The 72089-nt window shown below is 38.8% G+C and overlaps 3 protein-coding genes across 5 annotated transcripts; 2 read left to right on the top strand and 1 right to left on the bottom strand.

Annotated features, from left to right (window-relative positions):
• Nucleotides 1–17354: 17354 nt before the first annotated feature.
• On the top strand, nucleotides 17355–19854 carry BAM1 (beta-amylase 1). Its single transcript, XM_079055036.1, has 4 exons — nucleotides 17355–18133; nucleotides 18305–18515; nucleotides 18643–18753; nucleotides 18841–19854. The coding sequence occupies exons 1-4, from the start codon at nucleotides 17529–17531 to the stop codon at nucleotides 19630–19632; spliced, it is 1719 nt and encodes a 572-aa protein (XP_078911162.1). The 5' UTR covers nucleotides 17355–17528; the 3' UTR covers nucleotides 19633–19854.
• Nucleotides 19855–29756: 9902 nt separating this feature from the next.
• On the top strand, nucleotides 29757–35287 carry LOC145119735 (putative triglyceride lipase). Of its 3 annotated transcripts, none has more exons than XM_079055451.1 (18): nucleotides 29775–30290; nucleotides 30505–30563; nucleotides 30703–30784; nucleotides 30913–30980; nucleotides 31124–31193; nucleotides 31459–31540; nucleotides 31808–31872; nucleotides 32032–32979; nucleotides 33064–33126; nucleotides 33208–33254; nucleotides 33852–33897; nucleotides 33969–34048; nucleotides 34125–34250; nucleotides 34355–34436; nucleotides 34508–34633; nucleotides 34708–34788; nucleotides 34862–34987; nucleotides 35079–35287. In XM_079055451.1, exons 1-18 carry the CDS (start codon nucleotides 29982–29984, stop codon nucleotides 35148–35150), a joined length of 2532 nt encoding a protein of 843 aa, XP_078911577.1. In that variant the 5' UTR covers nucleotides 29775–29981; the 3' UTR covers nucleotides 35151–35287. The 3 variants fall into 3 exon arrangements, 2 of the variants coding, with proteins under 2 accessions (XP_078911577.1, XP_078911578.1); XM_079055452.1 differs by having other exon boundaries at nucleotides 30213–30290; nucleotides 30900–30980; XR_013713952.1 differs by lacking the exon at nucleotides 35079–35287 and having other exon boundaries at nucleotides 29757–30290; nucleotides 34699–34788; nucleotides 34862–34895.
• LOC145119736 (uncharacterized) lies at nucleotides 35133–38101 on the bottom strand. The gene is made up of 3 exons (XM_079055453.1): nucleotides 38049–38101; nucleotides 36041–36530; nucleotides 35133–35463 (listed from the first exon to the last, which is right to left on the bottom strand). The coding sequence occupies exons 1-3, from the start codon at nucleotides 38064–38066 to the stop codon at nucleotides 35219–35221; spliced, it is 753 nt and encodes a 250-aa protein (XP_078911579.1). The 5' UTR covers nucleotides 38067–38101; the 3' UTR covers nucleotides 35133–35218.
• Nucleotides 38102–72089: the final 33988 nt, after the last annotated feature.

The raw sequence follows: 72089 nt of genomic DNA, 5'->3' as shown, positions 1-72089 counted from the left end.
ATCAAGTCTAAGTATGGTTATGACACTCGCAACCTAGATAACGAAATTTACTTTTATAATAATGAAACAAGTGAACTAACCTCAAAGTAATAACCGATTTGTTTACTAGAGGGTATTAGTAATACCCTTAGGATTTAGTTCACCACTTATTTATTAGTTTTATTTATGTAATAAGGCTAATACACCTCACAGGGAGCAAACAGGGTTTTCAAGAAAACTACGTCTAACGATACAAGTATGGTAGATACTTGTACACCTCAGACAAGAACAGATTACCAACTATCAACTTTTAAGGAAAATATAGAATTTTCTTGGGATAACTCAACCTTACATAAACAGGCTGTTAAACAAATAACGAATGGATAATCAAACATCTTTCATAAGAAAATATAGGATTTTCTTGGGAAACACTTTTCAAAGGATCAAGAAAACATTTCTTTCACCAGAACTAAACGCTTATGAACTCACCAGCTTTATGCTGATAATTTAAAACTGTTTGTATTCTCAGGGCAACAATAGACAGGTACACTTGCCAACTTTTGGAGAAGACGGAGCATTTTGGAGTCACGTCTTTTACTTTTGTTATATACTGATGCGAACAAACTATGTTTTTAAACAATGTAAATATTCATAGTATAATGTAATGGTTGTGTTTACTACGCTTACTATGATACAACTGTTGTGATACTACGCATGACGTCACCCGCCCCCGGACGTTTCCGCCATCCGTTCCGACGGTTCGGGGGTGTGACAGATTGGTATCAGAGCTATTGTTTATAGTGAACTAAGTATACCGAACCTTACATGGTATACAACTATAAACACTAAGGGGCCGAAGTGCTCTGAACTAAAAGTATACTTTTAAAATACAAGTATTTTTACGAAAAGTATACAAGTATGCCTACATACCAGAAACAATATCATGAGTAGAACAAAACAAAAGTATTTTTCGATGTTGAACACTGCGGTTAAACCTGGGCAGTTATGTAATCATGTCTAGGGTCAATATAGCCTGATCAACTATATTCATTCAAGACATGACCAACATGTGCTTGGGAGTAACTGTGATGTTGCAACAGGCCTAAAACTTACCTAGTGTCCATACAACAAAGTATCAAAAGAACAAAACATACAACTTAAAATATTGTAGGAGTATTTTAACCAGAGCCGAATACATTGTAGAAATTCATTCCTAGTGCTGCTACCTATTCGTTTCTTAGCGATAACTTACTTGCATTAGTAACCTTTCTTTGCTTATCGCTTGGTAGAAAACCTTAATATCAGGATGGGATATATTTTGTTTCATATATCTTGAGGACTTACCATCCTCTTCTTCCTGGTTATTTTTAGAACAAGATGCCTCCCCGAAGAAGTCCCATAAGAAGAAATGACAACACTCCACCACCACCCCCTCAGTTCGATCCTGTTATGTTCCAGGCAGCTGTTACTGTTGTTGTGGCTGCCGCGATGTCACAGATTAATCCTGGCGGATCTGGCGGGCAGGAAGGTGGTACTCATCCCCAAAATCATGAAGGTGGTCAGGGACACCAGAAGGAGTGTTCCTATAAGGACTTCACGAACGCAAAACCCACATCTTTCAACGGCAAAGGAGGGGTTATTGCCCTGACCCAATGGTTCGAGAAGATCGAGTCCGTTTTCGAAATCTGTTCCTGTTCTAAAGCCAACAAAGTAAAATTCGCCGCTTGCACTTTCGCCAACAGAGCACTGACCTGGTGGAATGGTCGAGTCAAATCCCTAACCCTGCCAGTGGCGAATGCTATGGGTTGGGAAAGTTTAAAGGAACTCATGCTAGCTGAGTACTGCCCACGGGGCGAGATGCAGAAACTGGAGCACGAGCTATGGAACTTGAAGATGAAAAGTTCCGACATTGCTGCCTACACTTCTAGGTTCGAAGACCTAGCACTTCTTTGCCCGGGAATGGTCACCCCGGAAAGCAAGAAGATAGAGAGATACATTTGGGGACTGACACAACCCACCAAAGGAAATGTCTTGGCTGCTAGGCCAAACACCTTTGATAGCGCTAAGTGTCTGGCACAAACTCTCATAGATCACGGAGTTGATCTTGATAATGTGACGGCCGCTCCTGAGCCAGCAAAAGGGAGTGGTGAGAAAAGAAAGTTCTGGAAGCAGCGGAAGGGCCAGTCTTCGCTGGAGTCCTCAAAGAAACAGCAAACGGAGGCAATCCACGCTGCTACTACTCCTGCCGCTGCTCCTGCCATTCAAGCACCTACCAGTAGATATGCTGGTACCCTTCCTCGGTGCGACAAGTGTAACTATCATCATAATCCCGTCCCATGCCGAGAAATGTCACGCACCAGCTGTGGCAAAAAGGGGCACACGGCTCGAGTTTGCAAAACACCAGTACAACCAACCAATCAGGCATCTGGAGCAGGCGTCGGTCAAGCCTGTTATGGTTGTGGAGAAGTCGGGCACTACAAGAGAAACTACCCCAAGGCAACAACAGCTGGTAGCACGGGGAGAGTGCTAGCGATGGGTCAAGAAGAGGCAGTTGCAGATCCTACCGTTGTTTCGGGTACGTTCCTCCTCAACAACTCTTATGCATGCATTCTTTTCGATTCTGGTGCAGAGAGAAGTTTTATTAGTCATGCATTCAAACATCTCCTCAAACATAAACCTCAACCACTAACCGAAACATTTACTGTCGAGATGGCTAACGGTGAGAAAGAGAGCACTAATGATATATACGTAGGCTGTACCCTTACCTTAAACGATCATTCTTTTCCCATCGACCTTATGCCAGTTTCCATAAAGAGCTTCGATGTCATTATCGGCATGGATTGGTTGAGCCCCAATCGTGCTGATATCCTTTGTTACGAAAAAGCTATCCATCTCAATCTTTCCTCTGATGAAACTCTCATGATTTACGGCGATAAACTTAGTTCAAACCTCCGTATCATTTCGTGCATCAAAGCCCAAAAATTTCTGCGAAAGGAGTGTCATGCATTCCTAGCCCATGTCATTAACGAGAAGCAGGAAGTTAAAGACCTCGAGAGCATCCCCGAAGTCTGCAACTTTCCCGATGTTTTTCCCGAAGATCTCCCGGGAATCCCTCCCGAGCGCCAAGTCGAGTTTCGCATCGACTTAGTCCCCGGAGCTACCCCCGTAGCTAAATCCCCATACCGATTAGCGCCAGCAGAAATGCAGGAGTTATCCAGTCAAATCAATGAGCTGCTCAGCAAAGGATTCATCAGACCGAGTTCCTCACCCTGGGGAGCCCCGATCTTATTTGTGAAAAAGAAGGATGGATCCTTTCGGATGTGCATTGACTATCGCGAACTGAACAAGCTCACTGTCAAAAACCGTTACCCTTTTCCTCGAATCGATGACCTCTTCGATCAACTTCAGGGAGCCAGTTACTTCTCCAAAATAGACCTAAGATTAGGGTACCATCAGTTGCGAGTTCACGAGAATGATGTGCCCAAGACAGCATTCTGAACTCGTTATGGACACTACGAATTTGTAGTAATGCCCTTTGGTCTAACCAACGCACCGGCGGTATTCATGGACCTGATGAATCAGGTGTGCCGTTCTTTCCTGGACAAGTTTGTAATCGTGTTCATCGACGATATACTTGTCTATTCCAGAAATGAGGAAGATCATCGACAGCACTTGAGATCGGTGCTGGAAACCCTAAGGACGGAGAAGCTGTACGCAAAATTCTCCAAGTGCGAATTCTGGATTCAAAAAGTAACCTTCCTAGGTCACGTGGTAAGCGAGGAAGGCATACACGTGGACCCCTCCAAAATCAAAGCGATAGAGAACTGGTCAGCACCGAAGACGCCCACAGAAATTCGTCAATTCTTGGGTCTCGCTGGCTATTATCACAGATTTATCCAGAATTTTTCCAGAATTGCCAAACCCCTAACCACTCTGACTCAGAAAGGTGTACCTTTCTGTTGGAGTGAAAAGCAAGACACTGCGTTCCAAACGTTGAAGCGGGCCCTTTGCAGCGCACCTATCTTGTCTCTGCCCGAAGGGACGGAGGACTTCGTTGTCTACTGTGATGCATCCAATCAAGGCCTAGGCTGTGTGCTCAAGCAACGGGGAAAAGTCATTGCTTATGCCTCAAGACAACTTAAAGCACACGAAGTCAACTACACAACGCACGACCTGGAATTGGGAGTAGTGGTCTTCGCATTGAAGATATGGAGACATTATCTCTACGGAACCAAGTGCACTATCTTCACTGACCATAAAAGCCTGCAGCATATTTTCGACCAGAAGGAGTTGAACATGAGACAACGGCGATGGGTTGAGCTACTCAACGATTACGAGTGTGAAATCCACTACCATCCCGGCAAGGCCAATGTGGTGGCAGATGCCCTCAGCCGAAAGGAGTACTCAGGTCGTAGAGTGAAGGCACTGACCATGACTATCCATTCCCATTTATCCGCGCAAATCAAGGAGGCTCAGCTGGAAGCCTTAAAACCAGAGAACATGTCGGGTGAAGCCTTGAGAGGAATGGAAAAGAACCTAGAAATCAAGGGAGACGGAGTCTGTTATTTCATAGACCGGATCTGGACCCCAAAGTTCGGTGGTTACAGAGAGGTTGTAATGAATGAAGCTCACAAGACTAGATACTCCGTTCATCTAGGTTCGGACAAGATGTACCTCGATCTCAGGAAACTGTATTGGTGGCCGAACATGAAAGCAGAGATCGCTACCTTCGTGGGCAAGTACCTGACTTGCGCCAAGGTGAAGGTCGAATATCAGAAACCCTCAGGTCTACTCCACCAGTCGGAGATACCTGAGTGGAAGTGGGAGAGAATTACTATGGATTTTATCACCAAATTACCCAAGTCTCCGAGTGGGCACGACCCCATCTGGGTAATTGTCGACCGACTGACTAAATCCACCCACTCCCTGCCGATCAAGGAAAACTTCAAAATGGAGAGACTCACGCGAATCTACATCCGAGAGATAGTTCGACTGCATGGTGTGCCTGTGTCCATTATCTCTGATCGAGATAGCAGGTTCACTTCAAGGTTCTGGCAGTCACTGCAGAAAGCTCTTGGAACTAAGCTGGATATGAGCACAGCTTACCATCCTCAGATAGATGGGCAGAGTGAGAGAACCATCCAGACCTTGGAAGACATGTTGAGAGCATGTGTCATTGACTTCGGTGAGTCGTGGGACACCCATTTGCCCTTGGTCGAGTTTTCCTACAACAACAGTTACCACACAAGCATCAAGGTTGTGCCTTCCGAAGCTCCCTATGGCCGCAAGTGCAGATCCCCTCTGTACTGGGCTGAGGTGGGCGACACGCAGCTAGCCAAGGGGCAAGTCCCTGACAGCACTCTCACTGGCCCAGAAATCATCCGCGAAACCACTGAAAAGATCGTACAAATCTGGGAACGACTTAAGGCCTCACGAGATAGACAAAAGAGCTACGCCGATAAACGACGAAAACCCTTGGAGTTCCAGGTTGGAGACCGTGTTCTGTTGAAGGTCTCGCCCTGGAAAGGCATGATACGCTTCGGAAAGCGTGGAAAGCTAAATCCAAGATACATAGGACCCTTCGAGATCCTCGCTAGGATTGGTCCCGTAGCCTACAAACTTCGTTTACCACAAGAGCTCAGCAACATTCATCCTGTATTCCACGTTTCGAATCAAAAGAAATGCGTATCTGACGAAACCCTTACGATTCCTCTCGACGAGATTGAGATCAACGAGAACCTGAACTTCCTGGAAGAACCAGTCGAAATCATGGATAGAGAGATCAAACGAACGAAACAAAGTCGCATCCCGATAGTGAAGGTTCGCTGGAATGCCAAGCGGGGACCCGAATTCACTTGGGAGCGCGAAGATCAGATGAAATAGAAGTATCCGCATCTCTTTCCTAATCCATGATTTGTATTCTATGTTCGAATTTCGGGACGAAATTCCCTCTAACGGGGGGATGATGTGACAACCCGAAACTTTTTCCGTTATCCTTACCCAGTTTCCGTTAATAAAATTTGGGTTTTTATTTAATTCCGTCAAATTTCTTAGTTTAGGATGGACCTTACGTTCTAAATAAATCCGAATAGATTTATTTCCGTTCACGTTAGTATTATTTTCGGTGTAACGGAATATTCTAAGCTCGGTTCAATCGAGATTTGGATTCAAAAACGAGGTTTTCTAAGTCAAAGCATAGCATCCGGGCCAAACAACCCTTCGAGAGGAGTTTACGGCCGCAAACTCAGTTTACGACCGTAAACCCTGTTCACGACCGTTAACCCTCCACCTCACCTCGTGGCCGTAAACTCACCCCTATATAAGGGATAAGTGGCCTTCATTTCTCACTTTACACACTCCAGAAGCTTTCTCTCTCTACTCTCTCTCTCCCTCACTCTACAAACTTCGAATTTGCTCAAGGATCCTCAAGAATATTTTCTCTCTCACCAAGAACACCAAGAACACACACTAGTTCTTGGTGGCTAAAAACCTCATTCCAAGCTTCTTAACAGATCCGTTTATGCCCGGGGCTTTATTTGATACTCAGCAATTCCTAGCAACTTACACTCGAATCCCACGTCAAACAGTGAGTTCATACCCCTACGCTTTTCTGAGTTTTTCATGTTTTCAGAGGGGGAATACAAGCAAAAGTACAAGGAAACTTGTGCTCAAAGTATATTATTTTGTTTAAAATAATTATATGTTCAGTATGCTTTTATCATAGAAAACAGTTTTACCAAACGATTAAGAAATCAACTCGTAGAAACAGTTTTCAAAACTAAAGCAAGGAACTTGTGAATCTTGTCATAAAATGTGATATTTTATAAAGAATTCATACAAAACATAAACAGGATTTTCGGTATTATTACATGCAAATTGTTAGTCTAAAGTTGGAGACACGTCCTTGGTAACACTCCCACCGGATTCGAGAGTGTAGGACTAGCACTTGTAACCAGAATCTCTTGTAGGGAGAGGGTGACTATTGTGTATAGATCTATACGGGACCGACTATCCCGCACCTTACTGCTAGCTACAGTTGGACCGATAGGTCCAGGGGTGACAAAGTCATAAAAAGATATTGGCCCAGTTACGTGTCATATCAAGTCTAAGTACGGTTATGACACTCGCAACCTAGATAACGAAATTTACTTTTGTAATAATGAAACAAGTGAACTAACCTCAAAGTAATAACCGATTTGATTACTAGAGGGTATTAGTAATACCCTTAGGATTTAGTTCACCACTTATTTATTAGTTTTATTTATGTAATAAGGCTAATACACCTCACAGGGAGCAAACAGGGTTTTCAAGAAAACTACGTCTAACGATACAAGTATGGTAGATACTTTTACACCTCAGACAAGAACAGATAGCCAACTATCAACTTTTAAGGAAAATATAGGATTTTCCTGGGATAACTCAACCTTACATAAACAGGCTGTTAAACAAATAACGAATGGATAATCAAACATATTTCATAAGAAAATATAGGATTTTCTTGGGAAACACTTTTCAAAGGATCAAGGAAACATTTCTTTCACCAGAACAAAACGCTTATGAACTCACCGGCTTTATGCTGATAATTTAAAACTGCTTGTATTCTCAGGGCAACAATAGACAGGTACACTTGCCAACTTTTGGAGAAGACGGAGCATTTTGGAGTCACGTCTTTTACTTTTGTTATATGCTGATGCGAACAAACTATGTTTTTAAACAATATAAATATTCATATTATAATGTAATGGTTGTGTTTACTACGCTTACTATGATACAACTATTGTGATACTACGCATGACGTCACCCGCCCCCGGACGTTTCCGCCGTCCGTTCCGACGGTTCGGGGGTGTGACAGTGTGATCCCTCAGTAGAAGGGTGTATTCTGATGATAGTTATGATTTGTTGCAGAATGGTGACACTACGGGGTAGACCAGTTGGCGGATCAGACGCCGGAGAGGGATCAGGCTCAGGTTCAGGGACCGAGCAGCTAGAGGAGCGGATGCGAGAGTTTGTATCAGCTGAGATTACGCACAGTATTCTCGATCAGACTCCTGTGATCTTTGGCACGGTCAAGGAGGGCATACTGGATATATTGGATGAGAGGCTGGGAGCCTTCCGCGCCGAGATGGTAGCCATGCTGGGAGCGCGTACTTTGACATTTCGAGAGTTTAAAGCTTGTGGCACACCAGATTACCATGGGGCTCGGGACCCTATCGCTAGCAGCAGGTGGTTGGCCGATGTTGCCAACGCTTTCCGTACGAGCCGATGTCCCGAGAGGGATAAGGTCCGACTTGCCTCCTGTCTTCTGAAGGACAGAGCACGATATTGGTGGGAGGAGGTTGGACATGCCATGGGAGATGATGCCGCGTTGGACGCGATGACATGGACTGACTTATCAACCAGGTTTAGGGCCGAGTTTGCACCAGTGATCGAGGTGCAGCAGCTAGCACGAGAGTTTCAGGATTTGAAGCAGACGACTGAGACTGTGGCAGAGATCACCGCCAAGTTCAGAGAGAGAGCCCTTCTCATTCCGCAGTATGTGGCGGACGAGGAGATGAAGAAGGCTCGGTATCACGAGATGCTGAGATGTGACATCAGGCAGTTTGTGAGCAGGTCCAGCTGCAAGACACTGGCGGATATGATTGCTCGTGCCAGGGAGAGAGAGATTGATTTGGATATAGAGAGGAAGAGGAAACCGGATGAGATGCAGGTAGCCACAGGTTCAGGCAAGAGACCCAAGGGGTCAGATTCGAGATCGAGGGATTTCCAGAGCCGCAGCCGCTATGGCAAGTGTGGCAGGACGCATGAGGGTGCATGCAGGAGCGGTAGTGGTGGTGATTCTGGCTGCTTCAAGTGCGGTCGGACTGGTCATTTTAGTAGAGATTGTACAGCCACCACCACTCAAGGATCAGACCTGATATGTTTTCATTATAGTCAGAGGGGCCACAAGAAGGCCCAGTGTCCGAGTTTACTTTCAGCAGGACAGGTGATAACACCTGCCCCTGCGACTTTGAGGGTCACCGACGGTCGGCAGGACCGGGCAGAGGCGCCTACGGCACGGATCAGGGCATACCAGTTGGTTTCAGATGACGTGTGAGCAGCCCCGGATGTACCAGGTGCGTAATCTTTACCTGCTTGACAGTTTTATTTATGATGTATTTGCTATGGTACTGCATCGATATTAGTGATTGTACTTTGACTTATGTTTCCTGCTTATGATTGAGTTATATGCCATCTGCATACCATGGGTTTTAGAGTGGTAGTCCGTAGTTGTACCCTTTTTAGAGCAGGTTACTCAGGATGCGGTCGCTGTAGCAAGCGTGAAGTTGGGACTCTATAAGTATTTCACCAGCTTTCAAGGACAGTGGCATCATGGTATTGGTTAGCTTTGGAGCACTGGCAGCGGTAAACATCAATTTTTAACAGAACGATTATGGAATGGTAAGAAGGACTGGGAATCCTTCCCAGACAGAAAACTGCAAGGAGCTAGTTGAGTCAAAGTGGGGGAGAGCCCTTCAAGTATTCAGGATCAGAAGTAATTAAGGAGTTGGAATGAGTTCGCAACTCTATTGAGCAGGGCAATAGTCTGAGTGGCTGTTCGGATGAGAAACGCGTGAGTTGGGAGTTTGGGAAACTTCCCAGTGTTGAGTGTGTGTAATAGCGATCGGTAGATGATTGGTTTGGGAAACCAGGTTGAAAATTCTCTCGGCAGGACGTGATTTTAGCCACGATATAAGACTACGGGACAGCCATAGCATTCACCAGCAGGTAGACAATACGAGAAGTATAGTGAGGCTACGGGATGACCATAGTAATCACGTTAGACGATAGTTGGTTCAGAAAACCAGGTTGGAGGATCGCCGGCAGGACTCGAGTGAGTCAAGATGCATATTGAGTGAATGTTCCGACATGGGATGCTTTCGGATTAGTGGTCAGTGTAGAGTCAGGGGAGTGTGGTAAGACTGCGGGATAGCCGCAATATTTGTTAGTAGTCGGTTAGAGGAGTGAGGGCGAGGGCTCGTATCTCCTAGTTAGCAGAATGTGGGCGAGGCCCGTATCTCCTAGTTAGTATGGTCAGGATCAGGTAGACATAGTTCGTTGAGATTTAGTACGGATTCAGGCCTGTATAGCCCTTGATAGGTGAGACCTGAGGGAGAGGCCAATCCAAGATACAGTTAGGTGAGACCCGTGGGCGAGGCCCGTATATTAGTAGCAGTACAGGTGAAACTGGAGGGAGAGACCGCTCTAGATCTAGTTTGGGTGAGACCCGTGGGCGAGACCCGTGAGATTTTAGCAGCACAGGTGGAACCTGGTAGAGACTTTAGAGTCAAGATAGGGGATCGAGGGTCCCAGGAATTAGAGAGCCAGGGTGGCAAGGTAGACTGAGCAGTTGTAGTTAGCCGAAGTTTTCTTCGGGAGTCGCTGAGAGCGACTGAGAAATGGAGTTTGAGTTCAGTAACCGGTAGGAGTCTGGTGGTCAAGATGAGGGCAGATTAGTTGGGACCGGGGTGGTCTCGGTTCGTCCGGAGAGCAGATCAGAGATAGCAGAATCTTAGGACAGGGACAGCAATAAGGGGATCCGTGAATGGAAGTAGTTAGTTGACTGAGAGGTGCTAGGCCACTAACAGCAGGATTAAATAATCTCAGAGTGGGTGATTTGACTCTGTTGCGCAGCTCTCGTTTGAGTCTAACCATTGCAGGGATGAGTCTACTACTCGAAGGATTATCTGGTCCATTCGCTGGGAGGGGTATCCAGCGTCAGGATATAGTAAGAGGAAGCATTCAGTAAGTATCAGTGAAGCGACCAGCATTGGGAGTGGCTGGAGATGTAGATACAGCAAAGGGTATGTCCTTCACGGTGATAGAGGAGGTGATTAGTTATGGAACGTTGCCTTGGGAAGGCCAGAAAACGCGCAAGGAAAAAGGGGGTGAACCTCTAGGATGTCCAACATAAGTACTCGAGGAGTACCGGAAGGATTGTCAGTTGAGTAAGTTGCGTTCTCAGTACTGACGGGATGAGATCGCACTCGAGGGTATTATCTGCAGGGACTAGTTTAGTCGTAATGACTAGGAGGAAGGTCAATGGAAGTGGTCAGCAGGAGTTAGATTCATCAGGCAGGAAGGTTGAAAGCAGATTGCAGGACAGTTGGACGTAACGGACTTCGAAGACGAAGTCTAGTTTAAGTGGGGGAGAATTGTAACAACCAGTATCAGAAAGGCCAAGAAATGAAGGAAAACCATAAGTCAGAAGGGGGTCAACTCGTCGAGTCCAAGGAAGAACTTGACGAGTCGGAGCGGGATCCGGGTGCAAGATTAAGTGACCGACTCGACGAGTCGGAGAGTGGACTCGGCGAGTCAGGTCTGGGTTAGGAAGCCCTAATTCCGGGACTTGGTACCCTATTTAAGCATCTTATTCTCTTCCCTAGGGTTCATTTACAACCTCTCTCGTCCAGAACCCAAAACCCTAGCCACCCAACTCCATTGTTTGAGCTTTGAGAAGATTAAGGGCCCTTAGAGTGCATCTTGGAGGCTTGGAGAGAAAGGAACAAGGAAGGAAGAGTAGATCCAGCCTCCAAATCGACTTGGCAACTGTTAGGAGGTAAAAAGTCTGAACCTTGAGCTTTCAATTGATAGATCTCCTTTCTAGCTTGCCTTTGTCACAATTGGATCATTTCCAAGTAGAATCCGAGTATTAAGCCTTTGAGGATGGATTGGACAACAGATCTGGACACTCTTGAGCTTTAGAAGCTCAAAGTTGTTGGCTTTATCCAGCTAAGGTCCCATTTCATACCTAGGCCTTCATTGTAGCTTGGATTAAGTGTTCTAGCCTCATAGCACCTTGCATGCACGTAAAGTTAGCAACTTTACGTGCAATGCTAGCATAAGGAGTCCAGATCTATGACTTGGAAGCGTTGGAATGGTCTGTAATCGACAGAATAGTGATGTCACAAGGTGGACTCGACGAGTCTGTTCATGGACTCGGCGATTCGGTTCGTAAACCCAAACCCTTCTGTTATGATTCGGATCAGTGAGTGGAGTTAGTGAAGGATTCAGCCAGACTGGGTCCGTAATGGACATGAAGATCATAGTACTCGACGAGTTCAGGAGGAACTCGGCGAGTCCACGACAATCTTCTTAGTTATGAAGATGAACTCGACGAGTTGTTCATACAACTCGGCGAGTCATGGTCTGGACATTCATACGATGATGACGAACTCGACGAGTTCAAGGATGAACTCGACAAGTTGGTTGAAGATAGTCCCGAAGTGTTAGATGACGGAGAACTCGTCGAGTTCTCGCTAGACTCGACGAGTGGAGTCGGGATTGTTTTGGGAATTGAGGAGCATGGACTCGGCGAGTTGGCAGAACAACTCGACGAGTCGAGTCAACTGGAAGGTTGACTTTCACCAGGACTTTGACCAGAGTTGGCTTAGTTGACTTCTTGAGGACAGTTAGGCTAAGTGTTACTATCATTTGATATTGGTAGCTCGGGGAGCTAGAGGAGCAGCAGTTCGGAGAATTGTTGGTTAGCAGCCAGAGGGTTATCAGCAGTTTCAGCAGTACGAGGTGAGTCTCGTCACTGTGTGCATGGGTCTACGGCCACAATGTCGGCCCATTATGTTTATGTTTATGCTTACGGTTATGTGTAGTAGGAAGATCTGGGGGTTAGCCCTAGGCAATCATTGTGATTTGTTCGGATTTAGATCCGTTACCGGGGTTAGCCCGATGCAGTTTATATGTTCCGGACTTCGGTCCGATGCCGGGTGGTACCCGAGGCAGTAGTGGATGTGTAGTTATACTTGTTGTCTTTGTGATACTTGTATGTGCCTGGTAGGGGGGTGAGTCGGGCGAGGTCCCGTATCTCATCACTAGCCGAGTATGGACGGGGTTCCGTATCTCATTAGTAGCTGAGCAAGGGCGAGGCCCGAGTTAGGAGGAAGGTGAGTGTGGGCGGGGGCCCGTATCTCACTGTCAGCAGGAGCGTGGATGGGGTTCCATGGCTCACCAGTAGCAGGACGGGGGCGGGGCCCAAGATAGGCGAGGCCTTACATCAGTAGTACAGTAGAGTATGTTTAGCGTTATGATATATGTTATGTTATCTGCTTTTATTTGTTAGTAGCGGGCGAGGCCCAAAGACAGGCGGGGCCTAAGAGAACAAATCAGTATACCGAGCGAGGCATGATGCCAGGCGAGGCCTAATGTCAGGCGGGGCCCGATGCAGTGGGCGGGGCCCAAGTTAGTTCAGACTACGGTCTGATGTCGGGCAGGGCCTGATGCAGTGGGCGAGGCCCAGTGTGTGGTATGTGGTAGGTTGGGGAACTCACTAAGCTTCGTGCTTACGGTTTTCAGTTTTGGTTTCAGGTACTTCCGGTAGCGGAGGGAAGAGCTCGGGGTGATCGCATGGCACACACACAGCAAAGAAGTTCAGCCTGGGATGTTTACTCTAATAAAATAAACAAGTGTTTTAAAAAGATACTCTGATTCATTATATAACCCTTTTTGCATGTTGAAATGATTTGATACTATGATTTAGTAATGTTTTAAAAAGAAATTTTTGGTCAAGATTTTTGGGATGTTACATATATATATATATATATATATATATATATATATATATATATATATATATATATATATATATATATAGGCTTATGTTATTCTATTCAAAGTAATTATTGTGTTATTGTATACATAAATGTGGGCCAATCAAATTTACTTATTTTAAGAAAGTGATTAATATACATTATTGAATTAAATATAATTGAAAATATCATCTTAATTAATTACAAGGGTAATTTAGTCAATTAATATAGATTTAATAAAGGAAAATTGCATTTTTAAGGGATAATAGCTTCTATTAATTTTAAAAATCCGATTTTACGAATTATAATTCTTTTAATTCGGACATTCTGACAGAATATGTTTATGAGTATATTCAAAAATAAAAATATTCTTGAACCATAAATAATAAAAATATTCTTGAACCTATTTCTTGATCATGAATTTAAAAACTTCTTGTAGATTAACAAATTCTTGAAGAATAAAAACAAAAAATACATTATTTCTTATAAAATACGGGTAACAATTGTTAAGAATTACATTGATTGTTAAAGAATAAAACTAAAAAAACTTTCAAAACGGGAAAGAAAACATCAAAATCTAACAACGACTAATACATTCTAAAAGAATGATGTGGTCCGTTTCAATTTTGTGGTCCGTTCTTCAAACATCAACTTCTGTGATTCCAACAGAATTGGAATTCGTGATTCCATTCCAACAAAATTGGGATTCGTGATTCCATTCCAATAGAATTGGAATCTCACCAATACCATTCTGTGATTCCATTTCATTATGGTTTTCAGGACATTACTACACTCAAACCCAAAGAAAAAAGTGTTTCCTCTTCACAATAGATGTTGTCACACGGATTACAGTCAAGAAATATAAGAACAATCTTGTTCTTGCCCTTATGTACCCAGCAAACTAACAAAAAAAAGATGACAGTTTCCCATTCGTGTTCTTCCTTCTCCCATTCCTGTGAAAACAACAAACCCAATCACCTCTACAAACACCCATCGATTTTCTGTCAAAAGCAACCCCAAAATATCTAATTTTGTACAGCTGAAATGGTGTTCCCTTTACCCTTTCTGAATTGAACTAAAGTGCACTCCTATCTTCACTGCTAGCCTCGGACCACCCAAACACCAGATGTTCCCTCTTGTTCTTCCTTCTTCCTTCTTTCCTGTCAAACAATCAAACCCATAACCTGATAAAAATTAATAACTTATCACAAATTCCGATTTCAATCTTTGATCGATCTTGGTGTTTCTTGTACAAGTCTGTGGTTAAATAACCTACTTGTTTCAATCAGTTTTGTTTGGGAACCAATTTTTGTGAATCCTTAATCGTATGTGCTTTGACAAATTCTTTAAAGCGATTGGGTGTTTGGAAATTTTGACTACCAGTGATGAATAGATAAAGATCGGATGAACATAACTGGGTTGTGGTTTTATTGGACAAAACTGTAATGTTTGATCTCACTGGGTTTGGAAGAGTGATGTTGGGAACGATTGAAATGGGAATTTGATCTTAATCGACATGATTTGAGCAGATGTTCTTGGCAGTCAAGGGAAAAAGTCAAAACTGAATTTGTAAATCCTTTGATACGAACTGTGTCACATGCGAATGGTTGGGGCTTGACCACCTGCGAATGGAATCGATCTCATTTGGGATGAACGACGGTCAAAATCGAAAAGTCAAATTTGTGAATGGATTCACTACCTACGAACAACTTGGATTCGGTATTGGATCTTGGGCTTACACTTGTTCTTCACCCACGAACGTTCGCTGATTGTGGTTCGTAGTGAATCTGAGCTTGGCTACCTGTTCTTCGGACCATTCGAACACCGGAGGTGCTCACCTCCTTACGACTCCTCCCTCCTCGCAAATCGAAATACGAAGCGCACCTGCAAGCTTTTGGCTACCTTCATTCTCTCCTTTTGTTCCCCTCGTCCTTGCCCGATGAATCAGCCAGCCATAGAGCCGTTTTTATTCAACTTTCTGCGTTGTTCTTATTTTCCCAGCCGATGGCTTTCTTTCCCAGCCGATTGGTGATGAAGATTGATCAGATCAGTAGGCCGTTTATAAAAGGGGGGAATTAGGTTAAAATCAACGTAACTAGCAAAATTATAGGGAGTATTTGTGGAAGTTATTTCTCAAATTACCTAGTTACCCTTATTGATTTATTTAATTATTGTTTTTTCTATTATTTTTTGATTGGTCCACAATCATGCATACAATAACACAATACTTATTTAAAACACCTGAACATATCTCTCTCTCTCTCTCTCTCTCTCTCTCTTTCTCTCTCTCTCTCTCTCTCTCTCTCTCTCTCTCTCTCTCTCTCTCTCTCTATATATATATATATATATATATATATATATATATATATATATATATATATATATATATATATATATAACGTTAATTAAAAAAAATATTATTATAATTAAATATAAAATACATATATAATATTGATTTGTTTAATATAATATAATATAATATATATATATATATATATATATATATATATATATATTATATTTTTTTCTAATGAAAAATATTCATTTTATATTTAATTATAATAATATTATAATGCCCCGTAATATGTTATATTTCTTCCAAAGAAAATCGTCTCTAAGGCCGAACGAAGTCGTCGACGGGTTATAGATCCGCTTGGGGCGGTACCGACAGTACCGTCGGTTTGTGGTTCCTTCTCCGGCGGGTTGAGCGGGATGCAAGAATGATGAAGCTGGAACGGGTTCACTAACCCGTGAATCTTTCCTTCTCTGGTCTCAACACTTTCTCTAACGATTTACAATATTTCACTGAAGAAGGAGAAGAAATAGAAACCCTAAATATGAAGAGAAAAAGTGTGTTGTTCTTTTGAACTAATATATATTGTGATTTTAGGTTTAGTATAATCAGGAACACATATGCATTCGGCCCATGCAATCCATTCGGCCCATATTTTATTTAGACAAAAATATACAAATTAATATATATATATATATATATATATATATATATATATATATATATATATATATATATATATATATAAATTTTATTTGTTTGTATTTATTTTAAAATTAAAAATTAGAGTAAATTACACGAATGGTCCCTATGGTTTAAGGTAATTTGCGCGTTTGGTCCCTAATTTATCTTTTTAACTCGGAAGGTCCCTAATGTTTGTTTTTGTTACACACTTGGTCTCTATCTTACCTAAAAAGACTATTTTGCCATTGATTTTTTAATCTATTTAAATAAACACACCCCCAACCTCACCCCAATCACTTTACCTTACATACCCCACAGTTTTTCCCTATTTAAATAATAGTCTTTTTAGGTAAGACAGGGACCAAGCGCGCGGGGACAGCTATTTCCGCTCCGGTTTGGTCCGTTGACATCCTCCGAGGGAAGGACTCCCTAAGGTGGAATGATAGTTTGTGAAAAAATACTTTAAATCTGCACATATACATTTGCCGACTACAGTTTGATGGTTCAATCGCCACCATTCGTTTACTCCCACGTGTCGACCATCCCGATCCGTGACATTGTTGTGAATTCAAGGCGCGTACACATGGAACTTTCAAGTGAAACACATCTCACCGTCCATTCCACGTGACTCCAAAAGTCGATCAGGCCATCACAGCCGTCGCCCCCGCCGTGGCCCATACATTTCCACGTGTTTTTCCTTTACACGTGTCACATACTTAAAGGTTTATCAAAGATTATCTGTTTTATCTTTTTTTAATCGTAAAACTTTGTTCACGTAATCCTTGTTGAATCTCGAAGTCGCCCTATATATAACGCTTAACTCCGGCACTTCCCCTTTTCATCGAATCTCTTTACTAGTAACAATTTGGAGAAATTATTGCCATTATAAGGTTTACTTGTATAATTATAAGCATCTTTTAACATAATCGAAGGTTTATTTTGATTTTCGACTCTGATTTCGCAACTATTGTGGAAACTCAACGATATATTTAATGGCGATGAGTTTAAACCAGATCGGAGCTTTGTCTGGGACTCCAATCGCAACCGATTCAGGTCACACGGCGGGAGGAGAGTCAACAACAGCTGCAGTCAGTGCGTCCGCTGTATGGAGATCCCCACCGGCGAATATCCGTGTATCGGTACAGAAACAAGGGGCGGAGATGGACAGGTTATCGCCGTCTCCACCGATGAGTCCGGTGAAAGGCGGAATGAGAGCGGATCTGTCGGTGGCGTGCCAAGCGTTAATGGAAGCTCCGACGGAGGAGGTGGTGGTGAGAGAGCATCGAAGTGGTGGCCTTGGAGGTAAGCAAGGGAAGGGGGTTCCGGTTTATGTAATGATGCCGTTAGATAGTGTAACGATGGGGAACGGAGTGAATAGGAGGAAGGCGATGAATGCGAGTTTACAGGCGTTGAAGAGCGCCGGAGTAGAAGGGATAATGATGGATGTGTGGTGGGGATTGGTGGAGAGGGAGGCGCCCGGAGAGTATAATTGGGGCGGTTATGCGGAGCTGTTAGAGATGGCCAAAAAGCATGGGCTAAAGGTACAGGCGGTCATGTCCTTCCATCAATGCGGCGGAAACGTCGGTGATTCCTGCACGTAAGTCCATTTTCTCTCCTTCCTTTCGTTGCTTTCTTTCATTTCTCATACGCTACACGTAGTAGTAACGTTCACGTCAGTAACCATTACTTATCTAAACAAAAAGCCAATTGGAAACTGTGTTTGCTTGTTTTGAAATTGTAAACTGATTATTGATGAATTTTTTTTCAGGATTCCTCTTCCAAAGTGGGTGTTAGAAGAGATCAACAATGACCCCGATCTTGCGTACACAGATCAATGGGGAAGAAGAAACAATGAATATCTTTCCCTTGGTTGCGACACCATCCCCTGCCTCAAAGGCAGGACTCCAATTCAGTGCTACTCGGATTACATGCGTGCTTTCAAAGACAAATTCAGTCATCTTCTTGGTGACACCATCGTGGTAATTGTTCTTATCTATTCATATCCCAATTCACAAGTGGGTGTTTCGATTTTTGTGATCTCAACACTTTATTGCAGTAATTTTATTAAATAAATTTTGAAGTACCCAAATGTTGGAATCCATGTAGGAAATTCAAGTTGGAATGGGTCCAGCCGGAGAGCTTCGATACCCATCTTACCCGGAGAAAGACGGAGTATGGAGGTTCCCGGGAATCGGAGCCTTTCAGTGTTACGACAAGGTACATATAGTGATGCATATACATGCTGCCATTTTCGTTATCAATAACATCGAGTTAACATAATTACACAATACGTTTGTGTTGCAGTATATGTTGAGTAGCTTAAAAGCTGCAGCTGAGAGCTATGGTAAGCCAGAATGGGGCAGCACCGGCCCAACAGACGCCGGAGAGTACAACAACTGGCCGGAGGACACCAACTTCTTCAAAAAAGAATCCGGTGGCTGGAACTCCGAGTACGGCGACTTCTTCCTCTCCTGGTACTCCCAAATGCTACTAGACCACGGAGAAAGAATACTCTCCTCCGCGACCTCCATTTTCAAAAACCTAGGTGTCAAGATCTCTGTCAAAGTCGCCGGAATCCACTGGCACTACGGGACACGCTCACACGCGCCGGAGCTCACCGCCGGCTACTACAACACCCGTTTCCGAGACGGCTACCTCCCGATCGCCAAAATGCTTGGCCGCCATGGCGCGGTTTTCAATTTCACATGCATCGAGATGCGTGACCATGAACAGCCACAGGACGCACAGTGTTCGCCGGAAAAGTTGGTGCAACAGGTGGCTATGGCTACCAGGGAAGCGGGGGTGGAACTCGCCGGAGAAAATGCTTTGCCTAGATATGATGAGTTTGCACATGAACAGATCTTGAATGCTGCGTCGTTGTCCGAGAATGATGAGATGTGTGCTTTTACGTATTTGAGGATGAATCCTGATTTATTTCATCCTGAGAATTGGAGGAAGTTTGTGGGATTTGTGAAGAAGATGAAGGAAGGGAGAGATGTTGACAAGTGTAGGGAGGAGGTTGAGAGGGAGGCGGAGCATTTTGTGCACATGACGGAGCCATTGGTGCAGGAAGCTGCTGTTGCTCTTATGCATTAAAAAGGATTTTTAAAGATTTGATATCTTCAAAATTACGTTAGTGTTTTAGGGTGTTATGGTTGTAGAGGATGTGTAATTAGTAAGTAAAAATAAATGGTGGGTTTTTTATACAAGCCATATACGTTTTCTTTTGTCTTTCGTGTCTGTCACATGGCAAATATCCAAAACATTCAAATATAATTTAGCCAAAATTGCAAAAATAGTATTATGCATTTTTTGAAATTTTAGTCCAAATCACGATTTTTTTTTTTATATTGGTGGTTCTTTTGAGTTAGTTTTATTGCGGATTTGGTCCCCTCGGTAAACTGAAATGACTTTAATGCCCTTGGATATTTATTTTTTATTTTTAAATTTATTTTTTTTAAGTTTAATAGTTATTTATTCATTTTAATAATTAAAAAAAATGAGAGGGCCTCTCTCTCAACAAACATGGTAATACATTCATGCACACCTATTCTGAGTCTCTCCATTTTTTTTTTGGTTTTTAATTCTAAACACACATAATGCTCAAGAACACATAGTGCTCAAGAACAAACACATACTCATAAATCTAAATCTTTTTCTGAAACTCAAAAGAAAACCCATAAATCCAATCTATAATCGATTTATGTATGTATGCATGTGTAAGTTTCGTTCTCCCATAAATCCAATCTATAATCGATTTATGTATGTATGCATGTGTAAGTTTCGTTCTGGAATCTATTTATGTATGTTCATCCCCAAAAATCGATTTGTATGTGTATGTTTTCATTTTTGAAATCGATATGTGTGTGTATGAATCTGAAATCCACCATCGCCTCTTTCCTCCTCTCTATCTACTCCGATTACTTAACTTCCACCCACCGCCTCAGGTGGATTACGTTCTCGGAGATAACCCTAGAAGGGCGGCTGCATTAGGTTTTTGCAAACGATGTCGTCGGAGAAGGAGGGAGAGGAACCTCCGTAAAGAGAAAAGGTTTCTCTGGCTTCACCTTCGCCGCCTTCGACGAGTCACATATGGAGTGTATGTGTCTGCTCAGAGATCTGAAGAAGAAGCGAGACGCTGCAAACCTTAGCAACTCGAAAACACTGCCACTCCGATTTTCAACTCGTCGTTTGGGAGGGATGCAAATCTAAGAAAGGGGGCGAACGGTGAAGGACGAACTGAGAAAGTGGGACGAACTGAGTCGGGTTTGTTGTCGTGTTCGTCGATATAGGGTTTGCAGAGGCGAAGTCGTCGGAGAAGAAGAGGAGATAGAGGACGACGGTGGCAGTGATGGATTGTGGAGGGGCGATTTCCGGTAGGCACAGTTGGCACAATCGATGCAGATATCTAGAAGGTGGGTTTCACAGACGAAGTTGGATTTGGGGCATGAGCATTGTGTTGGATTTCCGATTGAGGAGATGTATCCTTTTCTTGAGCTTCTTTGCTTGAATTTCTTCCCATTAATTTCCTTTCAATCGGAGAGAGAGAGAGAGAGAGAGAGAGAGAGAGAGAAATGGGTCCTCTGTTATTTTTTTAATTATTAAATGAATAAATAAATATTAAATTTAAAAAAAAATAAAAGAAAATGAAAAATAAATACCCCAAGGGTATTATAGTCATTTCAATTTTCGGAGGGACTATTTTCACATACAAACCACTCCAAAGGACCATGAATCCAAAAAAATCGAGGTTTGGACTAAAACCCCAAAAATTTGCATACCACAGGGACCATTTTTACAATTTTGTCTATAATTTAAATCAAGAGAAGGAATCAGTTCGTTCCCAAAACCATGAAATTCTTAAATTTTTTTAGCGGCCGAACAATTAAAGAAAAAATTACTCTCTGAACAAAGAGCAAGAGAAAATTCAAAAGCTGAGGAGAACATAAAGTCCTTGGTGTATCTCTGGTTGAAATGTATAGGGAATTGTAATATGTAACAGTGAAGAGAAGAGTGGATAGTTTCACCATTCTCCTCTTAAATCATTACACTTATTTGTTTTTGTTCCTTTTTTTGCCTCCTCATAGCTACTTGCTATATTGGCTTCTTTTATAATATATTCATCGTTTTCAAAAAAAAATAAACAGATATTTATAATCGGAGTTTTCATGTTTCAATCTAACTTATTTCTAAGCCATTCACGCTTATTAGTTACTAAACCATTGATATGAGGAAAAAATATATCAACAATCATACTTATTCGAAATAAATTATGATCAAAGATTGTGTCGTTTCGATACCACCAAAGCACCCATATCGAGGATAAGACTGACCTCCACCAATTTTCTTTTCCATTTAAACATCGCCAAACCATTCACCAAAGCAATCAAATCTGAAAAATTAGAAACCACAATTTGTAAATTTAACCATCTCAAAATCACAATCAATGTATTAGCCGTCACTTCACACTTGACAAATAGATGAATCATATTCTCCTCAGCTCATTGACAGGACGGGTGCAAATAAATCTCAACATCAATGTCACTAGCAAGCAAAGTTAGTAAGAAGTCTATTCAAAGTTAATCTCCAAACTATACTATTAACTTTGATAGGTATCCACTTGATCCATCTCCTCTCAACAACTCCAACTTCTAAGAAAACCTCATCTATATGATGTCGAGTGCTACTAACAGAAAACCAACCATAATTATCCAATATACACAACCACTTATCCGCATCATTCGGATTGGCAGCCGAACTACAGAAGGTTACAATTCGGTTAGTTGGTTAAGTTCAACATCCCCTCTGATCGACCTTCTCCAACTCCTATGCATCAATCTATCTCGCACGAAAAATATTTGTCCAATTCCAACACATAAAGTCTGTCAAACCCACTCCTCACTTTCACACTTCCTAGCTAAACCTCTTCCTAAAAATAGGTGTTACCACAATCCTCCACCCCCTTTTGCAAAAAATGCAAACTAATACCTTTTTATTTAACCAGATATAATCTTGAATAATACTAGCCCAAGTCCACATAACTGTCAACTCGAAGCAGCTACTTCACCCCTGGAACAAAGCAGTGGTCCTTCTTCGACCTTCCGTAAGACCACCCCTTCTCCGCACTCAAGTTGCTGTGAGTGAAGACTATCATGCCTGTTTCATGAGCAAACTAACTACCTTGTGAAGCAAATACACCCTCATAATCACATAACACTGCCTGCCTGTGTGAACAACCACCAGCTTCAACAGCTACGCCTAATCAATTACTGTTAGGATAAGCGAAATCGAAGAGGTTAGTTAGAAGGTAAGGCACGGAGTGATTAACTAGTTGTGGGTCTTTTGTATCATGGGCCACAGCTACTTAGGTAGAGACCGCTGAACATCATTTGGGCAGGCCTAAGCCCATATAGATTCTGGGTAGCCCCATAGAAAACTAGTATACAAGTAGGCCACATCGCTGTAAGCATCAGTCCCAGGCAATCTTTCTGGTGTGGGTAGTGGTTCATTGGAAACTATTTCAGGTTCCGGCTCATCAACCTGAAGAATGGTTTAATGTTTCTTACGATTACGCCCAACAGCCCACTTGAGCAATTTTCCATTCTCCTATTGATTCCTATGAAGATAGGAAACTTGTATTTCTCATTCACAAATTCATCTTTGTTTATGCTGCTAACTTGTCGGCTTTGACACATCTAAACACCCATGTGAACCGTGAATAGCTTTGACATCCTTGACCCACAAAATTATATCATTTGAACAGAACATTCATCTTCATTTTTTCAAAAGAGCATAATTAAAAATTAGATAGACTACTCACTCCCAATCCACCATTCCCAAATGCAGACATCACCCTATCCCACTTTATCCAACTAATCTTCTTTAGATTATCTTCCCCCCGCCAAAACAAAAAATCTAGAACTAGTGGATTCCAAAAATCTACATAGAACTCCCCACATTTTGAATAATGACATATAATACGTAGGTAGACTAACCAAAAACAGATTTAATAAGAGTAAAACAACTACCAACCTATAACATCTTTACCTTCCAAGTAGACAATTTTTTCTTGAATTATCAACAACTTTTCACCAACTTGCTATCCGATCCATCGTCTGACCAATCGACATTCCCAAATAAGTAAAAGAAAACTTTATAGCTCTATACCCCATATGAAGAGCCAACATCTCGATATCCTCCATTAGAACCCCCGACACCAAGAAAATTATAAGGAATGTGGAATACCTATATAAACATCATTATAAGAAACATAATGAATGTTGAACACCTATATAAGCATAACAAGACATATAATTAAATCCACTTAATGATATGCTAATTAGGTTACTACACTTAATTAACTCTTCTAAATCCTTAAACATAAATTTCTTACCCCCAAGGCATCAATAGATTTGATTGAATGCCTTCCCAATGCCCAAAAATCAGGTTTTAGGGTTCTTAAGGTTTGGATACATAAAAGTACACACCCTGTTTGATTTACAAATGAAATTCCCACAACCCGTGTACATGGCGACTCATAACCAGAATTGCCAAAAACAACAACCTACATGGTTAAATGTGATTTTAATACCTCAAATTTAAATTCTCACATATTTCTCGTTTGCCGCTCTAACACTCCAGCGTACCGGCAACAGTGGGGTATGCCTAATCATAAATGATTATACATATATCTCTGTTCACAGATTGAGTAATCATATATGATTATGACAGTTGTTAGTAGAAAATGTGGTGATGGCAGAGGTGGCGGTGGTACAAGTGACGGAGATGACAGTAGTGGGGTCGAATGGTGTCAGAGGTAGTGGGGGTGACAGTGGCGGTTGTGGTGGTGGGGATGGTAGCAAAGGAGAAAGGAACGGGCGACGCTATATAATCATTTATGATTATAACATGCTTGTCGTGCCGATACGTCGGAGGGTTAGTGTGGCAGATGTGAAATTATGTGGCTGAGGTTGAATCTCAAGATCTCTATTTTATTTTTAATCTTAACGGAACCTATATATATATATATGCACACACACGCACAAAAAATATTTGTTTTCGCTTTAACCAAATCATGCTAAAGGAATAAAGGATGTAAGACTAGGATCCTTTTAGATAAGTTTTATGTTGGTTCAAACTTACTTAGGCTGAAAGGAGTAGCTCGCCAACTCCCTTCGCTAAGCCTTCATTAAAAACTCGTTACCACTACTTTTGGCTCGCTAAGGACATGTACTATAATTGTCTCGTTATTTTTCCTTGACGAGAGAAAAGAGAAAACAAATGGTCCCATTAGATTAATTCTGCTTTAAATGTTTGTAACTTTACCTTTAACAACTTGTATATTTTTTATAATTTATTTCATTTAAATAGTCAAATAAAAGTTTATTTGATTTTTAAAAAAATGCTTATCTTTTAACCACATCACCACTCCAGATCATCATATTATGCTTACATGCTATAAAAACATGATGTAACAATATTTGAACACATGCTACCACTTTCTTCTATGGGGTTTTTGTTTCAGGGAAATTTTGGTTGTCTTGAGTTTGTATCATGATTGTGAATATCGTCGACCTCGACCAATCCACATACATTAGAGACAAACGTGATAAGGAGAAATATCCTCCTCAATCTTCCCCTGTATAAAAGTGATTCTGCATATATTCTATTCTGATATAATTGCTTATGTATATTTGTTTGTTATTTAGTTTCCTAAGTTTAGTGGAATCTCCTTAATTGCAAATATCCTCTGTAATATATGTGTAATATACGTTGGGCTGTTCTTGGCTATTTTAAAAGCCATCTCCCCTGTTAATGAAGGAATCATCTTACTCTCAACCCTTTCATGGTATCAGAGCTTTATTGATCCTCCTCTATACTCTCAAACACTTTTCATCAACCATGACCAACAACAATGATGCTACCATTCCCAACAACAACGAACCTACAAAACCCTTCACCATAATCAACTTCAACAACACAATCAAGCTCACACCAAGCAATTACATTCCATGGAAATCTCAAACTCAAGCAACCCTAATTGGCTACGATCTATATAAATTTGTGGATGGTACTCATCCACCACCCTCTCCTAAAATCACAACCAATTCTACTACAACCGAAAATCCAGCCTATTCAACATGGGTGCGCCAAGATAAACTCATTTTTGGTGCTCTTCTTGGAACTCTCTCAGCCACTGTTGTACCTCTTGTATCCCACTCCTCAACTTCTGCTGAAATTTGGCGCATCCTTGCATCAACATATGCCAACCCATCTCGTGGTCATCTCTTACAAATCAAAAACAATCTCAATCGACTCACAAAACTCTCCACCCAAAGTATCACTGACTACATGCAATCCATCAAAACCCTCACCGACCAACTATCTGTCATGGGGAAACCCATGGACCATGAAGACATTATCGCCAAAGTTTGAGAGGTCTGGACTATGAAGCATACAAACCGGTCATTGATGCTACTAATGGGCGAGATACAACCATCTCCTTTGAAGAACTCCATGAAAAACTCATCACACGTGAACTTACCATTAACCAAAACAACATCACTCCTTACCCCGCTTCTGTCCATGCTACCTACAAAACCCACAATCAACGCAATCATAACCAATCTCGCACACCATATACACCTGGACTTCTTCCAACTCCTACAAATATGTCAAACCGGGCTTCAAAACCCTTCCTTGGAAAGTGTCAGTTTTGTCGCATCCCAGGTCATGTTGTCTCACAATGTCACACTTTCAAACGTACTTATCCTCAAGTTGTTTTCCCTACTACACCTATACCATCATCAGGTCGACCTCATGCTCCTCAAGCACATGTTGCCACAGTTACTACACCACCCTCGTCCTCGTGGCTTCTCGACAGTGGTGTCACTCATCATGTTACCAATGATCTTGCAAACCTATCTCTTCATGCACCATATGATGGATCTGATGAACTAATCATTGGGGATGGATCTGCTCTTCCCATTTCTCACACCGGTTCCTTCTCTATCTCTACTTCAACTCAGACCTTTATATTCAAAAATGTTTTATATGTTCCATCTATCTCTCGAAACATTCTCTCTATCTCACAATTCTGTCATGATAACTCTACATCTGTTGAATTCTTACCCTCTACTTTCCTTATTAAGGCACTTTCATCGGGGCAAACTCTTCTCACGGGACAGCCTAAAGGTGGAGTTTATGACTGGAAACGCCTTTTCCAACACTTTTCTCAAGCTTTGCTAAATCATGTCGTGACTGGCATCATCGCCTTGGTCACCCATCTATCGCTATTATCAAGCATCTCAATTCACAATTTCCATTACAAAATTTCTGCTTACCTCAATCAAGTTGTAATTCTTGCAATATTAATAAAAGCCATAAGCTACCATTTTCTCAATCAACTCTAGTCACACATTCACCTTTAGAATTAATATTTTCTGATGTGTGGACAGCTCCAGTCCAGTCTTATGACAACTTTAAATACTATGTCATCTTTGTTGATCACTACACTAAATACATATGGTTTTACCCTTTACAACGAAAATCCGATACACAATCAATATCTCTTCGCTTCAAAGCATTAGTAGAAAAATTCTTTAATAAACCCATACTTCAATTGTTTTCGGATAATGGTGGAGAATACCTTAAACTTGACCCCACTCTTCACTCTACTGGAATATCTCACCTCACCTCCCCACCACACACACCAGAACATAATGGTTATGCAGAACGACGACACCGTCACATTGTAGAAACAGGCCTTACACTTCTCTCTCATGCCTGTATTCCAACCACCCATTGGCCTCATGCTTTTGCCACAGCTACATACCTGATCAACCGCCTTCCTACACCTACACTACAATATCAATCTCCATATCTCAAACTCTTCCAACATCCTCCTAACTACTCTAAACTAAGGAATTTTGGATGTTTATGTTATCCATGGTTACATCCTTACCGTCACCACAAAATGGAGCCAAGATCTACTCCTTGCATTTTTGTTGGTTATTCATCATCCCAAAGTGCATATTATTGTTTAGATCCAACCATAAACAAAGTGTATGTATCATGCCATGTAAAATTCATTGAAAATGAATTTCCCTTTTCTTCCTTATCAAAGTCCAATGCAATAACAACCTCCTCCACAGACTCTTGGTGCACCATGCCTCTTCCTTTTATTCCTCCTCTTCCAAATCAACCTTTACCCACCATTAATTCCCCTCTTCCTTCCTCCTCTACACAAACATCTCCTACCCCCTCAACACCTACCCCTCCCATATCAGCCCCTGTGTCACCTTCCACAACATCATCTAACCAATCACCATTTCCTCCTCCTCCTCCTCTTCCACCTTCTCGCACCATCATCACACGACTCCAAAACAATATTACCAAACCTAACCCAAAGTATGCTCTCACTGCCAAACAAACGTCCTCTATCACCCCCACGGAACCCATCAGTGCCACACAAGCACTCAAAATTCCGATTTGGCATGCAGTCATGCAAGCTGCATTTGATGCTCTAACTTCCAATAAAACATGGCATCTTGTTTCCCCTCACCCATCTCAAAACGTTATCGGTTGCAAATGGATATTTCGGACCAAATACAAACCTGATGGTTCTGTTGAACGTCACAAAGCCCGCCTTGTTGCCAAGGGATTTCACCAACGCCCTGGCATTGACTACTCTGACACCTTTAGCCCTGTTGTAAAGCCGACTACAGTTCGAACCATACTCTCCCTTGCCACTAGCCAGTCGTGGTCATTACGACAACTCGACATTAATAATGCATTCCTTCAAGGTGCTCTCTCTGAAACCGTTTACATGGCTCAACCTACTGGATTCAAGGATGAAGATCATCCTGACTATGTTTGCAAGTTATCCAAGGCCATCTATGGCCTCAAACAGGTACCACGGGCATGGTACAATGAACTCAAAAACTACTTACTCACATATGGATTCCACAACTCATTAGCTGACCCTTCCCTCTTCATATATAGTCATGGCTCAACACTTATTTATCTTCTTGTCTATGTTGACGACATCATTGTCACGAGCCCTTCAGTTTCTCACCTCAATAGTTTCATCTCCACTCTTTCTAAACGATTCTCTCTAAAAGACTTGGGTTCCCTTTCCTACTTCCTTGGTGTTGAGGTCATTCCTAACAAACATGGTCTTTTTCTAAACCAAACCAAATACATTAATGGCATCCTCATCCGCTACAAAATGTTTGATTCAAAATATGTTCCCACTCCTATGGCTGTCTATCCTCAACTTTCCCAGGAAATGGGGTCCACTCTCCAAAACCCCACTGAATATCGTGCATTGGTTGGTAGCCTTCAATACCTCTCTCTTACACGTCCTGATGTAGCATATGCTGTAAACAAACTCTCTCGGTACCTTCATCAACCCACCGATGTCCACTGGACTGCACTAAAACGTTTACTTCGTTATCTCAGTGGTACCTCATCTCATGGTATCCAACTTCATCGGAATTCTCCCCTTACTTTACATGCTTTTACTGATGCTGATTGGGCACGTGACACAAATAATTACCTCTCCACTACTGGAAACATCGTGTATTTAGGCCGTAATCCCATCTCCTGGAGCTCCAAGAAACAACGAGCTATTGCTCGATCCTCTACTGAAGCCGAGTTCCGAGCTGTAGCCTCAACCACAGCTGAAATTATCTGGTTACGTTCTCTTCTCAATGAACTTGGTCTATCTGAGAACACTTGTCCAACCATCTACTGTGACAATCTCGGTGCAACACACTACTCAGCAAATCCCATCTTCCACTCTCGTATGAAGCACCTTGCCCTGGCATTCCACTTTGTACGTGAGCAAATTCAACTTGGCACACTTCGGGTACAACACATATCAGGTGATGATCAACTAGTTGATGCCTTGACAAAACCTCTTCCCAAACATCGATTCAGCTCTCTAGTTTCCAAGATTGGCCTTACCCACAGGCCGTCCATCTTGCGGTGGCATGATAAGGAGAAATATCCTCCTCAATCTTCTCCTGTATAAAAGTGATTCTGCATATATTCTATTCTGATATAATTGTTTATGTATATTTGTTTGTTATTTAGTTTCCTAAGTTTAGTGGAATCTCTTTAATTGCAAATATCCTCTGTAATATATGTGTAATATAAGTTGGGCTGTTCTTGGCTATTTTAAAAGCCATCTCCCCTGTTAATGAAGGAATCATCTTACTCTCAACCCTTTCAAAACGTGTGTTTTCGGATTTCCATAACGTTGAAGAATGAAGTGTCTCTAATTTAGTAATTGACCGTTAAGTCACTTGGCGCCAATGTTTTAACGTTACGATAACCGCCGTTGTGGATACATCTAGACTTCTCATTCTTCTTCTCAACACTTTATACAGTTGTTCCTGAGCACACACTCACACACTCACTTCGTTTCTTTGTTCTTATCCATGGCTACAAATGTTCAATCTTACAAAACACAATTTCACTTTCTCTATTGCTCCACTGCCAATTTCAATCTACCAAGATTTCCCTTCATTCGAAACCCTAATGTCATCTCCCCCTTTTCTCTGAAGCTCAGGCTTTCAATTCCGAATACTAGAAGTCGAGATGGATTATGCTCGCTTGTTTACGCCACCAAATCAAACACCGATATCGAAACCGTTTTGTTGCGTGAAGAGACTGAACGGCCTCCATTTGATATTAATCGTGCAGTTATTCTCGCTGGGTTTGCGTTTGAAGCTTATACAACCCCTACAGTAAGTTGTTCGACCTTTTGCTACAAATCAATCTTTATCCAATCATTTAGGGATTCGTGTATTTTCACTTGCAGTTTATACCAAGAGTTGCAAGATTGTTTACTTGTGAGGGAATCATAATCATGTTGCCCCCTTGTTTAAAAGATTAATATACGGAAAATAAAGAAAGCATTGAATATGGACCTTTTTTTTTTATCTCTTTCTTATTTATCAGGAAAATACTGGAAAGAGCGAGGTGGATGCAGCTGGTTGTCAGACTGTGATTCTTTCAGAGTATGCTATCATCTGCTTTTGCCCTCATATATAAAGAACCACAAAATGGATTTCATTTCTTTTTCATGTTGAATTGAGTGAAAAAACAAATTTTTGGGAGTTGCTTTATATTAACTGGAGCCTTCACTTCTTTTGTCAGGTCATTTCTTCGTGAGATTTATGATGGCCAGTTGTTTATAAAGCTTAAGAAGGGTTATGATTTTCCTGCCATGGATCCATGGGTAACCTCTCTTCTGCATATCTTTCCTTTAGATGAAATGTTTATACATTTACATCTTTGGTCGCTTTTTAGGGATAAGAAAATCCATGTTTTAAGTGTTCTCATGTGGTGCCCAGTTTCTGCTTTCAGGGAACAAGTGATCCTTATGTGGTTTTGCAATTGGATAGTCAGGTTGTGAAAAGCAATGTTAAATGGGGGTGAGTATATTCAATGTGGTCTCATTCTCCTTTTCTGTGATGAAAGACAAATCAATGTACTTTCTACTCTTGTAACAAATAAACTTAAACTTAAGTAGTGAATTAATCTTTGCTTTAAAAGCTTTTTTTGTGTGTTTTGTCAGGACAAGGGAACCAACTTGGAATGAAGACCTCACATTATTCATCAAGCATCCGCCAACCATCAACCTTCAGGTTATCAATGCATTTTAAGATTTAAGTGGATAATTTTAGTATCCACTTTATGTCTTATTCCTAGTTACCACTAAACAACCTTTAATATTCTTTCTTATTATAGCACTAAACATCAGATTGAATAGGCATTCTGTTTTTTCAAGTAGATGGTATCATCTTTGTTTGTTCTGTTAATACTTGCATTAGAGATTTTGTTGTGTCATCAAACCATATAGAATAAATTTTGGATCCTCAAAATTTATGTTATGTACCAATTTAACTTCAGGTTGCAGCTTGGGATGCTAATCTTGTGGCCCCTCATAAACGTATGGGCAATTCCATTGTCAGCTTGGAGTCCATATGTGATGGTGAGCTTTCTTCTTTTTTTATTTTCTTCATCTTTTGGATGCTTTAAGTCACTACACTAGCTTCTTTTCACCTCAAACAAATTTAAAAGAAAATCTCAGCATTATGAAGTTAGCACAGGATATTATTCCAATACCCTTGATGTTATACTGTAACGTTTGAATGATAGCTGCAGTTTCTAAATGTATTAATGTCCAGATGCTATGTTATGAACTATAGAAAACAATCTCCACCATAATGTCTCTAAAGCATAGAACCATGTTTACCAGGAAATTTACATGAGGTGGTAGTTGAATTGGAGGGAATGGGTGGTGGTGGAAAGGTACAACTAGAGGTAAGTTTCTGTGAATAAAAACATTAAATACAATTGGTCAGAAAACTTTATTAATATCTTTCTAATGAATACCCTTGAGTTACAAATGTGGACTAGGAATAATGCTATTCATAGTTTGAATATACATATATAAATCTTACAGATTTGAATGTTGTTCAGGTTAAATATAAGAGCTTTGAGACAATTGAGGAAGAAAAGAATTGGTGGAGGATACCCTTTGTAGCAGAATTTCTTCGAAACAACGGTTTTGAATCTACTTTGAGAAAAGTTATTGGCTCAGAACCTGTACAAGCAAGCCAATTCGTTGAATATGCTTTTGGTCAATTAAAGTCTATAAATGATGCATACATCCAAAGGGATAATAGCAATGTTTCTAATGCACAAGATTCCACAATATCTACAGATCTTATTAACACTACAGACATAGATTCTCTAGAATCTGAAACCAACCGAAAAGATTTGAATTCTCTAGAATCTGAAAGCAACGAAAAAGATGTAATGAATTCTGACAAAAACGCCTCACACTCTGACAAAGATTTTTGGAAGACTTTTGGGGATACAATCAATGAGAATGTTGTAAAGCAACTTGGTCTCCCAGCTCCTGAAAAGATTAAGTGGGAAGGGTTTGATTTATTAAGCAAAATTGGACTTCAGTCACAGAGTGTTGCAGAAGCAGGTTATATAGAAGCTGGGCTTGCAACTCCAAGCAGTAGTCAAGATTCTGTTAATGATGATGAAAAGAGTAATAATAATAATAATAATAATAGTTCAGCTATTACAGCTATTCAGTCAGCATTTCCTGATATAAAGAAGGCAACACAAGAGTTATTAAAACAAACTGATTCCATCTTGGGAGCTTTAATGGTTCTGAATGCTACAGTTACTGAGTTAACAAAAGATGATTCTGATTCCAATTCCAAAGAGGAGGATTCTGATAAACCGATTTTGGATGAAAAAAAAGCTGAGGAAATGAGAGCTTTGTTTTCAACAGCTGAGAGTGCAATGGAGGCTTGGGCAATGTTAGCCACTTCGTTGGGTCACTCAAGTTTTATAAAATCAGAGTTTGAGAAGATATGTTTCTTGGATAATCCTGTCACAGATACACAGGTCCATCTTATTATTATTATTTAATTTTTTTTTTCAACAGTGAATGTATTATTTTATTTGTCATCAAGTGAGTTGACTTTGTAGGTGGCAATTTGGCGTGATTCAGCACGCAAAAGATTAGTTGTTGCCTTCAGGGGAACAGAGCAAGTAAGTCAACTGAAGTCAATGATGCCAGTGAATTATATATATAAAAAAAAAGATATTTATTTTTTGATTCGTTAATTCCAGGTTAGATGGAAGGATTTGCGAACTGATTTAATGATGGTTCCTGCAGGGTAATTGTCTTTAGCTGCTGAGATGTTATTTTTTATTAAAAATTATTCTTCAGTTGAAATAATGGTAATTGGGAAAAATGGTTCTTTAAACTGTCAAAAAAGTAGAGTAAATTACAAAAATGGTCCCTGTGCTTTCTGATTTTTACTGTGTTTAGTCCAAAACTGAAAACCTTTTTCGAAGTCAGTTTCATATCGGTTTTAGTTGAAATAAGGACTATAATCGTTATGAAACCTTGAAATAACGGCCAATAATAGAAAATGTTTCAGTTTTGTACTATAGACACAAAAATCAAAAAGTATAGGGACCATTTGGTATTTGACTCAAAAAAGTATAATGATTTAGTCACTGCAGATATAGTTAGGTGGATAAATTGAGAAAATAGTTAGGTGAAGATTTTGACTTTTTCTTTTCATTACAAATTAGAAGGTCTAATTATCATGATAAATTAACACTTAAACATCTATCTGTAAATGACTTAAATACCTCCTATTTATACTACTGGACTTAGAACCGAAATGACTAGAATACCCCAAACACAAAATAGGTCAAACATATGGGAGTACTAAGAAAGTGTGACACTTGTCTAACTTTTGTAGGCTAAATCCAGAGAGAATAGGTGGTGACTTTAAGGAAGAAGTTCAGGTATATATTTATTATTATATTATTATTATTTTTCTTATGATTCCATATATCTCTTATAAGATAATTTTCAGGTTCACTCTGGATTTTTAAGTGCCTACGACTCGGTCAGAACAAGAATTCTCTCTCTGATCAAAACAGCTATTGGATATCAGTAAGTAGAATGCTATTTATTATTATTATTATTATATATATTTGCCCATGGTGCTTGATATTAATTAAAAAAACAGGGATGAAGATGAAGATGATGGTGGTGATGAGGTGTCCAAATGGCATGTTTATGTAACTGGTCATAGTTTAGGTGGTGCATTAGCAACTTTGCTTGCTCTCGAACTATCCTCCAGTCAATTAGCAAAGTCAGTTTTTTTTTTTTTTTTTTTTTTAAACATTTGGTGAATCATCATCGTCTTTTATTCATCCATGTGAGTGACATTTTGTTTCGTCTCTTTTGATTCACTAGGCGAGGGGCTGTTTATGTAACTATGTATAACTTTGGATCTCCAAGAGTTGGTAACAAAAAATTTGCTCAAATTTATAACGAGGTAATCTCCCTTTCAGTGCATCAAAAGATGTTTGGTGTTAAAGTTTTTGATTTTTGTTGTTTGCATTGTAGAAAGTTAAAGACAGCTGGAGAGTTGTGAATCACAGAGATATTATTCCTTCTGTTCCTCGTTTGATGGGTTATTGCCATGTAGCTCAACCTATATATCTAGCAGCCGGAGATGTAGAAAATGCCTTGGTGAGTACTTTCTTCATTTTTCCTTGTAATTTCAACAAGCTTATTATTATTATATATATATTAAGTATTTGTAGGAAAACATGGAGCTTTTGGGAGATGGCTATGAAGGTGATGTGATTGGGGAATCCACCCCTGATGTTCTTGTCACTGAATTTGTAAGTCTCTCTGTCTCTTTGCAATTAGTTATATGCCAAATTTTAAGATTAATTACTGTGAATATTTTCACAGATGAAAGGTGAAAAGGAACTGATTGAAAAAATATTGAACACGGAAATAAACATTTTTCGTTCAATAAGAGATGGGACTGCCCTTATGCAGCATATGGAAGATTTTTATTATGTTTCTCTGCTTGAGGTATTCTAATTCTAATCTACACTTATATATTACTCTGTATATTTATAAAAAACAAATAAACTAATTTCTTATTTTGTTTTTTCCTTTTCAGAATGTCAGATTGAATTACCGAACAAATACAAAATCTGTTGATGGGGGTAGTTCATCAGTCAAAGAAGTATAGTAAACGAAAGATTGTTACGATGGAAAACTAAAAATGCTTGTACATGATATATATAATACAAGATTTTATCAAACTTTGAGTTTGATTTTAGTGTTGTAAATTTCTTTGGAGATATGTTTTGGCTTCTTCCTGTGGTTCATGATACGCAAGCTTTGTCTCAATATGTCTAACTCGCGTTCCCTTCTTGATTCTTCTTGCTCTATGGAAGCTATGTGTGCTTGTAAAAGTTCAATAGTCTCTTCTTTAGCTCTCAGCTCTTTTTGTAGCTCGTGGATCAGATAATCGTCATCTTCTCTCCATGATGTTGTTTTTCCTGCAAGTTTTATTAATCGATCATTCTGCACAAAGTTGGCCAGGTGGCATATGCTTGTACAAATGGTCAACGGGTCAAGGGTGCACTATCGGCAGCATCAATGGAGTTTTTTCATTTTTTATTCTCTGACATCTCAAGAATGATACAAAAAATACATCTCCCAACTCCGTAGTAGAGCTTTTTCGTCAATATATATTAATGAAACCCACCAAAATTTTGAATTATATCACATTAGTTAAACTTAACTAAAAGACAAAAACAATGATTGGAAAAGCTTTTAAAATTTGTAATTTTAGAGATACTCTTGAAGAAGTTGTAGGTGACAAATTCTCGTAACAGATAACAAGATTTTTCATTATTTTTTTCGAAATGAAATAGCATTAAAAAAATTGTAGACTCTAAAAGTGGATTTTGCTCCTTATTATATACAGATGTGGGACAGTGTGAGGCATGTTTGTCTTTATTCTTGAAAGAACGACTCCTTTACGTGGTATATTTGCATAAATAATCAACAGTAGTGAACGGGAGTTTCAATTTCAATTTCAATTCCAAAGTGTATCTTTAATGTATTAATTACCTTGATGGGTTGTGTTGATGAGATTATCAAGCTCAATCTTGATTGCTAAATACAATCGTTTCCACTTCTCAACCGCCTCATCCCGTCGCTCTCTCTCCTCCTTCATCTGCTCCAACACCATATCCGTCTGCAATTCCTGCAACGCCATTTTCTCACTCTTTTTCTCCATCATCGCCGTCTCTCTTCTTCTGTGTTTTTCTTCTTTCTCTTCCATCACCTTCTTCAACCTCTTCACTTCCCTTTGCAGCCATTTCCTCTCTTGCTTCCATTCAGACTCTTTCAGCGCATGAACCATCATTTCTTGTTCGTAAACTTCATTTTCGGTCCCTCTCAGTGATATCACCTCTTCCAGCTTTTGTTGCAGAAGCTTTGTTTTCTCTCTCAAGATTCTTACCTCACAACCATTATTCGCATGATGCCCCCCTTTAGTTTGCACGCCACCCATGTTTAACCCTTCTATTTGCTTCCAAGTTTGTAGAGTAGAGTGATCCTATTTGTAGTGAGAAAGGGTGTTTAAATGCAAAATAAGAAGAATGACATAAATTTTGTGTATAGGCTCCTCCAAGACTAGGAGCGGCTTCCAACATGTAGTTAATGAGGTACTGACTTGTGCTCGTGACTCCACAAATTCTTTTCATGAATTTGGGTTTGAAACTAGGAGCGTTCTCGAGTATTACAAGTTCCTAATTTAAAAAATTTATTTACGTAATGGGGGAATATTTACCAAAAAGAACGTGTACCTATTTTGAGATGAAATAGCAAATAGTACTTTGACATAAACAATATTGTTATTGATAGGGGTGTTAGTTCTCTAGTGTAAAGACAAAACCACAAATCGCACTACGAAGCAAAAGTTCGAAATTGTGTTATGCCTTGCAGATTGTACTAAGAGGAGCAAAAACCAAAACACAATTAAAAATAATCGAAAAAACCACATTAATTGAAACGGAGACAGAAACTAACCGTGTGGTTTTTAAATCTCCAACAACCGCAAATTTTTGGTGCTTTGCGGTTTTATATTTTTCAAAAATCGAAAATAACCAAAACACGCCGAATTTAATATATTTAATAATTATATATAATATCTATTATTTTTCTTCTGAAGTAATTAATATAAAACTAGGATTTTACCCGCCACACATTGTAGTGACGGTTATGGATTTAAGAAGTAGGAAAAAGTAAGTTGCTACGTGTTGAAAATAGACGAAAATATAGTTTCTTTTCCAGAGGTAACTAAAAATAAACACCAAAAACGTAAAAAAAATATGGTAAATCATAGACAAACTCGAATTTATACCGACACGTACATAAAAAAACAAGTAATTTTTAAAAATAAAAAAAACAAAAAAAACTAAACTAACGAACGAAAGTTCTAAATTTATGTTGAAACGTTGATTATCTCGAATTTATACCGATACATACATAAAAATAAGAATATAAATAAATAGTTTTTTTTAAGTTAATGAATGAAAGCTATTAAGGAAAATTATATTATATATACTACAGGGGATAAACACAAAAGTTGATAAAATGAAGAAGGCCAAAGTGACATTTTTCAAATTTCAAAGTTGAAAGTGACATTTTTAAATATATTTTTACAAAGTAAAAAGATGAAAAATATCATTTTGTAACATAGACATGTGCAAATTGTGGATGGTAAAATGGAAAGGGGATCAAAGTGACATGGATTGAAAATATCATTTTCCAAAGTAAAGAGGTATAAATTGTCGATAGATATTTCCTTTTAATATATAGTTAATAAAATATATAGTTTGTATAATTTATAAAAATAAAAGAAGCTAAAGATTTATGATGGAAGTGCCAAAGTGCGAGTCCCACTTCGCCCAACAAGAAACAAGGGTACAGACTCTTTTTAAATAAGGTATAAGGTCCTAAAAATATAATCCAAAAATTTCATTTTTAATTTAAGTAAAAACAGTATTCTAACATTATCCATACATCCCGAATAAAATAAGTGTATTAAACATTATAAAAATTAGAGTGAAACCTCAAATGCGGAATCCATATGGTGTGTGCAATGCAGTCAACCCGAGATCTTTCCTTTGGAACCGGAAGTACCTGAAACATAGACTGAAACCGTAAGCACAAAGCTTAGTGAGTTCTCCAATATACCGCATACCATACATACATAGCATATAACGAGCCCCACCCAAAGAGTTTAACGGGCCCCGCCCAATGAGTATAACAGGCCCCACCCTAACTCGGATAACGGACCCCGCTCAATGAGTATAATGAGCCCCACCCTAACTCGGATAACGGGCCCCGCCCACATACAAATCATAACACATAACAACTAATAACATACATGATAATCATCGGGCCCCGCCCAGAAAGCATACAAGCACATACACATACTAGTGTCACACAAATAATGAGTATTCTAACATGTCAGATCATGGGTCGGTATTGGTGCCTTCAACCCGCCATACATGGTGAGGAAACTCACCTCGAATGTTGAATCTCCCTGAAGATCCCTAGTTTCTGTCCTGACGACTCCCGAGCTATTAGTACAAAACAACACCCAAGTAACACTTGGGTTCCAATCTATATCCAATAATCCGTACTTGGGGTAAAATGACCATTTTACCCCTGACCTAGTGTGATCCAAGACTAAGGCCCAAATTCACAATCTAAAAGGCCCAAAACCAAATAACCATTCATGGCCCCTTTATGGCTCAATTTTCCAAATTGGGCTGAAACCCCTTATATGGTCCTTACCTAAAAGCGCGATAATTTTCCTTAGCCCAAAAGCTTGATTCCATATGGTCCTTTAAGGCCCAAATCAACAAGGTCCGAAGAAGTGACCCAATCGAGGCCCAAAAGATGCGAAGCCCAACATACTGAGTACCTAGGGTGTACTTAGCTGTACGTTAAGCATACATGCAACCTGGGCTGTACGCCGTGCGTACAGACTTGTACCCCCAGCGTACAAAGCCATTAAGCCAAAAATCAGTCTTAAGCTCTTAATGCTTAAGACCAAAAGCCCAAAACACACATCTAAGCCCTAAAATATGTCTAGAACCATAAAGTCACTGACTTGGTGACTTTGCATGCCCCAAAAGATCCCAACTTCAAGATATAACATTATACTTTCACAAAAATGGCATAAACTCATTCATGGATGGATCTAACCCTTAAATGTGACAACTTTATGCATCTAGAACATCAGAAACACCAAGAGTGGCAACTCAAAGCTCCTGGGGTGGTATCAAACCACTAGATCTCATTTATGGGCCAAAAAGCGACAAAAACTCAAACATAAGAGATCTAAACCATCATTGATCAAGTTCATAGCTTTTTACCTCAAATAAGTTGGAAATGAAGCAAACGGTCGAGATCCACAAGCTCCTCCTTGATCCACTACCTTGCACCAAGCTTCTACTTCTTGAATATGGATCAAAACACACCAAAATGGACACTATAAGCTCAAAATGCAAAGAGATAGGCTTAGGGTTTCGAGTATAGGGAAAAGAGGAGGAGGCTGAGAAAATAAGGATTTATTGGTCCATAATGATGTTTATATAGTGTTCATACTTGAAATTAGGGCTTTCATTAAGCCAAGTGTACACCCGCGTACAAGGCTATACGCCCCGCGTATGCACCCGGAACCTCGTCCAAGATGATTTTTGGGTTGTTATAAAAGTTTAAAATTTTCATGAATTTTATGGATGTTACACTTGGAATTACCATCTTTATATCTTTATATATATTAAAAGAGAAACATGATTACATCATCTTCAACAATCAGACCCATTGATTGCATTTCATTCTTAGATTTTGCACCCTTGGATCATTTTGCTGACATCATCATTTGCTCAAACCCTTTTACTTTTTGTCCACCAATTTTATAAAACGTATCTTAGGTTTAAAATTAGGAAACTTAATAAAGACAATTAAAACTCACCAAAAATAAAATTAAAATTAGGAAACCTAATAAAGACAATTAAAACTCACCAAAAATAAAATGAATAAGACGGAAGTGCCCTAATTCAGACATGTTCTTTCTCATTAGCACGCCTCTATTCTTTTCTTCTCATCGACACACACACGGAAGTGCCATAATCCTCCATCACGAGCCGCCGAAGCTTCCTTCCTCACTGCCAATTGCATACTACTGTGTTTATGTTTCAAATTTGATGAACAAAATCTTAATTCTACTATTGCTTTCAGGATTCTTCCTTCTCTGTCGAGATTTTCATATCAATAAGTCATCATCATTACCGGTAAGCTTTTTGACCATCCCATGATCGTCTTTGTATTTCCTCCATCTGAAAAATTTGTTTTTACCAACATATGCATCCTTGATGGGTTTTACATGTGTCAAAAATCATATTTTTGGTGGAAAAACATTAACCCTAAGTTTGCATACACCTTAAGGATCTATGTTCTCACTATGATTTGCAAACAACAAATTGAATTCAAGAAACCCTAAAGCACATTGCTATTTTCGATTTAGGTATAGGGATAATAGAAAATATACCTTTTAGTTTATTATTGAAAATAAACTCAAATTCCTTCTTTATAGAACTTCAAAAAGCCAGCACCAGAAATCTAGTGCCTCTGATGGATCACACCCAAACTCTAAAAGTTGGAGGCTTATTGAAGAGAGAGGAGAGGGGAGAGGATTTTTGGTTCTTCCTTGGTATGAGGGATAGTCGAAAATATGAAGGTGGTGAAGGGTTTATATAGGTGATCAAGGAGGCCTGGATAAGGTAAGTTTCCTTGGATAAGCCTTATCCCTTTTCCTTTTCCCCCCAAGTTTCCTTAGAGCCCAAGAAAAGCTCTAGAAACTCTTTAGAATTTTCGTCCCCCTTTAGGGACATTCTAGAGTTGCTCAATTTTCAACTTTTGAACGTTGTCACATTTAGTCCTTCTACTTTTAATTATTCCAATTAATCCCAAAATTAATTCCAATTAGTTTCAGATTAATTTATAATTAAACAATATAACTTCTAATTAATATATTTTTCTCAAAAAATATTAATAAATCATTTATTTTGATTTCTAATTAATTTATTAATCATATAATAAATTAATAAATTAGTCTCTCCCTCCAAATAGCATTTCAGTCTCTTACTAGGTTTGAGGGCAACCCAAAATGAATTTGCTAATAATTCAAGTTTATAATAATTTAGTTAATGGCTTAGACACCTATTCCAATAGTCCTATGATCTCAGATGGAATCAGGGATTCAATTGTATGTTCATCTTCTTTCTCCAACCCACTCCAAGTTAGGTTCGCCATCCCCTCTGTCAATGGAGGATTCATTTTTATCATATGCAATTATTGTGGTTTGTTTGAAGATTTAGCCCCCTACAATCATTTCTTTATAAAATTATGAATTCAATTATATGTTTGTGTAATGTTCTTATACAATGATTACATTATGGATGTTGTATTTTATCAAAATTTCTATTTCAAGATTCGCCAACCACCTGCTCGACGAAATGCTTAATATTGTCGGTAGAGATTATATTCAAGCAAACATTTTACTCGATTCTCATGAAATTGTTAGTATCCTGCTTTGTTTTTTTTTTTGGCTTCCCTTGTTGTTTATTGGAATTAGTTTAGGTATTGTTTGAACTTTTGTTTTGAAAGTGTTTATTGCCTATAACCACAATCATACAAGATGAATATACTAAGTTGATTAGTTTTATGGATAGATAGATAATGATAATCATATGTTTTTCTAATCATTTTTATTACAACTTCTTACCTGTTCGTCCACATCCTGATTAAATCTTAGTTTCCTAATATAAATTCATTAATCAACATGCATTAGTTTCTAGATTGAAGATTTAAACAAAATGGGTCTTATGAAAGTATATCATGTCATATGTTATTTCAGATTGCAAACATTTGGAAAACAAATAGTGTCACATTGGTAGTCACATCACTTTCTATGTCATTTTTGCATCTATTTGATCTTATGTTATTCAAATTAGCAAAGTCTTGGTTAAATGTGCATCAATTGTATACTAGCATTGTTTGAATGCAGAGATATGCGTGGAAACATATATTCTATGTTTGATGAAATTGAAGATGATGGTATTAAAGTCTCATCATCTTACCCCTCCCATGAAATTGATGAATAGGGGAATGATAGAGCAATGGATGGGCTGCAAGATAGGGTTCTCATGCTGAAAAAGGTAAGCATGAAAACATAGTCTTAATAAAGGAAAGAACTTTTACAAATTGTTATAAATCGAAGATTTATTTCAAGAAAAATTAATTTGGATCAATGCTGCATTTTATAAAATTTTCCCTCTTCATAAGTTTTATAAATTATAATATTTTTATTTTTTTGATTTTATGATTACGCTTTCTAAAGTGGCAGATCCATTTTGTTTCGAATTTTATGAGTTTTAAACATGATTTATCATATTTTTGTGTTAATGGCTTATGTAGTGAAGTTCTCATTAGATAGGAGGACCGATAAAAATAGTAAATAGCTCGATCAAATGTAGTAAGTTTTTATTTGGTTCGTGTGTAACGCACGATTCAGGTATCCTTTATTTCTCAACATTTTAGGGTTTTAGACTAGAACTCGACGAGTTGGGGAGCTCCAACTCGTTGTGTAGGGATCGTTTTGGGATGCGGGATTAAGAGCCTACTCGACGAGTTGGAAGCCCCAACTCGACGAGTAGACGCTGGAAATGAAAACCCTAATTTTCAGGGTTTGCACCCTATTTAAAGGCCTTAAGCCTCATTGTTAGCCTCCCTCACCATCCTCTCATTCCATAGAAACCCTAAATCTCGTCTCATCCCCCATTTTTGAGTGTGTGAGAGTTAAAAGTGTGTGTTTCCTTGGTGTTTCTTGAAGTAGTTGAAGTTGGTGGTGCATAGTTGAAGTGAGGAGCTTTAGATCCGGGGATTTCTCTATTGTGGCAGCTATATTAAGGTATAAAGTCGATACCTTGGCTAATTTTTTGCTACATCTCGTCCCTTGAAAGTTCATGGCCATTATTAGCCTATTTTGGAACCATCTTGGATTTGGGCATGATAGGGAGTTATGGCTTCAGATCTGGACATCTCATGGCCTTTGTGGACTTAAAGTTGCCAACTTTATCAAGTATTGGCCCTCCTTCATGATCTAGGTCCCTTGATAAGATTTGTTTGAGTATTTTATCCCTTTGATGCCTTGCATGGACGTAAAGTTAGCAACTTTATGTGGCATCTTAACCCTAGGGGACCAGATCTATAGTTTGGGGCTTTAGATTCGACTGGAAGGGGCTGAATATGTTAAGACTGGGAAAACTCGACGATTTGCCCTGGCAACTCGATGAGTTGGATCGGGTTTCCCCGACTTCTAGATACTGAGTGAACTCGGCGAGTTGATGAGATAACTCGGCGAGTTTGCTAGGGCCTTTCCTGGGTTTCTGAACACTGAAGGAACTTGACGAGTTGGGTCAACATGGACTGTTGACTTGGACTTGGACCAAGGTTGACAAAGTTTCACTTCAAGGGTATCATTGTTAATTTGGGGTTTTTTTGAAATTATTTTCAGGGTGGTTGTAGGTGGTTGGGCTCGAAGTCATGAGTTGGGATTTGATTTTACCGGTTCAACAATTCTTGAGAGGTGAGTCTCCTCACCATACCAATGGGTCGAAGGCACCAAGGCCGGCCCATTATGTGATATATGGATTGTTAGTGGATTATGTGTTATGTTGGTATGACATTTTCATGGAAGACCCCGGGGGGTTCCCGTGGCAGTAGATTAAGACCATGTGGGGGTTCTCATGGCATTTGGTGTAAGACCTTGGAGGGTTTCCATGGCATCCTAGTATGTTTGTATGTTTAGCTCACATGATATTTCTTTGGTTAGCTAAGACCATGTGGGGGTTCCCATGGCAGTTAGTGAAGACCATGTGGGGGTTTCCATGGCAGGTAGTTAAGACGATGTGAGGGTTCCCATGGCAGTGGGTTAAGGCCACGTGGGGGTTCCAGTGGCACCCTGTGTAAGACCCTGGAGGGTTTCCATGACATCCTTATATGTCTGTATGCATGGCTTATGTGGTATATGTAGCTTGTCATACCCCAAACCAGAACGGCGGAAACGTTCGGGGGCGAATGATGTCATGTACAGTATCATTACAGTTGAGTAATAGTAAAGAAAGCAAACACAAGCATCATAAATATTAATTTAAAAGGTTACATTGTTGCATGAGTTACATATTTCCAAATAAATTACAATATGATGACAAAATGAGTTTTTAACGGACGCCTTAGCGTCCCATCCTCAAAAGCTGGTGGTTACCTGTTTTACTGGTTCCCTGAGAATACAAGTTGTTTTGAAAAAGTGTCAACAATTAAGTGTTGGGTTTTAAGCACTATAACACTCCTATGGTGCACATGCAACCCTAGATGCTTTGGATCTATGTTTTCTCTAATTATACATGCAATAAAATTTCCAAAGCATGAAACCTACAACCAGCATACAATTTTGGTACATGAATCATAAAACTAGTTAGAATAATACATCTTTCTTGTAGCTTGTAGTTTTGGCCTTTCAAGAGCTTAGCACCTCAAGTCTGATGCCTCAAATGGTTCACAAACACCATGAACAACGGAGGACTTTGAGAGAGAGGTTTAGACACTCCAAAATCGATTTCTCTCTTCCTAAGACTCTTAGGTGTCACGATTTTGGCTAAGGGGTAACATATATATATATATATATATATATATATATATTGTAGGATTCCAAGAGTCATGGGTAAACCCTAATCCATACACTTGGGTTATGATCCATATCTCATGTGGGCTAACTCTTATGGATACTTACATAAACTTAGCCCAACATGGATCAATATCCCAAACAATATATATATCACTGATTTACATAATCAGTCCCCGTTAAATCTAATTAGTCTCTTTTGATCACAAAATTAATTCCAAATTAATTCTTGATCAATACTAATTAAATAACATAATTTCATATTAATATATTATACTTGTAATATATTAATAAATCATAAATAACCTCTTTCTCAAATAACCATCCTATCAGATTATTCTGGTGAAGGCAACCCAAATGGACCATGCTACTCTCGGGTCGAGTACATACCAATTATAGTTATGGGCTTAGACACCAAATCCAACAGTCTCCCACTTGGATAAATCTAATAACTATTATTGCAACTACGACTCCAAAATCCCGACTAGCAATCGTAGCTCTCAAAAGCCGTTGTCGAACTCTGACCTAGTCAAATGACGCGTCCATTAGATAAGGGATCATATATTCCTCCATTCTAGATATCGTATGAACTGAGACATGGATTATAATCATTCTCTTTGTTCATGTGCTGTTTCTCGATTTCCGATTTATGACGACCAACTAATTGAACAAATCAGATCATTCCAGGCTTGGCCAAGCACTTAGGGTTGTCATCACTAAATCATCGAGGGGCAATAGATATCGTTTTTATCCCACATTGGATAAAAGGAATGGATAAACTTCGACTCAAATGCTTGCTTGTATTACTCATCAAATCACACACAACAATATATTTTATAACACCAAGTTACTGGTGTGTTTACATATGTCAATGTGCAACCGACTTGCAAACTACAACTCACATGTCTTGGTTTCAAGAATATAATATATTATCGTCTCACAATCACTCGTGATAAAATCCATGAAGTGATTCAGATGAGCGTGGGTTTAATCCAATACTCGAATCTTATTCCAGAAGTACTCATGAACACTGCAGCAAAATTGTGCTATGTCTAAGACACTTTAGACAATCTACAAACGGATTCATGACAGTCTTGCCTCAATACCTACTTCAAAAGTATGATCGACTGTGGATAGTTTGAATAACCTAGTTATTCGGGAAGTCAAAACATGAAAAGTGAAACACAATAGTAATCGAATCTAATATGGTTTCAAAACTTTTGAATATAAATAAAACCCCTTTTACTTAGTCACCATATTGATCACACATTATCATTGTATAATGTTTCGATTGATCAACTTAATACTTGAATTAAAAAAATAGTCATCTTATGCTCCAAGCATGCACACTATGTTTTCCTATGGTCCATACTTTGTGAAATAGATCAATTGTAAACATTTCCAATGACACTCATTTCACAATTCCAAATCCTTATCGTAAGTGTAAGAATACCAAGTCCTTGCCACTTACTGTAATCTGTTAGATTCTAAGCTTATATGTAGTGATCCTTTTGTAATGACTATGCACACACGTCATAGTGACTTTGCCAATTACAAAAATTTCCATTGGAGATTGTTACAAGACAATTCCATAGATACGAAGTGTCGTATTCAAAGTGCATTCCTTCGAACATCCTTCTTGCATAAAAGTTTCTAACTTACTCATTGATTCTTGATATCCAACTCCTATTATGGAACCTTTTCCATAATTGCCAGATGACTACCCATTCTTAATAAAATCCTATCTATTCAGAATTATATCAATATGGTCCATTCATTACTATACTTCCAACTATCCACAAGCAACCAATCCTTAGTAAACCTCAGATTGTCCTTGACAGTTGTTTAATAACTTTAGTCATATCTGGTTCTTGTCCTTTTCCCTCTTAATGCCCTAGGCATTTGGAAAATTAGAACAGGTGAATATTATAGCATATGCAATCGATCCTATACCTGAAGCATATGGGATACGATTCATAATGTCTTACATAAAGACCTGATACTTTACCAGTCTCTTGCTATAACATTTCCATATATAGAATTTCCTTATGTCGAATCTTTTCAACATAACATTCATATATGTCATTGAATAAATTTGATTAAATTCTCAATCTAAGATTTTAGAATTGAAATGAAGTATAAGTTCCTCTCCCTTAATTATAGCAAAACAACTTTTCAAACCCTGCAACTTTGCGAATTGAAACTTTTGTTTTCTATAGATAACATTGCTAACTCGCAACACTTACCATAATAATTATGCTCCCACTAGTATAATAATTATTATCTTACTAGCATAACACTTATGCTCCCACTAGCTTTGACATGTATCCAAAATCAGCCGGACTTCTAGAAATCAATATTTTATTGACTTTCTTACCAAAGTTTAGATTTCTGATACGAGATGCTTCGATAAGCATTTATCTAAGCTCAAACACCTTTTATTAGAAAGCCCATATGTGTGTCTAAACTATTTCAGAACTTACAACAATAAGTTCCGAATGTTCAAACTATTTGCCATTTCTCACAATTCGAACTATGAAGAGGGATGCTGTAATCATAATCGAATTTGAGAATGCGAATATCACAATTGCTAACTCTTCAAAATCTACTTAGTGAAAGCGTTTCCTCACAATCATTTTCATGAAGCGGAGAGAAACCTTATGACACTTAGATTTTATGGTGTATGTGTTCCTATCCATGTGAATTTGTCATAACCATAATCACAAGACAAGATTAGTGACAAATCCAAACTCATATGGACTGAACTTGTTCAATCTTAATTTCTTGCCAACTGGCAGCTCAAGGGCCTACCACTGCTTCCAAGTTGTTATGCAAACAATTGAGCACTCATAGAACTCACATGTATAATCAACTTTAACTGGAATGGGCACAGAAACAAAAATATGTCAACACGATAGGTGACAAACCTCAAGTCGTGTGCTAGTGATTAACAATAGGTTTATTCTTGATTAGTTCTTGAATCTTTTCAAGATCTTTAAGACTATATAAGACTCTCTTTGTCAAGAAACATTACTTGACAAACAAATATTCAAGAGTTAGTGCGGTTTCTTATCAAGACAAAACACTTCACACAATTGGTCTTAATTGGTCATTGTCTTATCCAAGACATCACAACTTACCAATTTCAAATGTACAAGAGTAAGAAACATTTTACTCTACATTTGATAAATGTTATAAATCTTCCTTAAGATTATGTCACTCAATGTACAATCTTGGAGTATGACTCTAAGATTTGATCTTGGAACGAAGTATGATTCACCTTTTGATTTAATCATTTCAACAATTCACGATTCCTCTTCTTAGCCATCCAAGTGCACTAAGGTGTCCTTAGAGGATCAATTGTGATATGGTTTTCATAATCATTAAGATGATCATAAAACACGATACTAAAATACTCTCCTTTCCTTTCAGATGGGAGAAACTTTTATCTTTCTGCCTAATTTGATTCCTTTTATTCGTTCTGCTACACATTGAAACTTTTCCAATGGTTCAGAATTACACTTAATCTTGTAAGCATAACCATATTTACTAAGCTTTTAGTAAATCATGACGAATAGTCCTATCATTCTTTGTGGTGGACCTGACCAGTGCACAACCAAGTGTACCCGATCCCCTAGTCCTTCACTTGACTCACATATACATATGAACAAGGAATCAATCTCAATTTCCTAAAGACGGAAGTTCTCATCCATTACACAATACAAGTTGCACGATTCCAAGTTTCTGGACAATTGAAACTTGGGTGATGAGAATCTTTCCTTATTTGACATTACCACAACCAAAAGAATCAAATCCATATTGCTAAAAATAGAAACATACAAACATCAATTTTCAAAAATGCCATTGCAAGGAAATATAAATAAGATATAATCAAAATTTCTCTTTATTTATAAAATGCGGAACATTTTTCCTTACAATGCAAGTACATATGAAAACTATGTTTCTAAATATTCTTAAGCAATCTATCATAACTCCTAAGCAGCAGCTCATAAATCTGATCACCGAACCATGCGATCGAAATCCATCTCTTCGCGATCAGACTCAACATTCTTTTCCTTTAAGCTTCATTTGATCCTACAAAACATCAAAATGTAATCTTATCACATCATGTATTAAGAATCTACAAACAGAAGCTTAATAGAGTTAGATAATGAGCTTGCCTGAAGCAGAGTCAAACTTTTTGACTTTACCATCCCTGTGGTCCTTCAGGTAGATACGGCAGCTTCGCAACCAATGCCCCTTCTCTTGGCAATAGAAACAAACTGACTCCTTTGGAATGGTACACGGGACAATCTCAGACTTAACATTTCCCTTTTTCTTGGAAAGAGAAATCTTTTCTGGACTTCCAATGTTGCCATTGTCAATGTCCATGGAAGTTTGGGAAGTAGATATTCCAATCAAATTTGCTTTACCAATGCGCCAAATCATTGCAGATTCAGCAACAATTAGCAAATAGGTAAGATCGATGAGAGACATATCACGGTCTGTCATATAGTAATCTTTAATGAACTCACCATATGACTTAGGAAGTGATTGAAGAACCAAGTCAACAACCAACTTCCTCGACACAACGACTCCTAACATTCCCAGCCTGACAATGTGTGACTTCATCTCCAAGACATGTGCACACACAGACCTTCCATCTTGGTGTTTGCTAGCCAATAGGGTTTGAGTGACCTTGAACTTTTCAAGTCTTTGAACTTGTGGGTTAGGGAGAACTATTGGAGGAGGTGGAGGAAGTGAAATTCCACTACAACACGAAGAAGGGATTAATCTTTCACCTTGATTGTCTTGTGGAATATCATCTTCATGAGGAAAGCTTTTTCCATAAGATTCGGGAAGACCATAGTTGTCTGACTTAGACATCTATAATGGGAGAAATTCAAGTTAGTTGATTTAAGTCCTTAATATAACACCCAACATGAAATATTAAGGCTAGGACCCAACACAATATTTTACAATTCGGAAGAGGGATGCCATAATCCAATTGCAAAATATTTGAACGTAGGTAAATGACGATTTACCAATTTCCACCATGAAAAACGAAATGAATTTTAGGTTTTAAATGAATTGAAATTCCTAGATCCTTTGAGATTCATTGAACTTTTCAATGGCATGTTTAAATCTCAATTGTGCCCTTCAGGTTTGTGACTGGGATGCCGAGGATCACAAACAAGGTGTGAATAACCATGCAAATGTGCTTGGTACTCTTAATGTTACAGATCAACTAATCAATGTGACGGTTAACCACACACGCTCCATTGATCTATGATTAACATCAAGCCACCATTTGCCACACACTGTCAATCCCAGATTAGTGTGCCGGTTAACCACACATGCCCCACTAACGACTTAACAAGGTGCAAAGTGCAATTTCATGGGTTAGCTCCATTTTCACATTTTTCCTAAAGTAACTAAGATTGAGAATTTAATAAAAGTTTAGTTACTTTATAATTTTCATTATACTTTTAATGAGAATTATTGTCCTGTCAAACCTGTTCGGCTAACGACCCTCCAGCAGTCAAGGAAGCGGTGGGTGAGAGTGGACACCCATTAAACTGCCATTTTATAAGAAATAACCTTATACCCCCCTCCCTTATAGACCGACTTCGTGAATGAGGCCTACTAACGGTAAGACTGACTTTTAACTTATACATATATAATATATTAGACTTTTAATTTTATATAGTATAAGGGTGTATTTTAAACTTTTAAAATACTAGATGGTTTAGTCTATTAATAAATTATACTCTTAATTTAATTAATTTTAAACCATGCTATTATGGATTTATTAAATTCTCTTTTAATTAAACACTTTAGTTAATTTAATAAAGTCCATAAGGTGTAATTGAACTATTCAAAGCAACTAGGTTATTAAAAATTCAAAATTAAAGCTATTTAATTAATTTTTAAGTTATGAACCCAAGAGTCGCATCTTTTGAAACCTTTCAATTACAAGAGTTAATGTTTTCATAATTTGATACTTTTCAAATACCAAAACTTGAGGGCAAGTTTTGTAACCTTTGAAAAATTTCATTTTAATAAATTATGAAAACTTATGAGTTTTAATGTCATTTTAATGGATGAGACTTTTCATGTTCCAAAACTTGACGACAAGTTATGGAAGTCATTAAAAACATTTAGATCAATTTCAACAAATAAAATTATCATATAATTCATGATTGATCTAACTAAACTCATAAGGCAAGATAATTCATATCAAAAATTTACAAGCAACTATGTTTATCATATAACCAACAATTAACTTAAAACTTTGACAATTATCTTATAATTGGAAGAGGATCATCATTACCAAATCAGAAAATACATTTTTTATGATACAAAACATTTTGTGGTAATGATCCTAAACCAATTCTGGCCAAAAACTCGAAATTCTACAACCAGAGTCATCAACTCGCCGAGTGCATGATCATGACTCGTCGAGTTGCCCTTTTACTGAGTTGACTCGTCGATTCAGCCAGTGGACTCGACGAGTTCATCAGTCAGAGGCCAAAAAATTGATTTTTTTCAACTTTAAAAAATAGCAAGCATCAAATATAACATAAAACAATCCTATGCTCTGATACCACTATTGTGTTTTAAGCACTATAACACTCATATGGTGCACATGCAACCCTAGATGTTTTGGATCTATGTTTTCTCTAATTATAAATGCAATAAAATTTCCAAAGCATGAAGCCTACAACTAGCATACAATTTTGGTACATGAATCATAAAACTAGTTAGAATAATACCTCTTTATTGTAGCTTGTAGTTTTGGCCTTTCAAGAGCTTAGCACCTCAAGTCTGATGCCTCAAATGGTTCACAAACATCATGAACAAAGGAGGACTTTGAGAGAGAGGTTTAGATACTCCAAAATCGATTTCTCTCTTCCTAGAACTCTTAGGTGTCATAATTTTGGCTAAGGGGTAACATATATATATATATATATATATATATATATATATATATATATATATATATATATATATATATATATATTGTAGGATTCCAAGAGTCATGGGTAAACTCTAATCCATACACTTGGGTTATGATCCACATCTCATGTGGGCTAACTCTTATGGATACTTACATAAACTTAACCCAACATGAATCAATATCCCAAACAATATATATCATTGATTTACATAATCAGTCTCCGTTAATTTAATTAGTCTCTTTTGATCACAAAATTAATTCTTGATCAATACTAATTAAATAACATGATTTCATATTAATATATTATACTTGTAATATATTAATAAATCATAAATAACCTCTTTCTCAAATAACCATCCTATCAGATTGTTCTGGTGAAGGCAACCCAAATGGATCATGCTACTCTCGGGTCGAGTACATACCAATTATAGTTATGGGCTTAGAGACCAAATCCAACATTAAGTTGTTGAGTTCATAAGAATTTGTATGAGTAACTATAAACCTTTTCGTGTAAAGTAATCGTGTTTATTTCCAGAAAATCCGATATTTTCCATAAAATGAGTTGTAAGCCGTTTGTTCGTGAAATGATAGTGTTTGTTCAAGAAAATCCAGTATTTTCTATAAAATGAATTTGTCGTCTTAATTGCTCCGAGACCGAAATGTATAAGTATTTTCCATGCTTAAAATAGTGTATGTGGTTTTAAACGTATATAAAACCATTTAAGTGTTTGTTAGCCCCGTAAACCAAAATGTGTTGTTAATACCCCATGTGAGTTATTATAACCACGCTAGCGACTAGTTGGCCTATGACGACGTTCTTCAGGTGTCGGAATGTTATGACATTTGTCACCCCAGACCTGTCGGTCTAACTGTAGCTAACAGTTTAGGTGCGGGATTGTCAGTCCCGTATAGATCTATACACAAATGTCACACTCTCCCTCCAGGAGATTCTGGTTATAATACATGACTTTTGTTGGTACTTGGATAAGTACTTGAAGACGTGTCTTGCAAATTTATTCATTAACAGGTTTATGTCAAAACGAAATGAAAATCCTTTTTTTTGTAAATGTATGTATTACCTTTTCGTAGAGTAAAAATAGTATGGATATTCCACAAACTATACCTATTATAGTTTGTAAATGTTTGTTCCATCGAAATGAAAACCTTTGTGTATTAATGACTTTGCATGTAAAAATTTATAATTTTGGTAATAACGTTATTTAGCATTTTCATGAAATAAAATATAAGATAAACATAAGAAATGATTTGTATATTTACACAAGTGTTCTTGTGTTTTACTTGTATCCCCCGCCCCCCTTAAAACATAGAAAAATCTTGGAAAATGTGGGGGTATGAACTCACCTTATATGTATTTGCGGTTTGTTTACGAGACGACGGTGAAGATCTTCAAGCTACGAATACACGAGAATGGTCGTATCCTAAGAGTTTAACACACATTAATGTGTGTAAATTAGAATGAACTAATTGTGAAAGTGGTTTAAACACTAGATTGGTGTCACAACTAGCATTTTTGCTAGAAAATTCTACTCTCATATAATCATTCAACCAGTATAATAACTGGTACTCTAAGCGAATATCATACTCTATGCTCATTCAAATACATCTCTCATGTTCAACAAAGAGTTTGAAACTCTAAATATTCCGGTTCAAGGCTATTATGGTCTAGGACATTCTTATTGAGCCTAATTGGCCAATAAGTATCCAAACCGACTATTTTGGGCCTAGGACCCTTAAATGGGCTCTAAATGGACCCACATTCACAAAACTCAACATTTTGGGCCATGTGGACCTAGAATGGTCCATGTTATTTCGAATGAGCAAATTTGGGCCACAACAATTCCAATAGCCTTAATGGATCATGAACTCCATTCTTTTACCCTAATGGGCCGAAAAATAGTAGTTGGCCTATGAAATCCGATCAAAGCCAAGGATTTGAGCCCAAAATCATTTTTTCATCCACTCCATGTGGCCCATTCTCGGCCCAAGATACAAAAAAAAAGAGAAAAGAAATAGAAGTAGGATGGTCTAGATTCATGACAACACATAATTATTTAACATGCATCAAGAAAATCACAAACATCCATGAAGTTCATTACTCAACATGCAAAAATCCTTTCTTCTCTCCCCTCTTCAAAACTCACGGCCATTAGGGCCTTCACCACCACCATCATATTTCATCCCCAACTCAATAATTCTCTCCTATTTTTCCTCTCTAGCATAAATATTTTTCCCCTTCCATCTTCCTAATTTTCGAGAATATCAAGAGCACATCAAGAACTCATCTTCAAAGTTCATCACATTTGAACCATCTAAGTTCAAGATCTACTCAAGAAAGCTTGCTAGGATTAAAAATCTTCTTCCACTTCTTCATCAAAACTGATCCATCACCCCAAGGTGAGTTCATACCCCCTATTTTCGGTTTTTACTTGGTTTTGGGGGAGAATACAAGTTGATTTATGTAGATCTATGTGTATATGCATGAATATGTGCGTTTTTCATGACTTATTTGTTGATTATGTGCTATTTACTTCATAAATCTAAAAATATGTTAAGAATATTAAGTTTATCACTTGGATCTACATGAAAACCTTGAGAAAAGTATGTGTTGTCACACATAATACATGTAAACTAGTAGATCTGGGATTTATACACTTAAAATAGCAAAAATGAGTGTTGTGTTCAAAGATCTATAAAGTAGACTCATAAATCAGCCCTTGACAGAAACGTTTTGGTCCAATCTCGGACTGTTTTGATCAACTTAATTATAATATTTTTCAAAACTGTTTTACATGCAAAAAGTTCAGGTTCATACCTTTAAAATGACTACCCTCACGTTTTCATACGATTTTTCTAAAAGTTTTGGCGAATTTTACAAAACTGCCTATCATATTTGAATTAATTTCGGACCAGCCTGTGAAGGTGAGTAATTTCACACTTGTTAGAGGCCATCAAAAATTATGAGAAAAATTGTGAACAAATTAGACAAAATTTCCAAACTTCCAAAATTTACGGATCCAAATTTCGACTTACGATGATTTTTCTACACATTTTCCAACAACTAGGTCGGAAAAGCCAAAAACCAGAAAAATGGGTATTTTCACAAAAATCAAGCCAAAAATGATATTTTGGACAAAATGTGTTTAAAATGTTATTTTTACCAAAAACTAGCCATAAATACAAGTTTTGAACAAAATGGGGACTAAAGTGTTATTTTGACTAAAATTGGGCCTTAATTGTAAATTTTTGGCTTTTTGGGCCAAGAACGTCATTTTTACAAAAAGTGGGTCTTTTATGCTATTTTAGTGAATACTTGAACCAAAACCAACAATAAACTAACAAACGGATTAATTTTGATCATTTTTAGGTTATTGGGCCTTAGTGGCCCATTTATATGTTTGATAAGTCTTGAATACTATGTAATTGTTTATTGGGCGTCACTGACCCATTAACATGAGCAACGGATCTTGTATACTATTTGCGTGCTATTTGGGCCTATAAATACCTTACATGTGAAATGGGCCTTACATGTCCTTTTACATATATTTCGGGCCCATGTTATATAATCCCATTCATATTAGGTTTGAAATGACTTACATGTTTAGCGATGCCCTGGTGGCTCACTTACATGGTTCGTTGGGCCTAGGATGAGTTTTATACGTTTATCTTCGCGTAAATTCGATTAAGGATCTAGTGAGTTTTGTCGGTTGACACCTATTAAGTGTTCGATCGTAGCCTGTAGTTATAATCAGAGTCTCTTTGAGGGAGAGCGGGGTTTTGTGTATAGATCTATATGGGGATGACACCCCACACCTGAGCTGTTTGCTACAGTTAGACTACATCGGTCTAGGGTGACTATAACCTTATTCTATTTTTCAGTAGGCGTTCACAAACGCCAAGACAGGTGAAATTGTCATTATTTAGTATGGTTATAACGGCTCACTTAGAGGAATTAACGTTATGAAGTTTGCGGAAGACTACATTCTTTTATGTTAGATTACTAGGAAACTTACTCACACGGGTACCCCACCTCGGTGTTGGTACGACAGCATTATCTATTTTCTTTTATGATTGGATTACTCGGTAACTTACTCACACTGGTACCCCACCTTGGTGTTGGTACGACAACATTAACTATTCTTCTTTTACGGGCAACATCGGGTTGTCCGGGGACATTCTATATACATTCTCTTCAATCACTTTTGACATTCTATTAAACAATAACACACATGCATTAATACTAGATCAAACATAAACATACCAAAATATTTTAAGAAAATACAGGATTTTCTTGTGATTACAAAGTTATACAAATCATTTTCTCAAATATACTTATGAACTCACCAACATTATATATGTTGACATTTTCAAAATAACTTGTATTCTCAGGGACTCGTTAAGCAGAAGAATCAACAAGAATAGGGGATTTTGTTTTGTGTACTGTCAAACATCATACATTGAATGTTTTGGTCATGTTATTTAAAAGATTGTACTTGATGTAAACAATGGCAGTTGTATTATTTTATGCATGGTAATGATGATGTTATGTTTCATTTATATTCACTGTAATGATATTTCAAGATGAAGTCACGCACAAGCCCCCAGACGTTTCCGCCGTTTGGTTCGGGGGTGTGACAGATTGGTATCAGAGCATTGTTTATAGTGAACTGGCATATCTAACCATACAAGATATGCAACTATAAATACAATGGGACTAAACTACTCTGAACATAATAATTAAAATACATACTTATGTGTGCATTTTAGAGTAATAACACAACAAGAACAGTAAAAGTCTTTGGAGGATTTGAACATCGCTATTAAACCCGGACAGTTATGTAATCGTATTGGGGGTGAATGTAGCCAGATCAACTACATTCATTCAAAATACGACCAACATGTGTTCGGGAGTAATTGTGATGGACAATGAATCAAAAACTTACCATTTAATTATCCAAAGAGCTTATAGAATCAAACCTAAACAAAATTTAAATACTATAGGAGTATTTAGTGTACTATTTGTTTCTAGTACTTATACCCCTTCGTGCAATACACTATAGATGGGCATCATTAGCCAGTAGACCCCTATTTCCCTAGTCAGGGGAAAGCAGGGTGGCTTGACCCAGAAGTAGACTCAAAGAAAGAACCAGAGGAGGAACATGAAGTAGAACTTACAGATGAACCCGCCGAGCCAGTAGTGAACCTCGAAGAGGAAGAGCTCGAGGGCATTGATGATGATGACTCGGAGGCAGAGTCCGAGCTCATCAATCCTCCATACATGGCCAGAGTACCGGCTTATCGTATAGGCCTCGATGGCCCCATGCCCCATGGGCACACGATATTCAGAGAGGGAGTCACCAGCAGGGGATACAACCACACTACGGTAGGAACCGAGGTTTCTTCGATCTTAGTCATAGAGGACCAGCGGACCGGGCCCTCCCAGTCATGGCCCGGCGCACCCGAGACGTTGGCAACCAAGCTCAGGACACCCCAAATCAAACGGACCAAATACGGTTGCTGTTGAGAGAGATGAGGGACAAACATAGGAAGTGAACGGAGACTCCCGAGCAAGACAGTTAGTTTGGGAGGTACGACTACGAGATACCGAGCGACAAGTAGCTCGTCTTCGAGGTGCATCCACTTCATCAGAACCACCACCAGACACTTTCCGCCACGATTAGGATCAGTCTTTTCTTTCCCCCACTACTATCCGTTATGACTCTCTTTCGTGTGCTAAGATGGTACTCACTAATGAAACAACTATTTGTCCTCCTTATTTCGTGTTATTTCATAAATTCACTGGTATGTACAACCAAACCCTCGAAACCGCTAGATACTTAAGGATCTCGAAATCAAAACAACCCATATACTCTAAGGATAGACGTAACAATCGTGCCAAATTTGCGATTACCTACTACCGTAAATACATCATAGGGATGTAGATGGAAACAATTAGAATCATACGATAAGACGCAAAATTTATAGAGTACAACCAGGAATGACAATCACTACTTACGATCTGGCTTATCATCATGCAGTAGGAAAATGTCATCCCACAAAAATAACAAGCACACCCACGAGACACCGCTCTTGCAGATGGACTCTGCTACATTCCAAGCTGCTGTAACAGCGGCAGTAACCGCTGCTATGGCACAACTCAACGCAAACAACACCAATAGAGGTGGAAATAGCATCGACAACTCCAGTCGTAGGAACGAGCACGGAAACCAACAAGTGACAGCTTATCAAGACACTCCAAACCCCAAGCTTAAGAGCAGGAAGCGGAAGTCTGGAAGTAAGAGAAAGGGACAACCCACTCAAGGGTTATCGAAGAAGCAACATGTTGTTGTTGTCCATGCGACCATGACCCCTTCTACATCAACATCAGCGAGACCATATGCTGGAAGCCTTCCAAAATGCAACCAGTACAATCTCCATCATAAGGGAACCTGCTGGGAGACGTGTTGTAAGAGATGCAACCAAAAGAGTCACACCACCAAATACTGTATAACTTATCCACAACAGAATCGTCAGCCAAACAAAAACAACAACAATCGCAACAACCTTAACAACAACACCAATGATGAGACCAGTCACACCTGCTATGGGTGTGGAGGAACCGGTCACTTCAGCCGCAATTGCCCCAAGGCTAACAATTAAGGAGCAGAAGGATCAGGAAGGGTCCTGACCTTGGGTCAAGGCGAAGCAGTCCAAGACCCGACAGTGGTTACTGGTACGTTCCCACTTAACAACTCTTTTGCTTGCATCTTACTTGATAGTGGAGCTGAGCGAAGCTTCGTTAATAACAAATTTGAGCACTTACTAAAACAACAACCCTAGAAGCTAAACGAAGCCTTCACAATGGAGATGGCTAATGGGAAAAACCGAATTAACCTAGGATATTTATGTAGGGTATACCTTAACACTAAACTGTTGGATAAGGTGTCTAAGTCCATAACTATTTCTGGTATGTACTTGACCCGACCCGGCATGGTCCATTTGGGTTGCATGGCACCATACAATTGGATAAACTAAAATGAGAGAAATAACACTTATGGTTTATTAATATATTATAAGTTCTAATATATTAATAATATTATTTAATTAGTTTGATCAAGAATTAATTAAGTGATCAAAAGATAACTAATTAAATATACGGGTAGATTATGTAAATCTTCCATATCTTATATAGTGGGCTAAGAGGCTCCATGGATTATCAAGTTGGGTTCCACCCATAGGATGCTCCATGGAGTTAACCCATGGATCATGAAATGAAGAGTCATGTTACATTAGGGTTTACATAATGCAACACACTATATAAACAAAGGTGTTCTCCCCAAAATCGATGACACTAAGAAACAAGAGGGCTAGAGCCGATTTTGCAAGTGTAAGATTCTCTCAAAGTTTACTCCTTTGCATTTGGTGTTGTGTGAAGCATTTGAGGCATCACACTTGGGGTGCTAGGCTCACAAGGTTTCAAGGATCATAATCAACAACAAGGTAAGTTATTCTATCTTTCATTCAAGTTAAAAATGTTCCCCATGTATGCTAGATAGGAATATAACCTTGGAATTCAACTTTGAATGATAATTAGACAAACATAGATCCAAGGTTATTAGGGTTGCATGTACACTTAGGAAGTGTTAGAATGCTCAAAACCCATCAGTGGTATCAGAGCCTAGGCTTGTTTGTTGATTTTTTGTGCAAACTGCTTGAAAAAATCGTTTTTCTGTTTTCTGCTCGTATGAACTCGCCGAGTCCATGGGGGGACTCGACGAGTCCATGAACAAATGCATGTTACTCGTCGAGTCTGTTCTTGCACTAGACGAGTAGAGGCTGCAGTTTTCAGAATTTCGACATTTGTTGCTAGAAATGGACTAGAAACATTACCCTAAACTGTTTTGGTGTTTTAAAACTTGTTTTAGAAGGTGTAATGTTTATGCTAATCCATTTACAATGGAAATTATCAAAAATTACAAGTTTTTTAAGTGTAATTTTTGATTCTTGAAAGTGTTCATATTCATGTTCTTGAACTTATGAAGATTAGATGATCATAGGAATTGTTTGTAACCTTCATGGTAGTTTAATTCATGATCATAATGTGTTTTAATGGAGTCCATAACTTGTCCTCAAGTTATGGAAAACCAAAAGTCTCACTTTTATTAAAGCCATTAAAAGAGCACAAGAGTTATAAAAATGAAGAGTCTTCATTTTTATTACTCAATTAATTTATAAGTTATAAGAAATGAAAAGTTTTGGAAGTTTACAAAACTTGCCCTCAAGTTTTGGAACAAGTAAAGTCTTGATTAAAACTTTAGTTCCAACCCTTAGAATTTTAAAAGTTAAAATTCAACCCTTATACTTTATAATATTATAAGTTGCTAATATATATATGTATAAGATCAAGTCGTCTTACCGCTAGTACGCCTCATTCACGAAGCCGGTCTATAAGGGGGGTATAAGGTTGTTGCCTATAAAATGGCAACTTAATGGGTGTCCACTCTCACCCACCGCTTCCTTGATCGGTGGAGGGTCGTTAGCCGAACGGGTAGGACAAGGACTTATAAATTCTCATTAAAAGTATGATGAATATTATAAAGTAACTAAATGCTTTTATTAAATTCCCAATCTTAGTTACTTTAGGAAAAATGTGAATAAGGTGCTAATCCATGAAATTACACTTTGCACTTTGTTTAAGTCGTTGGTGGAGCGTGTGTGGTTAACCGGCACACTAACTTGGACTTAACAAGGTAGGTAAAGGGTGACTTAAGGTTTATCATAGTATCGGTGGAGCGTGTGTGGTTTACCGGCACATCGATTGAGTGATAAACTTTAAGGGTACCAAGTGATTTGCATGGTTACTTCACACCTCGTTTTGTGATCCTCGGTATCCCAGTCACAAAACTTGGAGGGCACACTCGAGATTGAAACATGCCTTTGAAAAGTTCATTGAATCTCAAAAGAATCTAGGAATTTCTAAGAACCAATTAAAAACCTAATATCTATATTTCGTTTTTCATGGTGGAAATTGGTGAATCGTCATTCACCTACCTTTCAAATATGTTATAGCTTGGATTACGACATACCTCTTCTAAGTTATAATATATTGTGATTGGATCCTAGCCTTAATATTACATTTGGGTGTTTTATTAAGGACTCTCTTAATATCTAAACTAATCTTGTTCTCTTCTTTCAGATGTCTTCAAACAATGCTGCTTCTGGCTCTAATCCTAATGGCTCCTTTACCCTTATGAACTTGTGTGGGAAAGTCACTTTTGATGGATCCAACTTTAATGAATGGATCAGAAACATCAGGATGATTACCCGCTACGAGGACAAAGAATATGTCCTTGACAAGGAGCTTAAGGAGATTGATGAGACCACTACAACTCCCCAGGAGATCGCTGACTTTCGGGCACATGAAAGGGATGCTACAAAAGTGGCATGCATCATGTTGGCCACCATGACAGCGGAACTCTAAAAGTCCTATGAGGACTTCTACCCTTTTGAAATGCACCAAGATCTGATGGAAAGATACCATCAAAGTGCACGACAAGAGAGGTATGAAATTATATGCTCTATCATAACAACCATGATGAAGGATGGGGAATCCGTCATGAGCCACATGCAGAAAATGCACAGGTATGTGGATCGGTTGCTGAAGCTTAATGTGAACTTCCCTGAGGAGCTTGCAATAGATATCATTTTGCACTCCTTACCATCGTGCTATGATCAATTCCGCATGACATATCACATGAATAAGGAAGAGGTCACACTCAGCAAACTTCAGGGACTCCTCAAGACTGCAGAAACAGGTCTTAAGGGTAAGTCGGTTGTTAACACTCCTACTCCAAACTCCGCCCCGGTTTTGGTAATCGGGAAAGGTCGAGGGAAGAAGAGGAAGAGCTCTTCGAAGGGTACCAAGGCTACGACCCTTGATGGCTCTTCTTCAAGTGGAACCAAGAAAGGTTTCGTCACTCCTTCTTCTGACCTAAAAGAGGCTGAATGCTTCTATTGCCATGAAAAGTCACATTGGAAGCGGAACTGCCCAAAGTACCAACAAGATGTGAAGGATGGGAAAGTTAAACCCAACCATGCAGGTATTTACACTATCTTATCTAATAACTCACCCCATTCTAACTCTTGGGTCCTTGATACCGGTTGTGGTATTCATATCTGTTCTGATTTGCAGGGACTAAGAAGAAGTGAGAATGTGGAGCATGGAAGAATAAACTTAATCATGGGGAATAGGAAAGCTTTACCTGTCACCAAGATTGGAGTTTATACTTTATCGCTAAGTAGTGGGTTTAGTTTAGATTTGAATAAATGTTGTTATTCGCCAGAAATGGCAAGAAATATTATTTCCTTTCATGCATTATATAAACAAGGTTTCACCTTTTCATTTGATAATGAAGTTGGTTCGATTAATGCTTTCTTTAATAATGTTCTTTATTTTAAAGCATTACCTTGTGATGGTGTGTATGAAACTGTATCTGTGGTTGATAACTTAGAAAATAATGTATTGTGTATTGATTCTGTTAATGATAATAACTTGGATAAAGCATCATTATGGCATTGTCGTCTTGGACATATAAGCAAGAAACGCATAGGCCAACTCCAAAAGGATGGAGTCTTGGAGTCATTTGACCTAAAGTCAGATGATAGTTGCGAATCATGCTTACTTGGAAAAATGACAAAGTCACCCTTCACAGGTTCTTGTGAGAGGGGTGAAGGTTTGTTGGATCTTATACACACGGATGTGTGTGGGCCCTTCAAACATGCCACAAGGGATGCTAATCGTTATTATTTGACTTTTACTGATGATTACAGTAGATATGGATATGTCTACTTAATCAAGCATAAGTCAGAGACTTTTGAGAGGTTTAAAGAGTTTAAACAGGAAGTCGAGAATCAATTGGGCAGGAACATTAAGATGCTTCGATCCGATCGAGGTGGTGAGTATCTTAGTTCAGAGTTCCTCGACTATCTTAGGGAATGTGGGATTGTCTCACAATTGACACCTCCCAGGACACCGCAGTTGAATGGTGTAGCTGAGAGGCGTAATCGAACCTTGTTGGATATGGTTCGTTCCATGATGAGTCGAGCTTTGCTACCAATCTCATTTTGGGGGTATGCCTTAGAGACTGCCGTCCATATCCTTAATCTAGTCCCCACAAAGAAAGTTGCCAAAACTCCTCATGAGATGTGGACTGGTAAAGTACCCAAACTAGACCACATTAAGATTTGGGGTTGCGAGGCTTTCGTGAGACGCGATACTCATGATAAGCTCGAACCTCGAAGTGAGAGGTGTATTTTCATCGGCTACCCACAGAAATCCTTTGGTTACCTCTTCTACAGACCTAGTGAAAATGTGGTCTTTGTAGCTAGGAGGGCTTTCTTTCGAGAGAGAGAGTTCATAAGACAAGGAGACAGTGGGAGGCAAGTTGACCTTGAAGAAATTCAAGAGTCAAGTGGTGAAGGAACTTCAAACCCTAGCACTCAACTTGAGGAGGAAACTCCTGTTGAGCCAATTGACAAGTCTGTACCTCTGAGGCGTTCCACAAGGGTTAGGAATGCACCTGAGCATTACTATGGATTCCATATTACTACGGAAGGTGATACACTTATCAGTGATGAGACACTGATAGGTCTGGATGAACCTAACAGTTACGCGGAAGCCATGGCAGGCCCTGAGTTAGCCAAGTGGAAAGAGGCAATGGACAGCGAGATACAGTCCATGTATGACAATCAAGTTTGGAACTTGGTTGAGAATGTACCAGGTCGTAAGACAGTAGGGTGCAAATGGATCTTCAAGAAGAAGACCGACAAGGATGGTAATGTACACACTTATAAGGCAAGACTGGTGGCAAAAGGTTTTTCTCAAACTCCAGGAGTTGATTATGATGAGACCTTTTCACCAGTGGCCAAGATTAAGTCTATTAGAGTATTATTAGCCATAGCTGCATTTCATGACTATGAAATATGGCAAATGGATGTCAAAACCGCTTTCCTCAATGGAAAGTTGGCTGAGGATGTTTACATGAACCAGCCAGAGGGTTTTGTAAGTACAGAATACCCTAATAGAGTGTGTAAGCTTGAGAAATCCATTTATAGATTAAAGCAAGCACCTCGCAAATGGAATCTTTGCTTTGATGAAAAAGTCAAAGAGTTTGGCTTTTCGAGGAGTGAAGATGAATCTTGTGTATATGTCAAGGCTAGTGGGAGTATAGTTAGCTTTTTGGTACTGTATGTAGATGACATACTACTCATAGGAAATGACATCCCAACTCTGCAAGAAGTTAAGTCCTGGCTTGGAAGTGTTTCTCTATGAAGGACCTAGGAGAAGCTGCCTATATTCTAGGGATAAGGATCTTGAGAGACCGGAGTAAAAGACTAACTGGACTTAGTCAGAGTACCTACTTGGATAAGGTGCTGAAGAGATTCGGCATGCAGGACTCCAAGAAAGGAGAGTTACCCATCCAGAGTAACGCCAGATTGAGTAAGACACAAAGCCCTAGTACTGAGGCTGAGATAGCAGAAATGAGTCGAATACCTTATGATTCGGCTGTAGGATCGATCATGTATGCTATGACGTGTACTCGACCTGATGTAGCCTTTGCTTTGAGCATGGTTAGCAGGTATCAGGGGAACCCTGGCAAGGCACACTGGACTGTGGTAAAGAATATCCTCAAGTACCTACGGAGGACTAAGGACTGGGTCCTTACCCTCGGTGGGAGTGAAGACTGTGGTAAAGAATATCCTCAAGTACCTACGGAGGACATAGGATGCTCCATGGATGCTCCATGGAGTTAACCCATGGATCATGAAATGAAGAGTCATGTTACATTAGGGTTTACCTAATGAAACACACTATATAAACAAAGGTGTTCTCCCCAAAATCGGTGACACTAAGAAACAAGAGGGCTAGAGCCGATTTTGCAAGTGTAAGATTCTCTCAAAGTTTACTCCTTTGCATTTGGTGTTGTGTGAAGCATTTGAGGCATCACACTTGGGGTGCTAGGCTCACAAGGTTTCAAGGATCATAATCAACAACAAGGTAAGTTATTCTATCTGTCATTCAAGTTAAAAATGTTCCCCATGTATGCTAGATAGGAATATAACCTTGGAATTCAACTTTGCATGATAATTAGACAAACATAGATCCAAGGTTATTAGGGTTGCATGTACACTTAGGAAGTGTTAGAATGCTCAAAACCCATCATAAACAACCATTCATTTCAAATAAATTTAATGCCAGTAAATATTAGGAGTTTTGATGTGATAATCGGCATGGTTGGGTTAAGCTCCCACCATGCTGATACTATATGTTGCGAGAAGGCCGTTTGGCTTCACCTCCCCAATCACGAAACCCTAATAACCTATGGTGATAAACCTGGCGCCAATCCTCGTCTTAACTCATGCATTAAGGCACAAAAGTGCCTGCACAAGAAGAACTACGTTTTCCTCACTCACGTTGTGGACAAGGCCAAGGAAGAAGTAAGCATACAAGGTATTCCAGTAGCATGCGATTTTCCGGATGTATTTCCCGAGGAACTTCTGGGAATACCCCAGAGAGACAGGTCGAATTTCAAATCGACCTCATACCGGGAACCACATCAATTACCAATTTACTCTATAGGTTGACTCCCGCCGAAATTCAGAAGTTATCCAGTCAATTAAGAAAATTTTTGAGCAAAGGATCCATCGGACCAAGCTTCTCACCCTGGGAAGCTCCTATCTTGTTCGTCAAGAAGACAGATCCTTCAGAATGTGCAGCGATTTTAGGGAATTGAATAAGCTCACTATCAAAAACCGATACCCACTTCCTCGGATTGACGTCCTATTTGACCAGCTTTAAGGAGCTAGTTACTTCTCAAAATAGAGCTAAGATTCGGATATCATCAGCTCCGAGTCCGAGAAGAGGACATTCCAAAAACTACCTTTCGAACTCGATACGGCAATTCCAAATTCGTTGTGATACCCTCCGGTCTAACTAATGCTCCCACGGTATTCATGGACCCTACGAACCGAGTTTTCCCAACCATTCCTAGTCAGCCTTTTCATTATTTTCATTAATAACATACTTGTCTGCTCACGAAGCAAGAACAAAACACTGTCAACACCTACGACTGGCCTTGGAAAGCATCAAAGCCGGAGAATATCGCAGAGGAAGCACCGCGTGGATCGAGATAACAGAATTACTTCAAGATTTTGACAGTTACTTCGGAAGGCTATAGGAATACAGCTAGTCATGAGCATTGCTTACCACCCTCAAACCAATAGCCAAAGCGAACGGACCATTCAACCACTCGAAGTCATGCTACAAGTCTGGGTGTTTGAATTCAACAAGTCATGGGATACCCAGTTGCCCTTGATTGAATTCTCATACCATAACAACTATCGCACGAGCATCAAGGTTGCTCCTTTCGAGGCTCTTTATGGTCATAAATGCAGATCACTCGCCAGTACTCTCACGGGACCAGAAACCATTCACGAAATGACAGAGAAGATAATCCAAATCGAAACTCGACTTCAAGCATCACGAGGCAGACATAAGAGTTATGCTGACAAATGACAAAAACCTCTGGAATTCTAAGTCGGAGGCCGGGTACTATTGAAAGTCTTTCCCTAGAAAGGAATGATTCGCTTTAGGAAACGGGAAAACTGAACCCGCAATGCATTGGACCGTTTGAGATTCTTGCCCGGATTGGTCCAATGGCTTATAAACTGCAGCTACCTTCGGAGCTCAGCAACGTACACCCCGTGTTCCTTGTCTCAATTTTGAAAAAGTGTCTCAATTTTGGCGAATTTTACAAAACTGCCTATCATATTTGAATTAATTTCGGACCAGCCTGTGAAGGTGAGTAATTTCACACTTGTTAGAGGCCATTAAAAATTATGAGAAAAATTGTGAACAAATTAGACAAAATTTCCAAACTTCCAAAATTTACGGATCCAAATTTCGACTTATGATGATTTTTCTACAAATTTTCCAACAACTAGGTCGGAAAAGCCAAAAACCAGAAAATGGGTATTTTCACAAAAATCAAGCCAAAAATGATATTTTGGACAAAATGTGTTTAAAATGTTATTTTTACCAAAAACTAGCCATAAATACAAGTTTTGAACAAAATGGGGACTAAAGTGTTATTTTTACTAAAATTGGGCCTTAATTGTAAATTTTTGGCTTTTTGGGCCAAGAACGTCATTTTTACAAAAAGTGGGTCTTTTATGCTATTTTAGTGAATACTTGAACCAAAACCAACAATAAACTAACAAACGGATTAATTTTGATCATTTTTAGGTTATTGGGCCTTAGTGGCCCATTTATATGTTTGATAGGTCCTGAATACTATGTAATTGTTTATTGGGCGTCACTGACCCATTAACATGAGCGACGGATCTTGTATACTATTTGCGTGCTATTTGGGCCTATAAATACCTTACATGTGAAATGGGCCTTACATGTCCTTTTACATATATTTCGGGCCCATGTTATATAATCCCATTCATATTAGGTTTGAAATGACTCACATGTTTAGCGATGCCCTAGTGGCTCACTTACATGGTTCGTTGGGCCTAGGATGAGTTTTATACGTTTATCTTCGCGTAAATTCGATTAAGGATCTAGTGAGTTTTGTCGGTTGACACCTATTAAGTGTTCGATCGTAGCCTGTAGTTATAATCAGAGTCTCTTTGAGGGAGAGCGGGGTTTTGTGTATAGATCTATATGGGGATGACACCCCACACCTGAGCTGTTTGCTACAGTTAGACTACATCGGTCTAGGGTGACTATAACCTTATTCTATTTTTCAGTCGGCGTTCACAAACGCCAAGACAGGTGAAATTGTCATTATTTAGTATGGTTATAACGGCTCACTTAGAGGAATTAACGTTATGAAGTTTGCAGAAGACTACATTCTTTTATGTTAGATTACTAGGAAACTTACTCACACGGGTACCCCACCTCGGTGTTGGTACGACAACATTATCTATTTTCTTTTATGATTGGATTACTCGGTAACTTACTCACACTGGTACCCCACCTTGGTGTTGGTACGTCAGCATTAACTATTCTTCTTTTACGGGCAACATCGGGTTGTCCGGGGACATTCTATATACATTCTCTTCAATCACTTTTGACATTCTATTAAACAATAACACACATGCATTAATACTAGATCAGACATAAACATACCAAACTATTTTAAGAAAATACAGGATTTTCTTGTGATTACAAAGTTATACAAATCATTTTCTCAAATATACTTATGAACTCACCAACATTATATATGTTGACGTTTTCAAAATAACTTGTATTCTCAGGGACTCGTTAAGCAGAAGAATCAACAAGAATAGGGGATTTTGTTTTGTGTACTGTCAAACATCATACATTGAATGTTTTGATCATGTTATTTAAAAGATTGTACTTGATGTAAACAATGGCAGTTGTATTATTTTATGCATGGTAATGATGATGTTATGTTTCATTTCTATTCACTGTAATGATATTTCAAGATGAAGTCACGCACAATCCCCCAGACGTTTCCGCCGTCTGGTTCAGGGGTGTGACAATTGGTAATGAAATACTTACCAAAAATCTCTTGAATTAACTTGGATGATAATCCTTGAAATGTTTGGACTTAAATCTTTAAGGGAATAAAGGCTTGATATTAGAAAATAGGGTGAAATACATTACTGTGAATGAGAGGATGAGAAGGAGTTCTAATTTGTGGTTTATATATGAGATGAGGGATGTAAGTGAAATGATGTTTGCCTTGGTTTATGTAATTATCACATTGGGAAGTTAAACTACCAGTCAAGTGGCACCACTTGGCCACAAATGGTGATTTCGTCCCCAATAAGGGTGATTTCGGTCCTCGCATGACCGAAATCACCTAGTGTTCCCTTCCTAATAGTTGATTTCGGTCCTAATGGGCCTTATAGGGGTGTTTTCGGTCTTTTGATGAGTCCATGAAGGGTGATTTCGGTCCTATGTGGCCGAAAACCCTTGGTTCTAGTTTCCTAAAACCGAATTCCCTTTAGTGGGGTATAACTCATACTTTTTGATTTATTTCTTTCACTTGTGTTGACTTGGAAAGTTTATTACGTCATGGTTTTTTATCATATATATGTATTAACTTATATAAACATGCCCTCTTGGCTTTTAAAGTTCTATTGCATCAAGTTACATTTATGAATTCACTTGTACATGGTTAAAGTTTAGACCTTATTTGTTCTGGATTTTTTCCAGTTGTCACATCATCCCCCCCGTTAGAGGGAATTTCGTCCTGAAATTAGTTCTATAGTGGTTACTCATGAGCTAGGGAAGAGATGTGGGTACTTCTGTTTCATTTGATCTTCTCTTTCCCAGGTGAATTCAGGTCCTCGCTTGGCGTTCCATCGGACCTTTACTGTTGGTATGCGGCTTTGTTTCGTCCTTTTGATCTCCCTATCCATGATTTCCATTGGCTCTTCGATGAAGTTAAGACTCTCGTTTACCTCGATTTCGTCGAGTGGGATAACAAGAGTCTCGTTGGATAGACATTTCTTTAGATTGGACACGTGGAAGGTGGGGTATACATTACTAAGCTCTTGTGGTAGTCAAAGTTTATAAGCTACCGAACCAATCCTTGCGAGGATCTCAAATGGTACGATGTATCTAGGATTCAGTTTCCCACGCTTTCCAAAGCGTATCATTTCCTTCCAGGGTGAGACCTTTAATAGTACGCGGTCACCAACTTGGAATTCCAAGGGTTTGCGTCGCTTAACTGCATAGCTCTTTTGTCGATCTCGAGATGCTTTTAGTCTTTCTCGAATTTGGACGATCTTCTCTGTTGTCTCCCTTATGATCTCAGGGCCGGTGAGGGTGCTGTCAGGAACTTGCCCCTTTGCTAGTTGCGTGTCACCCACTTCAGCCCATCACAGAGGTGATATGCACTTGCGCCCATAGAGGGCTTCAAATGGAGCAATTCCGATGATAGTGTGATAGCTATTGTTGTATGAGAACTCGACGAGTGGTAAATGGGTATCCCAAGATTTACCAAAGTGTATCACACAAGCTCTTAACATATCTTCCAATGTTTGGATAGTTCTTTTGCTCTGCCCGTCGGTCTTGTTGGAATTGGTGCCTAAGCCCATAACTATAATTGGTATGTACTTGACCCGATAGTAGCATGGTCCTTTTGGGTTGCCTTCACCAGTGCAATTTGATAGGATGGTTTTATGAGAATAAGGTTATTTACGATTTATTAATATATTATAAGTATAATATATCAATATGGTTATTTAATTAGTATTGTCCAAGAATTAATTTGGAATTAATTTTGGTGTCAAAAGAGACTACTTAAATATGGATGAATTGATTATGTAAATCAATGATATTTATAGTATGGGCTAAGAGATCCATGATTATGTAAGTGGGCTAAACTAATAATATAACCCATGGATAGTCCATGGAGGTTAAACCCATGGATCATAGGAATGTGGAAAGTCATGGATCACTAGGGTTTGCAAAGTGCAACCCTAGCACTTGCCACAACTATAAATAGCCCCCTCCATGTAACAAAATCGGTTGCACCAACCATAGAGACAAGTAACTTATTCTCTCAGAACCTCCTCTTGCATATTGGTGTTTGTGAACCATTAGAGGCATCACACTTGAGGTGCTCAAGTTTCCAAAGGTCAAGAACTCCACCCTACTCAAGAGGTAAGCATCCTAACTATGTTTTGATTATATATAACTTCAATTGTATGCTAGCTAGGGTGAGTGCTTTGGAAAATGATAATGCATGTATAATTAGAAAAAACATAGATCCAAAGCATTTAGGGTTGCATGTGAACTTAGGAAGTGTTATAGTGCTCAAAACCCAACAGTGGTATTAGAGCCTAGGGTTGTTTTCAATTATACTTGATGCTACTTGTTGTTTATGCTTTAAAAATCGATTTTTTGGTTGTCTGGACAATGGACCCGCTGATTCCACTAGTGGACTCGCCGAGTCTAAGCACAAATGCAACCAACTCATCGGGTTTGTTCTTGCACTCGACGAGTTGGTGCTCCAGAGTGCAGTTTTTCGACTTTTAAGGCTGGAATTGGACTAGGATCATTACCCTAAACTGTTTTTGGACTTATAAACCTGTTTTTGATGTGGTAATGATCATGCTTATCCAATTTAGAAGATAATTGTCAAAGTTTCATGTTTTGTATTTGTTTATATGATTATGCTAATTACATGAAATTTGTTTGATATGAATTATCTTGTTTATATGAGTTTAATCTAGATCATGGACATTATTTGACATGTTTTTAGTTTATTTGATGATCTTTATGGCCTTTAATGTACTCCATAACTTGTCCTCAAGTTATGGAAAATGAAAAGTTTTCCTTTTAAAAAAAAGATCATTAAAGTCATAGGTTATGTATTTGAAGAGTCTTTTTCCCATAAATAGTTTTATGAACTCCATAACTTGTCCTCAAGTTATGGATTTTCAAAAGTCTTTTCATTAAAACCTATATTAAACTCATATGTTATGGATTCCAAAAGTTTTTTTTTGAATAGTTCAAAACTTGCCCTCAAGTTTTGGGATTTGTAAAGTCTCACCTTTGAATACTTTAATTCCAAATAAAACCCTAGAGTTTTAAAAGTTAAAATTCTACCCTTATACTAATATAATATTAAAGTTTAATACTTATATATATGTATAAGACAAGTCAGTCTTACCGTTAGTAGGCCTCATTCACGAAGCCGGACTATAAGGGGGTATAAGGTTACTGCCTGTAAAATGGCAATTCAATGGGTGTCCATCCTCACCCACCAATTCCTTGACTAGTGGAGGGTCGTTAGCCAAACGGGTAAGATAGGACATTAATTCTCCCTCATTAAAAGTATAATGATAAAAATATAAAGTAACTGAGCTTTTATTAAATTTCTAATCTTAGTTACTTTAGGAAAATGTGAAAATGGTGCTAATCCATGAAATTGCACTTTGCACCCTGTTAAGTCGTTAGTGGAGCGTGTGTTGTTAACCGGCACACTAATCTGGGACTGAAAGTGTGTGGCAAAGGGTAGTTTGATCTTAATCATAGATCAATGGAGCGTGTGTGGTTAACCGGCACATTGATTAAGTGATTTGTAACATTAGGTGTACCAAGCTAATTTGCATGGTTATTCACTCATTGTTTGTGATCCTCGGCATCCCAGTCACAAACTTGAAGGGAACGCTCGAGATTTAAACATGCTATTGAAAAGTTCAATGAATCTCAAAGATCTAGGAGTTTCAAACCAATTAAAACTTAATAATCAATTTCGTTTTTTATGGTGGAAATTGGTAAATCGTCATTTACCTACCTTCAAATATTTTACAATTGGATTTCC

The sequence above is a fragment of the Lactuca virosa genome, chromosome 6 (assembly GCF_052849685.1).
Source record: "Lactuca virosa cultivar CGN04683 chromosome 6, Lactuca_virosa_CGN04683_v6, whole genome shotgun sequence".
Lineage (NCBI taxonomy): Eukaryota > Viridiplantae > Streptophyta > Magnoliopsida > Asterales > Asteraceae > Lactuca > Lactuca virosa.
Note: the sequence above shows the minus strand (reverse complement) of the source record. Positions and strands in the feature narration are given on the sequence as shown.

What these genes read in the sequence shown, in the direction of transcription:
- LOC145119736 (XM_079055453.1), bottom strand. An exon ending in CATCAACACAACCCATCAAG is followed by an intron (nt 35,464 to 36,040) that starts GTAATTAATACA and finishes TAAAACTTGCAG; the next exon opens with GAAAAACAACATCATGGAGA.
- LOC145119735 (XM_079055451.1), top strand. Translation starts at nt 29,982, where the DNA reads ATGGCTACAAATGTTCAATCTTACAAAACACAATTTCACTTTCTCTAT. An exon ending in CTTGGAGTCCATATGTGATG is followed by an intron (nt 31,541 to 31,807) that starts GTGAGCTTTCTT and finishes CATGTTTACCAG; the next exon opens with GAAATTTACATGAGGTGGTA. An exon ending in GTGGAAAGGTACAACTAGAG is followed by an intron (nt 31,873 to 32,031) that starts GTAAGTTTCTGT and finishes AATGTTGTTCAG; the next exon opens with GTTAAATATAAGAGCTTTGA.
- BAM1 (XM_079055036.1), top strand. Translation starts at nt 17,529, where the DNA reads ATGGCGATGAGTTTAAACCAGATCGGAGCTTTGTCTGGGACTCCAATC. An exon ending in AACGTCGGTGATTCCTGCAC is followed by an intron (nt 18,134 to 18,304) that starts GTAAGTCCATTT and finishes ATTTTTTTTCAG; the next exon opens with GATTCCTCTTCCAAAGTGGG. An exon ending in CCTTTCAGTGTTACGACAAG is followed by an intron (nt 18,754 to 18,840) that starts GTACATATAGTG and finishes TTTGTGTTGCAG; the next exon opens with TATATGTTGAGTAGCTTAAA.